The sequence below is a fragment of the Triturus cristatus genome, chromosome 1_1 (genome assembly GCF_964204655.1).
Source record: "Triturus cristatus chromosome 1_1, aTriCri1.1, whole genome shotgun sequence".
Classification (NCBI taxonomy): Eukaryota; Metazoa; Chordata; class Amphibia; order Caudata; family Salamandridae; genus Triturus; species Triturus cristatus.
The window spans coordinates 404848998-404921086 of NC_140579.1; the positions used below are offsets into that span (position 1 = coordinate 404848998).

The following is a 72089-nucleotide window of genomic DNA, read 5'->3' on the forward strand; positions in this document are numbered from 1 at the left end:
TGGTTTATTCAATCCTTAGCTAAACAACCACTTGAGGTTCGCCAACCTAAGCAAAAATGACAAGCCATCTATTCGTCAGAGCTCAAACTTCAATTTGTAGACCAAGTGTAATAATATAACAAAAACTGGTAAATGTAGGTTTCGCCTATGTGATTAATAATATATTTTTTAAGAGGGGAGGGGTAGGTGAGCAGTTGTGCAATATAAGTTTTTTTTTAAAACTCTGTAAAAGTGTTTTTTGTTTTAGAAAGGCAATGTATTGTATCTGGTGGTTATGCAAAGCGGTCCTGTATCAAAATGTTTGGTGAAAAATGGCTCCACCATTGCCCAATTCCATTTAATATATTTTCATTCTTGTTCAGCAGTAAAAGTTGGTGTCACTGTGCACATAATGCTTGGGATTCTTATGTAAGTATTTAATTTTGCCCTGCAATTTGTGTGCTAGCAGTGTGTTGAGCCGATTCTCACCAAAAAGATTGACACTCTATCTTTCACAACATCACCCGAAGGTACAGGACCACTTCATATAACCAACAGATACTGCACAATATATTGCCTTTCCCAAAAAACAAGTCCTAACACTTTTCCGGAGTTTCTTTAACTTATATTGCACAACTGCTCACCAACTTAAAACTTACCAAATAAAAATGTTTTCATTACATACGCCTACTCACCCAATACTTTAGAGCAAAAACAGACTAGAATACAAGTTTTAACTAGAAGAACATATTTTGCAAAACAAAGTGAAAGTGTGAGAATGGGAAAATATATGACCTGAATGAAATTGCAAATTCTATTGTCACTGGCCCAAGACTAAGGGGCACATGCATCAAGGTAGGCAATTGCGATTCCTTAATTGAAATTATTTAGGAATCCCAATTGCCTATGTATGTAGGTTTCGCTAAAATATTAGCTATTCCTACTTATTCCTTAATTGCGAATAACAAATTACGATTCCCAATTAAGGAATGGCTTACCATTCATTCCTAAGGGCCTAGAGGCCCATAGGAATGAATGGGAATTGCATGCGCAATTTGCGTGTACTAAGTAGGTACTCGCAAATTGCACATGCAATTTCAAGGGTACAAGAGGACCAAAAGGCCATCCTAATGCACCCCCAAAAAGGGCATGTGTGCACATGTGTGTGTGCGCCACATGGCACTTTGAAAAATGCACCTTTGTGCATTTTTCAAAGTTTTTGCAAATTACCGCAGTTGATGGTAATTAGCGTTTCCTAAATGCGAAGTCGCATTTAGGAAAGACTAGTTGCATTCCAAATAGGGAATCACAATTTGATTCCCTAAATGCAATCGCAATTTGGGTAATCGCAAATTTAGCGATTACCCATTTTACGAATTTGCATTTGGGTTGATGCATCCCAAATGCCAAAATACCGGTCGCAAAGAGGCCAATTATGCGAATCGGCCCATTTGCAACCGGTATTTTGGTTGATGCATGTGCCCCTAAAAGTACAATTAAATAAATAGATACTGTGTTGTATGGTATACACATTCGTAAACTACGTACACTCCAAAGATTAGATGCCTCATTTCCACCTGAATGAACCAATAGCAACCACCACTGAAAACTACATCAAAGATTCCAATCACCCCTAATCCAAACATTTCTCACCATGTCAAGATGATTGCAGTCAAGAAGAATTCCCAGAATATATATTTCTGCGATCACTGTGAGATCATACAAGTATACAAATAGAAGCAATTCACTATGTAAAAAGTGATCACAAAATAACATAATTCAGTTATGTTGGACTTGGCCCTTTTTCCCTCATTTTTTTCGTTTTTGTAATGTTAAGGTGCAGGTGCTTACTTCGCCCAAGATGGCTGCCACAGACCCCTGCTACTGCAGGGTGGTCGTTTTTCATAGTAGCACCCTAGCTGCCAGGAGCTGGCTGGGACCCACAACAATGTTGCGATACCAGCCCGCCTTTTTGTCCCATAGTTAGAGTGGGGAAGCTCCTGGAAGAAGCTGGAACCTTCTAGAAGGGAGGTGGGGTTTTACTTTTGCCGCCTTGGCTAGAGGTCACCTGACCTAGGGCTACTTAAGAGTGGGAGGGAAGCTTTTGTGGTGAGTTGGCCATTGGGGTGAAGCAGAGCTGGAAGAATCCACCAGGAGTGTAGGCGGTAGGGCCTAGCCAGGGACTTATGCCTCTGAGAGTGACAGGATTTAGGTACTGCCTCTTAAGTGAGTGAGGTGCCCTGTGAATCCCACTGATCTTGCCCAGTAGTAGGAAGACCCAGAGACTCTCTGCCAGCCTGACTAGGAAGGACCTAGTCGCCCTCTCCATCCCTACCCCTGTAACAGAACCCCTTAAGGGCGCCAGATACATCTGCGCCAAAAGACTTCATCTGTCAACTGAGAACTGAAACCTAACTTTAAGAACTGAGACTGCATGACAAGAGCGAGCTGTAAGCCTTGAATGCCAGAGCTGAGACTGCGTGTCCAAGCTACCCTAGTGAACAAAATACTAAGCCGATTGCCAAGTCACCGGGGATCGACCAGGTACTAGCGCTGTGACCCCCGCGCTCCCTGTCCTGGTCTGGGACCCCCGGCAGCGTGCTCCGCTGAGCACCATATCCCCATCCTTAATTTGAGCCCCCCCCTGCGACGACGAAGCCAGCGCGCTCACCGCCGCGGCCTGGAGGCCTGGGAGTGTGCTCTGCTGTGTCGCGAGGCCCAGGCGAAGTCCGGGGCCCCGTCGCTGCCGTCGCAGCCGTGTGAGGAGAAGCGCAAGGTCGGGGCCGAGTTCCCCCAACGTCGTGAGGAGGTAAGCCCGGAGGCCGAGATCCCCCCTGGTGCGCCCCCTGCTGGTCTGGAAACCACACCGCACTTGGCCCGGGTTGTCCCCTCCGTGGGAATCCCCTCCCCTGCCTGCGCGACGGAGAGACCCCGCCGAGGGATCCTGTCCGTGTCCCCCCTCCTGTGTTACTGAGCGCGGTGCTCTGTGAACTGCACCGGAGCATAGGGACTCGCTCCTCAAGTCCAGTAATCTTCCCCGCTGGAAGCCGTTCAAAGTACTGACTGACATTGCTCTCGTGTGGCGCTTCACGCCACCGACTCTGCTTCCTCAGCCGGAGAGACCGGGACGGCGAGTAACCCCATGTGTTATATGCACTGCTCGAAAGTAATTACATGCCAAGGAATGCGAGTAGCGCACTGTGTTACATGTTCTGCTCGAAAGTAATTACATGCCAAGGAATGCGAGTAGCGCACTGTGTTACATGTTCTGCTCGAAAGTAAATTACTTGCCAAGGAATGCGAGTAGCGCACTGTGTTATATGCTCTGCTCGAAAGTAATTACCTGCCAAGGAATGCGAGTAGCGCACTGTGTTATATGCTCTGCTCGAAAGTAATTACATGCCCAGGAATGCGAGTAGCGCACTGTGTTATATGCTCTGCTCGAAAGTAATTACATGCCCAGGAACGCGAGTAGCGCACTGTGTTATATGCTCTGCTCGACCGTAGTTACATGTCTAGGAATGCGAGTAGCGCATTGTGTTATATGCTCTGCTCGAAGGTAATGTTATGCAACTGATTACGAGTAACGCGTTGTGATAACTGTTCTACGCAAACGTTTCCACATGCAACTGATTGCGCGTAGCGCTGTGTTTTATATGCCTTGCTTCACAGTACTAGGGGCCAGTGGTCACGAGGAGCGCTCAGTTCGACAGGCGCCATGTTGATGAACCCAATGTTCCCCCTTACCAGTATTACGCTGTGTTAGACGGCCTGTTCAGGGACAGACTTTACATAAGCGCGCACAGCGCTAGAATCTCCTGCATTTAACCAGCGGGCGTGGGTACATGAACGAGGTTAGGCACTGCATAGATATCACCAAGAGTGTCGCATGTACTGAACGATGGTATTATGATTCATGTATTACCTTGTTATTTCCTGAACTGCAACTGACCAGCTATACTTGGATAAACTTGAAGTATTTGCATAATTTAAACGGTGTGGCGTCCCTTATTGTGTGTGACTCTAGTCCATGAGAAGCGTGTGGTGTATGGTTGCTTAACACATAGCCCTCTGGTTGCCCGACCGGCTCGCGCCACGTTACCGCCCTTAGGGCCTGGTGACCCCCGGGGTTCCTACATTGTTGGCCAGCGGTGGGATCCTTGGGACCTGTGACCATACAGCACCCTTCCGTGAGGCGAAGGGCGCCACAATTAAACGCCTGTTGTGTTCCAAAGCTCTAAAAACATTGATTGCTGCATTGTTAGTTCCACTGTCCAGGTTGAGAGTGCAAGAAGCCTGGTGAGCCGTTAACTGTTGCCTATACCCTAGGAATTTTTCTCCTTAGTGTCTAGGTCCCCACCTGCTAGAATGGAATTCCGGTTAGCTGACCTCGAGGGGTACACTGTGAAGCAACTAAGGGAGTTCGGGCAGGGGATGGGGGTGCCTGGGATGCGGAAGGCCAAAGGACCGGAACTCCGCACCGCCATTAGGGCATGGGTAGAAGCCCACCCAGAAGGGAGAGGGGATGAGGGGCAGGAGGCGCCAGATGCACCTCAAGAGGAGAGCGCCCAGGAGGTAGTTGACCTCTTGAACGTGGATATGTCTGAAAATGTGCCCCCAGGGAGACGTTCTGGGGCCAGTAGTAGGACAGGGTCTAGTAGGAGCGCGTCTCCCAAGGAGTATGAGGACAGGAGGGAGGAGAGGCAGTTAAAATGGGAGCTGGCCAAACTGGAACAGGAAAGAGAGAATAAGAAATGGGCAATGGAGGAGAGGAGGATGGCGCACGAACTTCGGATGAAGGAGTTGGAGCTGCGTGCCCTCCAGATGAGTGTGTCCAGTGAGGACACTGGTGGCAGCATACCGGAAGCTCCACAGGAGCTAGGAGTTTATTTACCCCAGGATGACATCACCAGGGTGTCTGAGGAGGCATTGGGGTGTGAACCTGAAGGGGGTGGTGCAGGGATCTCCCAACCCAGCGAGGTGGGAGGAGTGGCAGATAGCCCAGCTAGGTCCCAGGGAGAGAGGGTTGTAGGGCCTCACGACCTATCTGTAGGAAGGCGTGAGACGGGGAGGTGTCCCGAGGTGCCCCAACCGAAGTCTCAGGGCCTGGAGAGTTCCGCAAGGGAGCCCCAGGTTGGGAGCCTAGGCTGTCCCGATGTGCCATCCAGTGCAGGGGAGCCCCTAGTGGCAGGAGGACCCAGGGCGACTGTAACCAGCGCGCCTGAGGTTCTGGGGTTGGCCCAGTTTCAGGGTTTAGATCCTGGGCTGGGGTGCCAGGCTCAGGGGTTGCCTGACCTGGCGGGTGGGGCCTCTGCTAACAGGGTCCCCCCGAAATTGACTTCCAGGGGTACTTTTCCCGTTAGGAGGGTGCTGAAATCTGGAAGGGGGTGCAGAGGGAGGAAGGTCTCGCCTCGGGCACCGGCTCGGCCTAAGGGTTTAGACCCTAGGTTGAGGAATCAGTTGAAGGGTCAAGGCCCTGTACTGAGGAGACAGTGGTGGTCTGAGGGTGCCCCGCAGGGTAGGGTGAGGAACCCCAGAAGGAGAGTTAGGGGGAGGAGAGCCTCGCCCCTGAAGGCTGGTCAGCCTAAGGGTGTGGACCCCAGGTGGAAGGACCAGAGGCAGTTTAGGACTGCAAGGAGGAGGACCGGAGTGGTCAACAGGCACTACAGGCCTGGGGCTACTGCCCCCCACTCCGCGAGATCACCCGGGCCAGAGACATCTGGACGGCCCAGGGGCCGGTCCTGGCCACAACTAGCTAGGGAGCCCCAGTGGGGTGGTTTCGTTGGTCCAGGGAGGTTTGTTAGGGAACCATTGGGTTCCAGAGCGGCGGAGAACCTGCGGGTGCTCCTGCCGTTGCGGGCCTGCGTCCTCCTTTTCTCGCCCCAAGCAGGGAAGACCATCAAGGCATTGATCGGTCTACCCTGGCTTTCGGCTGGAAGGGGGTTATGTTGGACTTGGCCCTTTTTCCCTCATTTTTTTCGTTTTTGTAATGTTAAGGTGCAGGTGCTTACTTCGCCCAAGATGGCTGCCACAGACCCCTGCTACTGCAGGGTGGTCGTTTTTCATAGTAGCACCCTAGCTGCCAGGAGCTGGCTGGGACCCACAACAATGTTGCGATACCAGCCCGCCTTTTTGTCCCATAGTTAGAGTGGGGAAGCTCCTGGAAGAAGCTGGAACCTTCTAGAAGGGAGGTGGGGTTTTACTTTTGCCGCCTTGGCTAGAGGTCACCTGACCTAGGGCTACTTAAGAGTGGGAGGGAAGCTTTTGTGGTGAGTTGGCCATTGGGGTGAAGCAGAGCTGGAAGAATCCACCAGGAGTGTAGGCGGTAGGGCCTAGCCAGGGACTTATGCCTCTGAGAGTGACAGGATTTAGGTACTGCCTCTTAAGTGAGTGAGGTGCCCTGTGAATCCCACTGATCTTGCCCAGTAGTAGGAGGACCCAGAGACTCTCTGCCAGCCTGACTAGGAAGGACCTAGTCGCCCTCTCCATCCCTACCCCTGTAACAGAACCCCTTAAGGGCGCCAGATACATCTGCGCCAAAAGACTTCATCTGTCAACTGAGAACTGAAACCTAACTTTAAGAACTGAGACTGCATGACAAGAGCGAGCTGTAAGCCTTGAATGCCAGAGCTGAGACTGCGTGTCCAAGCTACCCTAGTGAACAAAATACTAAGCCGATTGCCAAGTCACCGGGGATCGACCAGGTACTAGCGCTGTGACCCCCGCGCTCCCTGTCCTGGTCTGGGACCCCCGGCAGCGTGCTCCGCTGAGCACCATATCCCCATCCTTAATTTGAGCCCCCCCCTGCGACGACGAAGCCAGCGCGCTCACCGCCGCAGCCTGGAGGCCTGGGAGAGTGCTCTGCTGTGTCGCGAGGCCCAGGCGAAGTCCGGGGCCCCGTCGCTGCCGTCGCAGCCGTGTGAGGAGAAGCGCAAGGTCGGGGCCGAGTTCCCCCAACGTCGTGAGGACGGACGCCTGCTGACGCCGAGACGGAGGTAAGCCCGGAGGCCGAGATCCCCCCTGGTGCGCCCCCTGCTGGTCTGGAAACCACACCGCACTTGGCCCGGGTTGTCCCCTCCGTGGGAATCCCCTCCCCTGCCTGCGCGACGGAGAGACCCCGCCGAGGGATCCTGTCCGTGTCCCCCCTCCTGTGTTACTGAGCGCGGTGCTCTGTGAACTGCACCGGAGCATAGGGACTCGCTCCTCAAGTCCAGTAATCTTCCCCGCTGGAAGCCGTTCAAAGTACTGACTGACATTGCTCTCGTGTGGCGCTTCACGCCACCGACTCTGCTTCCTCAGCCGGAGAGACCGGGACGGCGAGTAACCCCATGTGTTATATGCACTGCTCGAAAGTAACTATATGCCAAGGAATGCGAGTAGCGCATTGTGTTATATGCTCTGCTCGAAAGTAATTACATGCCAAGGAATGCGAGTAGCGCACTGTGTTACATGTTCTGCTCGAAAGTAATTACATGCCAAGGAATGCGAGTAGCGCACTGTGTTACATGTTCTGCTCGAAAGTAAATTACTTGCCAAGGAATGCGAGTAGCGCACTGTGTTATATGCTCTGCTCGAAAGTAATTACCTGCCAAGGAATGCGAGTAGCGCACTGTGTTATATGCTCTGCTCGAAAGTAATTACATGCCCAGGAATGCGAGTAGCGCACTGTGTTATATGCTCTGCTCGACCGTAGTTACATGCCTAGGAATGCGAGTAGCGCATTGTGTTATATGCTCTGCTCGAAGGTAATGTTATGCAACTGATTACGAGTAACGCGTTGTGATAACTGTTCTACGCAAACGTTTCCACATGCAACTGATTGCGCGTAGCGCTGTGTTTTATATGCCTTGCTTCACAGTACTAGGGGCCAGTGGTCACGAGGAGCGCTCAGTTCGACAGGCGCCATGTTGATGAACCCAATGTTCCCCCTTACCAGTATTACGCTGTGTTAGACGGCCTGTTCAGGGACAGACTTTACATAAGCGCGCACAGCGCTAGAATCTCCTGCATTTAACCAGCGGGCGTGGGTACATGAACGAGGTTAGGCACTGCATAGATATCACCAAGAGTGTCGCATGTACTGAACGATGGTATTATGATTCATGTATTACCTTGTTATTTCCTGAACTGCAACTGACCAGCTATACTTGGATAAACTTGAAGTATTTGCATAATTTAAACGGTGTGGCGTCCCTTATTGTGTGTGACTCTAGTCCATGAGAAGCGTGTGGTGTATGGTTGCTTAACACATAGCCCTCTGGTTGCCCGACCGGCTCGCGCCACGTTACCGCCCTTAGGGCCTGGTGACCCCCGGGGTTCCTACATTGTTGGCCAGCGGTGGGATCCTTGGGACCTGTGACCATACAGCACCCTTCCGTGAGGCGAAGGGCGCCACAATTAAACGCCTGTTGTGTTCCAAAGCTCTAAAAACATTGATTGCTGCATTGTTAGTTCCACTGTCCAGGTTGAGAGTGCAAGAAGCCTGGTGAGCCGTTAACTGTTGCCTATACCCTAGGAATTTTTCTCCTTAGTGTCTAGGTCCCCACCTGCTAGAATGGAATTCCGGTTAGCTGACCTCGAGGGGTACACTGTGAAGCAACTAAGGGAGTTCGGGCAGGGGATGGGGGTGCCTGGGATGCGGAAGGCCAAAGGACCGGAACTCCGCACCGCCATTAGGGCATGGGTAGAAGCCCACCCAGAAGGGAGAGGGGATGAGGGGCAGGAGGCGCCAGATGCACCTCAAGAGGAGAGCGCCCAGGAGGTAGTTGACCTCTTGAACGTGGATATGTCTGAAAATGTGCCCCCAGGGAGACGTTCTGGGGCCAGTAGTAGGACAGGGTCTAGTAGGAGCGCGTCTCCCAAGGAGTATGAGGACAGGAGGGAGGAGAGGCAGTTAAAATGGGAGCTGGCCAAACTGGAACAGGAAAGAGAGAATAAGAAATGGGCAATGGAGGAGAGGAGGATGGCGCACGAACTTCGGATGAAGGAGTTGGAGCTGCGTGCCCTCCAGATGAGTGTGTCCAGTGAGGACACTGGTGGCAGCATACCGGAAGCTCCACAGGAGCTAGGAGTTTATTTACCCCAGGATGACATCACCAGGGTGTCTGAGGAGGCATTGGGGTGTGAACCTGAAGGGGGTGGTGCAGGGATCTCCCAACCCAGCGAGGTGGGAGGAGTGGCAGATAGCCCAGCTAGGTCCCAGGGAGAGAGGGTTGTAGGGCCTCACGACCTATCTGTAGGAAGGCGTGAGACGGGGAGGTGTCCCGAAGTGCCCCAACCGAAGTCTCAGGGCCTGGAGAGTTCCGCAAGGGAGCCCCAGGTTGGGAGCCTAGGCTGTCCCGATGTGCCATCCAGTGCAGGGGAGCCCCTAGTGGCAGGAGGACCCAGGGCGACTGTAACCAGCGCGCCTGAGGTTCTGGGGTTGGCCCAGTTTCAGGGTTTAGATCCTGGGCTGGGGTGCCAGGCTCAGGGGTTGCCTGACCTGGCGGGTGGGGCCTCTGCTAACAGGGTCCCCCCGAAATTGACTTCCAGGGGTACTTTTCCCGTTAGGAGGGTGCTGAAATCTGGAAGGGGGTGCAGAGGGAGGAAGGTCTCGCCTCGGGCACCGGCTCGGCCTAAGGGTTTAGACCCTAGGTTGAGGAATCAGTTGAAGGGTCAAGGCCCTGTACTGAGGAGACAGTGGTGGTCTGAGGGTGCCCCGCAGGGTAGGGTGAGGAACCCCAGAAGGAGAGTTAGGGGGAGGAGAGCCTCGCCCCTGAAGGCTGGTCAGCCTAAGGGTGTGGACCCCAGGTGGAAGGACCAGAGGCAGTTTAGGACTGCAAGGAGGAGGACCGGAGTGGTCAACAGGCACTACAGGCCTGGGGCTACTGCCCCCCACTCCGCGAGATCACCCGGGCCAGAGACATCTGGACGGCCCAGGGGCCGGTCCTGGCCACAACTAGCTAGGGAGCCCCAGTGGGGTGGTTTCGTTGGTCCAGGGAGGTTTGTTAGGGAACCATTGGGTTCCAGAGCGGCGGAGAACCTGCGGGTGCTCCTGCCGTTGCGGGCCTGCGTCCTCCTTTTCTCGCCCCAAGCAGGGAAGACCATCAAGGCATTGATCGGTCTACCCTGGCTTTCGGCTGGAAGGGGGTTATGTTGGACTTGGCCCTTTTTCCCTCATTTTTTTCGTTTTTGTAATGTTAAGGTGCAGGTGCTTACTTCGCCCAAGATGGCTGCCACAGACCCCTGCTACTGCAGGGTGGTCGTTTTTCATAGTAGCACCCTAGCTGCCAGGAGCTGGCTGGGACCCACAACAATGTTGCGATACCAGCCCGCCTTTTTGTCCCATAGTTAGAGTGGGGAAGCTCCTGGAAGAAGCTGGAACCTTCTAGAAGGGAGGTGGGGTTTTACTTTTGCCGCCTTGGCTAGAGGTCACCTGACCTAGGGCTACTTAAGAGTGGGAGGGAAGCTTTTGTGGTGAGTTGGCCATTGGGGTGAAGCAGAGCTGGAAGAATCCACCAGGAGTGTAGGCGGTAGGGCCTAGCCAGGGACTTATGCCTCTGAGAGTGACAGGATTTAGGTACTGCCTCTTAAGTGAGTGAGGTGCCCTGTGAATCCCACTGATCTTGCCCAGTAGTAGGAGGACCCAGAGACTCTCTGCCAGCCTGACTAGGAAGGACCTAGTCGCCCTCTCCATCCCTACCCCTGTAACAGAACCCCTTAAGGGCGCCAGATACATCTGCGCCAAAAGACTTCATCTGTCAACTGAGAACTGAAACCTAACTTTAAGAACTGAGACTGCATGACAAGAGCGAGCTGTAAGCCTTGAATGCCAGAGCTGAGACTGCGTGTCCAAGCTACCCTAGTGAACAAAATACTAAGCCGATTGCCAAGTCACCGGGGATCGACCAGGTACTAGCGCTGTGACCCCCGCGCTCCCTGTCCTGGTCTGGGACCCCCGGCAGCGTGCTCCGCTGAGCACCATATCCCCATCCTTAATTTGAGCCCCCCCCTGCGACGACGAAGCCAGCGCGCTCACCGCCGCAGCCTGGAGGCCTGGGAGAGTGCTCTGCTGTGTCGCGAGGCCCAGGCGAAGTCCGGGGCCCCGTCGCTGCCGTCGCAGCCGTGTGAGGAGAAGCGCAAGGTCGGGGCCGAGTTCCCCCAACGTCGTGAGGACGGACGCCTGCTGACGCCGAGACGGAGGTAAGCCCGGAGGCCGAGATCCCCCCTGGTGCGCCCCCTGCTGGTCTGGAAACCACACCGCACTTGGCCCGGGTTGTCCCCTCCGTGGGAATCCCCTCCCCTGCCTGCGCGACGGAGAGACCCCGCCGAGGGATCCTGTCCGTGTCCCCCCTCCTGTGTTACTGAGCGCGGTGCTCTGTGAACTGCACCGGAGCATAGGGACTCGCTCCTCAAGTCCAGTAATCTTCCCCGCTGGAAGCCGTTCAAAGTACTGACTGACATTGCTCTCGTGTGGCGCTTCACGCCACCGACTCTGCTTCCTCAGCCGGAGAGACCGGGACGGCGAGTAACCCCATGTGTTATATGCACTGCTCGAAAGTAACTATATGCCAAGGAATGCGAGTAGCGCATTGTGTTATATGCTCTGCTCGAAAGTAATTACATGCCAAGGAATGCGAGTAGCGCACTGTGTTACATGTTCTGCTCGAAAGTAATTACATGCCAAGGAATGCGAGTAGCGCACTGTGTTACATGTTCTGCTCGAAAGTAAATTACTTGCCAAGGAATGCGAGTAGCGCACTGTGTTATATGCTCTGCTCGAAAGTAATTACCTGCCAAGGAATGCGAGTAGCGCACTGTGTTATATGCTCTGCTCGAAAGTAATTACATGCCCAGGAATGCGAGTAGCGCACTGTGTTATATGCTCTGCTCGAAAGTAATTACATGCCCAGGAACGCGAGTAGCGCACTGTGTTATATGCTCTGCTCGACCGTAGTTACATGCCTAGGAATGCGAGTAGCGCATTGTGTTATATGCTCTGCTCGAAGGTAATGTTATGCAACTGATTACGAGTAACGCGTTGTGATAACTGTTCTACGCAAACGTTTCCACATGCAACTGATTGCGCGTAGCGCTGTGTTTTATATGCCTTGCTTCACAGTACTAGGGGCCAGTGGTCACGAGGAGCGCTCAGTTCGACAGGCGCCATGTTGATGAACCCAATGTTCCCCCTTACCAGTATTACGCTGTGTTAGACGGCCTGTTCAGGGACAGACTTTACATAAGCGCGCACAGCGCTAGAATCTCCTGCATTTAACCAGCGGGCGTGGGTACATGAACGAGGTTAGGCACTGCATAGATATCACCAAGAGTGTCGCATGTACTGAACGATGGTATTATGATTCATGTATTACCTTGTTATTTCCTGAACTGCAACTGACCAGCTATACTTGGATAAACTTGAAGTATTTGCATAATTTAAACGGTGTGGCGTCCCTTATTGTGTGTGACTCTAGTCCATGAGAAGCGTGTGGTGTATGGTTGCTTAACACATAGCCCTCTGGTTGCCCGACCGGCTCGCGCCACGTTACCGCCCTTAGGGCCTGGTGACCCCAGGTTCCTACAAGTTAACAGTAGCCTCTGATATTATCAGTGTGTAGAAAAATAGAAGGGTGAGTTTGTTTCAGCATTGGCAAGTAATCCGGGCTGACTGCTGCTCTGTGGGTCGCCTTTGAAATTCCCATTAAGACAGAATGGAGCTTATGTATTCCTCTAGACACTCCAGCCTGAGACAATGCTGCACTACTTTGTCGGGGCCATGAGGTGCTATAAATACTAATTAAATAGTCACCTATACTCATGCTCACAGACAATATGTGGTGGAGACTTATCTACATACTGGTAAGGGCTTCGATTTTTCAGAAAGATGACACATCTCAAAATAATACATCGTTACTTAAAAAATGTTATTGAGAATACAAAACAAGGGCATTCTGCAAAATGTAATTCTAACTACCCGTAGACTGAGACAAGGCACGCTAAATGTATTTCTATGCACAGCGTTTGCCCCGGGATGCATATAAAGCACAGACTGCCGGTGCTTCTATTTTAAGACGTTAGCCATCCTATACCAATACTCCCTATTATTTTTGACCCTGTCATGCCATGGTGAAACCAGAAACAGGGTTTGTGTAACACAGAGACTAAAGGCTTGTTCTTTTTGTGGCAACCATCTTTGTTTTTGTGCAGCGGCTATTACATGGCAAACAGTAATCATACGGCTCTATAATATGAAAATATTGTGTGCCACACAACGCTGCCTTGCTGAAGGTTTTCCATGCAGTGTGGAGATAGAAATCAACCACTGCGCAAGAAGAAACAAATGTATGAAACTAAACGATGAATAGCAATGTGCAAGCAGCAGCAACAAACCCCCCCCACACCTCCCCAAAAAATGGAATTTTAACATTCTTCATTACTCTGATCAGTTTCCAAGGTAATTCACGTAACTGAAAATACTCCACTTAATAGTAATGAATGAGCAGGAGGAGGAGCGGACACAGGGACACGCGAGCTCCGTCCTTACCTCTCTCTCGGCAGCTTCAGCCGGATGCGAAACAAGCGGAGAGGGAGCGAAAACAACGCCTGGGGCAAGATTTTACCGCAACACAGCTGGACAAAACAGGACAATGAAACGGGAACAACCTCTGGATTGGACGTTATCGGTACCTCGGCGGTGACACTACTTTCGGGGAAGTTTGATATTTACGCTCCAGAGGACCGAAGCGAGGCCGAAGCAAGCTGTACAGGAGGCACCGAGTTCTATCCTTCCGCCTTGGCACGCATCACTGCCTGTCCTAGGACCACTGGCACACGTGTCAATTCATCAGAAATGCCTAGCGCTCGTCGATGCCAAGGTGCCCCTTAGTATGTGTGGACATCTACAGCCAGTGCTGCATGTTTATCCTTCAGCATATTGCATTCTGGGGCTTGTAGTTTCACTTTTAACTTTGAACGTATGGTTCAAGATCTTTAGCAAGCAACGTTCTGTTAGCGTTAAAGCCTGGACTGGCAGAAACTGTCACGGATGATAAATAAGTCTGGCTATCCAATCAGCGTAGGAAACACATTTAATAAGCAAGGCCGGTGCTTTTAATAGGCTTGTGCTGTCTGGCACTGAGTACGTGCATGCTTCAGTTTGAAAGGGAAAGTACCTGCTTGATTTCACGGACGGAGGTTGATTTCACGGACGGTCCGTGCAAGTAGCTGACAGGAGGACCCTGTGCCATAGCAGTAGCATCAACCCTACAGTTAGCAGCGCCGGCCAGGGGGCGAATATTCCGTCAGGAGTGCCAACCAAACAAATCTGCTAAAGTGCTTACCTAGAAGAGTCATTGCGTCTGCCAGTCTGTTTGCCGCACGGGAGACTACAGAGACCAGCAGCACCAGCGCCAGTACAGCGCGCCAGGAGGCGCATAAAAGTGCGGCCGGTGCCCTGCAGCACGGGACACGCGCGGGCGAAGGGCGGGCCCGTCCAAGGCCGGAGGAGGCTGGGCTGGGCCGGCTCCCTAATTCCTAATCCTTGGGATCCGTATTTAAGGTACTGTGACCATGTCCTCCAGACTGCCAAAACATTTGAAATTGTCTTTTCTTTTATTGGTACCTAGTTGGCGCAGAATGTATTACATCTGACTCTGGACTGAGAACACTGAAAACGTATGTGTAGACTCCCTTGCTTACCCTGCTGATTTCAGATAGTATCTTCTAGCACTGGTTCATTTACTAAGTATTTGTGTAATCGCGCACATCTATAGAGCATCGTAGTGGTGCTTTTAAGAGGAACCTCTAGCGTCCACCTAAAGTTTAAATCTAATAATTAACGCGAGAGTCTAACCTTAAAAATATTTCAGAATGGGGAGAAGAGTATGCGTTGAGAAGAAACAGGCCCCGGTCTTTCCCAAACCAAACACTAAACCCACCTCTATCGACAGGATGCTAGAAAAGGCTATAGGAGCCGTGGCAACTGAAATAGAGCGGACCGAGAGGCGACTGTCCCTGACCCCAAATTTAGAAATTGCACCAACTGACCAGAGCATTTTACAAATTTCAGGGGTTTCTATAACTGACCTTCTCAGTGACCAAACACCATTAATAGAAGTAGTTATTCCCGAGTCATCCAGGGTTATTACTCCAAAACAACCGTGCAGAAAAGCCAAGCTCAAACCCAAGGCGAAAGCACCTGTAAGAAGGAAGAAGCCCCAGGGTGAGACTTTTGATAATGGGAAATCTGGGATGGGGAACCTAGAAGAGAGCAGGGAAATCACATATGATCAGCCGGTGCGGGTTACAAAGTTGGTGGTGGATCTGCAGATCCAAATGAGGGACATAGTTAAAGACTAACTTAGATCATTACATGAGGGCTGATGGGTCGTCTGTACTTTTTAATGATTGGATAAGTACAAGGGAGGTTACCTATGGTATTGCTGGATCAGAATGCGGGTCTCGAGTGCAGGCCACTATGAGCAATGCATTGGTTAATCCTAGCCTCAAACATAATGAACAACCCCTGCCTTTAAAACCAAATGGGGAGATTCGCACATCGGAGGCCACTAAGCAAGCTAATTGCCCACCCCCATTGAATAAATTTACAGGGCTGCAACATTCAAACAGGCAGGCTGGGGAAGGTGTCTCCACAAACATAGAAGCCTCCAATCACTTTTTACCCACTCGTGTCATAAATTTGCCACCCGCATCAACTCCGTATGCCCTCATCCTTGCAGGTATCCCTGAACTCAGAAGGGATCAATCTGAATCCCACCAAGAATTAAAAAACAAATGTGTTCACTGGCTTGTAAACCACAGACATTTTAATTATGAGGATGTGGAAGAGATTCTAACCACACGTAGGGTGGGATGGATAGGCAGACGATATAAGGATGTACAGGGAGATTGCATAATAATTAATTTTAGAAATCCGTCGATGACCCAAAAAATCTTAGCTAGAGAGGATAGGAGAAAAATGGGTGGTATTCAAGTACTCCCTCTGGGTTACTTCTACCCCCCAACAGGCCCTACTATGGTACCAGGCATATAGAGTGGGGCCGGAGAGATGACCCCAATAACTGCGAGTTGACTCATCAGCACTGGCAAAAGCAACCTATTTTTAATATCCCCACTGTAAATAGATTTAGCTGCTTGGATGGAGTAGATTGACTAATTATTAAGGTACAAATATGTCCACCCCAAACAGAAACCCAGAGCCAGGTTAGTGATATAGGACCATGTATCCCATGCGGGGAGGACCCAACCTGTGGGAGCATGAGCGGCTCCCCTGGTTGTACCCTCGAAGGCGGTGATCCGGTTTGGGGGGGGATAACCCTAAATTTTGTTTACCCACGGGGTCATATTTTAAGGATGCAAGCGGAAAGATAGAGGCTGTATGCCAAGTGCCTGATACACCGAATCCCCCTAATTGTTCGAAATCAAGGGTTCTATCCTGGAACATTACAGGCCTAAATAATAAGTTAGATGATCCTAACTGGGGTTCTTTTATTAGTGAATTTGAGATCTGCATGTTTCAGGAAACATGGGCTAGAGGGGAGGTCCTCAAGTTGGGTTTTGCCACCTTTAGTATCCCGGCAACATATGGGGGTAAAGGGAGACCTTCCGGAGGCCTTAGCACATGGGTGCGAGTTCATTTAGATGGTACGGCCAAGCAAATCGACACAGGATCGAATGACATACTATGTGTTATACTCCAGTTCCCTTTAAAGATTTCTGTTGCATGTATATTCTAGACCGACGGTCCTGGGAAAGGAGTCTGTTACACTGGAGGAACTAACTACGTTCATAGGTACCATTGTTGAAAATCATATGGTGATCTTGGGAGGGGACTTCAATTGTCAGTTCAAGCCACTAGAGGGAATGCTCCTGGATAGCCTATATGACGAGGATAATTTCTGGGCAATCCCGGAGACTAGATGTCTACCAGTTAAAAAATGGTCACCTCTGGTGATTCAGATGAACTGCCTTGTTTTAAATCACTCCCTTAGAGTTTGTAATGGTAGAACCTGGTCTGAAACATCAAGTAGCTATACCTTCCACAGAAATGACTGTGGTTCTCTGCTAGACTACATTTTAATTGACTCCAAATCCTGGGATAGGTTAATTGATTTCAGGGTGGTTCCACGGATAGATAGTGACCATCATGCGCTAGTACTAGAATTAAAGGAGTTTAATCCTGGTAACGCCCCTAGTTCAGATAACTCTATTGATGCCAGATTGACACTTTCCAATTGTAGGCGAAGAGTGCGATGGACCGATTTCAATCAATCGCAAGATAAATTAAGCACTTTATATGAAGCCCTGGTCCCGGTACTCCTGACGGCATCCAACTTAACAATACATAAAGGAGCAGGTATAGATCTTGACCTGGTCACAACAAACCGTGCTAGATTAGGAGAAATCACATTGGACTTCTTCTACCCCCCAAAAAAAGAAAATCAGCCTAGTAGGACCCCCCCCCACCCTTGGTATAATGATCAATGCCGCAAAGCCAAAAGATCGCTGGTAGCGTCCGTCAAGTCTAATGATCGCCTGCAAATTAAATCTGCCAGGACGGCCTTTAAAGCGGCTATTTTTGAAGCTAAAAAAGGGTGGGAAAAGGATAAGTGGGATGCTCTGAGAAGCGCCCTGGGGGCCAGGGACATGAGGACCTTTTAGAAAGTTGTACACTCTGGTAGTACTTGTGCTAAATCACTGGTAGACCCAAATTTGGATGAAGAAGTCTGGCGGGAACATTTTGAATCTCTCTACTCCACGGAAGATACATTGATTGATGAGATACCTGAGGGATGCCCCGTGGGGATTGACCATTCCTCCAAATTGAGGGAAACAAAAGAACCCTATGACGATAGCTCTAGTATGAGTATAAGTCTTAATGAAATCAAGGGAGCTTTAGCTAAAATTGCCCTAGGAAAAGCACCCGACCTAGACAAAATCCCTGGGGATCTTTTTTGTTGTGAACCAACTGTCTGGGCTCCATATCTTTGGGTGCTATTTAACGCCATACTCCAGGGCATGAAGCTTCCCCCCAGTTGGGTTGGAGCGGAAATAATCCCCATCTATAAAAAAGGCTCACCGCTTTTACCAACCAATATAGGCCAATCAGCCTGATAGACATTACGCAAAAAATCTTTGTGCGCGTATTGCTGTTTAGATTACAAACCTGGATGGAAGAACGGGAGATATTATCCCCTTTACAGGCAGGGTTTAGGGAAAAACTGTCCACTTTGGACCAAATACTCAGGCTTCAATTGCTACATTGGAAGACCGTGTGTTTAGAAGGTGGCAGCCTCTATTTAATATTTGTAGACTTGAGGTCAGCCTTTGATTTGGTCCCAAGGGAAAAACTTTGGACAGTCCTCCATGAGATGGGGATTTCAACATATCTTACCCATCTCATTAAGCGACTGCACGAGGATAACTTTGCCAAAATCAGGTTTGGCAAGGATGGAAAGTTAACTGCACCCATCCCGATTAAACGCGGTGTCCGCTAGGGCTGTGTGCTCTCCCCCACTCTCTTCAGTCTTTACATCAATGGCTTGATAGATTTATTAGTCGAGAAAGACCTCGATGCACCCAAGTTAGCCTCCCAGAAAATCCCAGCAATGATGTTTGCCGATGATACTTTGCTAATATCCAAATCACCTATGGGGATCCAGAGGGTACTCAATACATTTGAAGCATTCTGTAGTGAAAGGGGATTAGAAATCAATCTACCGAAAACCAAATTTATGGCGTTTAACAGTCCTAAAAGCACAAGAGCACACCCCTCCTTAAATGGCAAACCCCTTGAAAGAGTTTCCTCTTTTGACTATCTCGGCATTACAATCACAGAAACTATGGACTGGGGGCACTAATCAAAAAATCATCATCAAAATTATCACAATCATCGGGTGGCATTATGAAGGTCTTTTGTAAGTCTAGCCAGAAACCAGTGAGCCCAGCCATTGAAATATATAAGGCCCAGGCCTGGGGAGGGGCGTTATACGGTGCAGAACTCTGGGGTTACATAAGACCAGAGAACTTAATGCAGGTAGAGAACATCTTCCTGAGACAGCTGTTAAAGCTCCCACGGAGCACACCGTTAATTCCGCTCCGATTAGACCTGGGCCTTATGGCAATTGCTGATGTAACCAATCTTAAACCCTTATTGTACTGGCGTCGCCTGTGGGTCACCCCAGAACTCTTATCATATAGGGAGGAAATAAGAGAAGTAATGAACCTAAGGGGGGCTGCCAAACTCCCGTGGCTCGCGTACATAAAGCATATGCTGGTCAGTATGGGGCTGGGGGAACTTTGGGCCGATCCCGAGTCTGCCTGCTCCTCACTCCCCAGGAAATCATTAAAGGCCCATTACGAAGAGTACAAAATGGCACAGCTTCATAGTTGCCCCCGAGTAGGCAAGGTAACCTCAGCCTTTTTAGATATCAAAGATAGGTTTAGCTTTGAGCTGGCCCTAGATGACATCAAGCCGGCAGTTGCTAGAAAGCTTTACCTCCAGTTTAGGCATGGGGTTCTGCCTCTCCGTTGTTTTACATACAACTGGGGGGGTTTGCAAGTTGAGGTGCCCGGCATGCGATTGTCCAGAAGAGTCAGTACTTCACGTGTTTAGCTGTCCTGGCTACTACAAGGCAAGAAAACGCTGGCTGGTCCAAATCTGTAGGAACCTTGGTACTAGACGTTGCTCTGAGGCTTTCAGGATACTGAAAAATGATTGCAGTATCCCGATTGTCTACTCAGTGGCAGGTTTCCTATTTTCCATGTGGTGTACACATAGGATATTCATAAAAACACCCCTAAAATAGAGCCAGGATGTGTTTTTCTCGTCAGTCTTAAAACTAGGCCCTGTTTTTAATAGGATTAGATTATATTGAGCATGTTCATTGACCCATTAATCATGCTATAGGAAAATTGTAATTTATAAATCTACTCCTGCAATTATTATAGAAGAGAAAAAATTATGTGCAGGAGTAGCCAGCATTGTAGGGGGCTCTTAGTGCTAGGACCCATCATCTGTAGTAAAGAATATTGGTCATCTTTTTTAGATTTTTTTTTTTTAAGTAAATTATTTATTTATTTGCATTATGCACTTTCCAAAGGTGAATCCCTGTTCCTTGCCTTGAATAACCCTCTGTGATCCTCGCTCCTTTTTGTCCTCCCTTCGTGAATCTATAAGAATTGGAGGTATTTTTTAACTGAGCATGGAATCCATTCACTTCACATGTGTGCCAATAGTGTTCATAATTTAATTTCTTTTTTCTTTTTTTTTCTTCTTTTAATCATATGTAATTGATTTTTGATGTATCAATGTGTTTTGTATCTGTACTTTTGAGGTCATATTGACCGAAATAGTTTTTTTGAATTGAGTAATGAATATGAAATATGCACATTTTGTAAGGAAGAAAAAATGCTTATAATTGGTTTCATTTATTCACTTCCTTTGGGTCAAATAATCAAAGCAGAGCCTTGCTCAATGCCCATAGTTTCTCCTGCTTGCTGTAACAGGAAGAAATGGTGCCAATATCTAGTCAATTGGGTTAAAGTTTCCCCCTCCCTCCTAACTGAAACTGTCAGATACTGCATGAAGGCACTAGCAGGTATATGCATCAATGTAGGCTTTTGCGATTCTTAATTGCGATTATTAAGGAATCGCAATTAAGGAATTGCAAAAACCTATGCATGTAGGAATCGCTATAAAATTAGCGATTCCCAAACATTCCTTAATTGCGACTCGCAAATTGCGGGTCGCAATTAAGGAATGCCTTCCCATTCAATCCTATGGGCCTACAGGCTCATAAGAATGAATGGGAGATACATGTTTCAAATCAAAAATCTTACGGCTCCTGAATATCTGCAAAATCTGGTAAGTCTTTATTAACCCACTCGTTCATTGCGCTCGTCCACTCAGGAGATTTTTGAGATTCCTAGAATCAGATTGGTAAGAATGGGTGGCCGTCCTTTCTCCTATCTTGGCCCACGTCTGTGGAATTCTCTCCCCCTTTCGATGCGAAAGGCATCTGTGTATTTAAACTTTCGGAAACAACTAAAAACTTGGTTATTTAATCAATAACATTTCTCACTTCGTTATGTTTCTCTTTAGAGTCTCCTTTTAGCCCTGTGCCGGGAAACCCTTTTTGGGTAGCTGTGCGCATTATAAAAATAAATTAACATAACATAACATTGCATGCGCAATTTGCAGGTACCAATAGGTACTCGCAAATTGTGCATGCAATTGCAAGGGTGCAAGGGTATCAAAAGGACACCCTGTTGCACCCCTGAAAGTGATCTGTGCACACATGTTGCGCACACACATGCCCCAAGGGCATGTGTTTCGTGCATTTTTAAAAGTTTTTGCAAATTACCACCAAGTACAAATTGATGGTAATTTGCGCCCCCATCAGAAAAATCACAATGTGCGATTCCATCATGCATTGCATTTAAGGAATCGCAATTTGCAATTCCTTAAATGCAATCGCAATTTGAGGAATCTCAATAATTTAGCGATTTCTTAAATTGCGAGAGGCTGTCAGGTTGATGCATCGCAGGAGCCCCTTTTGTGGGCTCAAACGGCCGATTTGTGCGAATCGCACCGTTTGCACTCGCAAAAATGGTTAATGCATGTACCTGAAAGAAACAGAAAGGGAAACAAGCTGGGATAGCCAATGACTTCGAAGCTTTGTGGAGGGCGGGGCTCAGGGCTGAAAGCGAGGCTTGGAGTGTGATGTGTTCCAAGCCTTGCTTAATATTAAATTAAAGGAAAATAAATAGCTGGCATGCACACTTGAAATGCATGCAGCCAGTGAGAGAATGATTATGTAAACGCGCTGTGGATGGGAGAGAGATTATGTAAACAGGCGCAGCGCAAACGCTGTGCAGGCAAAACATTTCTGTGCAGGCACAACAATAAAAAAAGTGCCCCAGAAGCAGATAGAAACAGTACTTCGGTGATGGGAAACTGATAAGAGACGCACACGAGGAACAAGCATTGGTAAACGCAGCAAACAGTATGTTGCAGCCAATGAATTGGAGGAAAAGTAAGTAACAAGCACAGGAACCAATGAAAAGCATAGAAAGCAACGATGCAGGGGATGTAAGCCCCATTTAAGATTTATATTAAATATAAATTTCACAAGCACAGCACAAGTGCTGTGCAGGCGCAACCTGAAAAGGCTGTTCACTTGATGCACTCAGAGTTTTTCCACAATAAACTTGCAAAAATAAAAATGTAAAATAATTGAGGAACTAACCACTCCACCCTCAGTTACTCTTTTTATACTCAATAATTCTGTAATTCCTTAGAGCACTTCTTTATTGACAAAGTGACTGATTCGCTCCCTTGTTTTAATTAATCATTGTTCCCATACTCCTCACCCAACATTGAATCATTGTCACGGAGCACGTTCTCTTTGTTTTTACCTTTGCTTTGCCTTGCCCTGTTGCCACTACGGGGAGCCTGCACATCAGGGAAGCCCGTGAGCTCGCCCCCTGCAACGAGGAACATTGCCCTGCATCACCCGCGCTGCTGCTGGGAGGTAGGTGACTACACCTCCCAGCTAGCCTTGCGCGAGGGACGTCACGAGGGATGTGCCATAAGGCGCATAAAAGTGTCCAGGGACCCCGCGGCGAGGGACACGCCCAACGGGCCCGTCCTAGCCCGTCAGGGGCCGGCAGAAGCTGGGCTGGGTCACCCCCATAAAGTCCAGTTACCCTACGCAGTGCAACTTGATCTTTTTCCGCAAAAAGGTACTGTGAAGCTTACATTTTACTATTTTTCTGATTGACAGAAGGGATTGACTCAACTAAAATGGAGAAACGCAAGGGGGTAGTAGGAACATTGGATGCATTTTTCGTTAGAGCAGAATCATTATCGACTCACAAAATAGAGCTAACTGAGCGTCGACTTTCCTTGGCTCCAGTGAGCCTACCCAAGCGTTTATCATTGGGTATTCCTTCGATAACATTGGGGGACTCTGCACAGATATCCCTGCCCGTGGATCCCATTAATGGGTCACCAACTCCCTTACTCATATCCACCTCCTCATCCTCGATACAAGATTCAAACTCCCAAGCTCCTGTTCCATCAGATGAGCCCAGCAGATCTACTAGGGCACGAACCTCTAAGAGCTCTGCTACTAAGAAGCCGGTGGTAGAACGTCCGACAAAACGGAAACGGGGGCCTATTGGAAAAAATAATAAAGTTTCAAAGGGAGCTCCGATGACTCACTGTGCTATTAGTGTGAATCGTGGGATGAGTGATACTTTGAGGTGTATTTCTGTTGGCACGCAAACTGAACCGGTATCCTTGAGCCCTGTTCGAAACGATGCAAATATCTCAGATGTTACGTTTGAAACCGATGTAACTGATGCAATTCCTGATGTAATTCACGATGATTTAGCATTAGGAGTGATGATAACCCAGGTTCATGTCCTAGTTGAAAACAATCTTGTAAAAATGTGGGAAAAACTGAATCAGATGGACATAGCCATAAAAAACTTTTGTAGTAATAAGGGAGATAGACAGGTGAACGGTGCAGAAGAAGCAGATTTGAGAATATCTGCAGATAGTAATCCACCTATAACCCTAAACAGAGAAGGTAGAGGCGAAAGCTCTAGTGGTACCACAGCAAACAATAGGAAAAGAGTAATATATGATATATGCAGCAGGGGAAACATCCTAAGCAATGAAATTGGAACAACGACTTACCTTAACAACGATGTCATTGCCACGACAAATCTCGAACAACGAAGTCCTAAACCACGACTTTCAACAACGAAGACCTAAACTACGACTTAAACCACGACGAAGACCGTCACGTCACTCATCGCCGCAGGATATTCAGTACACTCTCCGCAATGTTCACCCATATCCAACACCTCAATCAGGAGCTCTGCTGCCCCTACTGCACCAGGAGCCGAAGAAGTGCATCCTACTTCTGGGCAGTTCCACCCACCATGCTGCCCAGGGCAAGCAGAGCAATGTTCACAATGAAGCTGATTTGTCACATCACTCATCTCTGCAGGATATTGATACCGATTCGTCAGATCACTCATCTCCACCCCCTCATCACTCTGTCATTACTCTATGGCACTGGCACAATGATTGGCACGTCACCTTTTTTCCCAGCACCCACTCCTTCACATTGCTGCAATCAGGATGGTGGGCAACCAGGAATTCTCTCCACCCCTACCCACTCGGATTCGGCAGTGTTGTCTCCTGGCTGGCGGACTCTATGGAATGTGGGCAAGCAGTCTGCTCTCATCATGCTTTCGTTGTGGGAACAGCGTCTTTGGGAATGCTCTGTCTTTGTAAGGTAGGCAGGACTATTTTTGATTCTTTTTAAAAGTGCATTTCTAATTCCATTTTTAGGTCTCGCTGAGCCAAAGGCTCGAAGAGACATTTTATATGTGGGATTTTCAAAGTACTACCCACAGTCTTTTGGCTGGCCTAAACCTTGAGTGCACAATCACATGCACGTGCACAGCTGCTCCTCTGCTCATTGCATTCCCCCCACCCTTCTCACCCAGCCCTTTGATGCTCTGCTCGATTACTTTCACTTTCGCCGCTTTGACCCTTGCATTCCCCCCTCCCTTCTCACCCAGCCCTTTGATGCTCTGCTCGCATCTCCCTCCTCCCTGGGCGTGAAGGGAGACAGAGCCATCCTGCTTGATTAATGGCTTTGCATTCCCATGTGTTCCCGTAGTAAACATGCCCGAGGCGCCAGCCAAGCACCAGGCTCACGGAGACATTCTCTTTACCCTCGTTAGTCCCTGTATCTCTATTTCCTTCAGAAGCTCCTGCTTTTCCTACCTTTCTGCCCAGCGATTTGCTTGTTTAATAACGCAAACCTTGCAAAACGAAAGCGCTCTCTAAGCAGACCGAAAACAATCAGTAAATAATATGCCGGTGTCACCTCCGTGAACTGGTGCTTTTACAAGCACTGATGCACGTGATATGTAACTGAGGTACGCATGCAATGCAGAGTGCCATTTTCAGCCATGCAAGCGTGACATTTGATAATGATAGTTCCATATGTCTGCTACAGCGCGTTCTTTATCTTCCAATGCTCTGCCGAGCGAGCATCCGGTTCTCTGCAGCTCATTTGCCGCCAACACACAGCACAACCCACAAACAGCAGCACGAGATATGAGGTAAGATAGTAACATAGAAACTGAAATGACCTATTTTCCACAAGCCTTCGCACACTCGAGCACGTGCCCCAGCCCACACGAGCGAGCACAAGGGCCACGCAGAGAAAGGACTCTTGGCTCTTCATGTCTGTCGACACGCTGTGTCTTTTTTCCGGACCTTTCCTTCCCCCTGTACTTACCATGCAATACTTTTATGGTTGTGAAGCGTGCAATCCCCGAAATCACAGACTTTGCAACCGGAAGTGTGTGCTTTGAAATCTGCAGGGCTGCTATGCCAGCCGGTAAAGCCAAACTGACTGCCAGAAACTTTGTGAACCCTTTCCGAATCGCAAATAAGAGGGGTCATGAAACGGGCAACCTCCTATTAGTGATTTTGTTTATTTGCATGTTCCATGAGTTTATGATCACTGTCCGAGCTGCAAACCACTGATCAGTTACCAACCCCAAGTCGGATAGTAACTAATTGTCAAAGGGGATTTTTTTTTTTTATTCCAATGAATGCAAACGCAGGGATGGAGGCATGCTGTCCCTCAGAGGCCTCTACACTTGTGTCACCAGGGAGGTTCAGGTATGCCTCCTGCCTAATCAATATTCACTAAGCAGGAGTTTGGTGACCACCTGCAACTCGACATTTTCGGAAGCAAATGATTAGTATATCAGAGGCATCGCAAAAAAAGAAGCCCAGGTCACAAATGAGTACAATTTGCACATGCAGTTTTGAGACAAGGGCTCAGCACGTCAGGCCCTCCCCGTATTTTGTTTTCTATTTAACCCTCCTTGGGAGCCTCGCTACCCGAGATAAAAGGTGCTGCTAAGGGTCTGCTATGAAAAGTTCAGATGTGGACGATGGGAAGCCTCCCAGATGTACCTAAAGTAGAAAAGCTAAGTGAGCGATGCTTCATCAGCGCATTGCACAAGAACGCATGGGAGCTTTCTCAAAAAAAGTTGTAGATTTAGTACTTTTTCAATTTATGCACATGGCCTGTGGTATGCATGGAAAGTTCCGCCATTCAAAGGAATGTTGTGTGAATTTTTTTCACTTTCCTTTTTTTCCATTGCTGATTTGTACACACAGTACAATTCAGCATTGTGGAAAGGCATCCCCGCTGTACAATTCCACATTTTTAGGTCTTGCCTGAGACAGCGCGTGCATGCGCTATCACTTGCAAGAGCTACTGAATACAAGGGGCTTGCAGCCCGCCTTCTGCTTAACATTTGTTGGCTTCATTGTCACTCTTATTTGCTGCCGTCTAATTGGCAATCACTTGCTGGCTTCACTTCCTTTTCTTTTGGCTGGAGCATGGATCACATACTGATTGCTGTAGCCTGATTGCTGTTCCTCCGTTGAGCACAGTGTCTGAGGTATTACTTTTATTTTTTCTTTATCCCCGTTGTCCTTGTTGAACCTCTTGATATTTGTAGCTATGTGTTACTATACCTCAGACACCACAAATAAGCCATTTTCTCTTTTGAAATGGATGTTTATTGTGACAACAGATGTTATCTCCTTTTATTGTGACAACTGCTGTAACCTGCTCCCAAATGTATTTTCACTAAGACATCGGCGCCACTTCTTTCTATATTTGATAGGATTTTTTGCTAAGTGTCACTTTTTTTCTTTTTCACTAATGGGGAGATTAACTGATTTGCTCAGAATCACAGGGGTATTGTGCCAATATTTAAGGAGCATTGGCAAAGCCAATAGGTCTCACCTTTGAGACTCTTGGCTCTGTCATTGCCTTTTGTTCATGCTGTACAACATGGACATAGCCAACTTTGGCAATGATTCGTAGCCATGCTTTATAGAAACATGGCTAAAAATAATAAAAACAGGACTATGATGCAACCATTGCACTTATTTTTTAGGTCTCGCCTAACCTAGCACATGCGCTGGTCTGGTGAGACTTATTTAGAGGGCTCCAAAAAGTGCTACCAGGCCAGCCTAGAGCTACAGTGCAAGTGCGCGGGCGCGCGCACCGCGCTTTACCGCGATTACTTTCACTTTCGCGGCCGCACCGCCGCTTTGCATAGCCAATAGGTGTCGCTTTTGGGACCTTATAAGTATTTAGTTATGCAACTGCTGCATAGCTAAACACTTATAAGGTCCCAAAGGCGAGACCTATTGGCTATGCCAATGCTTGTTAAGTTTGTTATGCCGCCAGGGATCAATGCAGTCAGCTTTCTAAAAATAGATGGACTGTTATTTTTGTGTCTCCTTGCGTAACTAATTGACTTTTTCCTGTTCATCCGTTATTGTAAAGTATGTCTTTATTTTAGAAAGTACGATATTTTAAAGAATCCTCACTTAAAAATAAATATTAAAAAAAAATGTATTACTACATTATTTTAATGAATAAATCGTAAAAAACATGAATATTTAAAAGTACATAGTGGCGTAATTTGGTAAAGAATTTGTGCTTCAGGAAGTCGTTGTTTAAATAGTAGTGGTTTAGCAATGCTCGTTGTTTAGCCTTCATGGTTAAGGCAGTCGTGGTTTAGGCAGTAGTTGTTTAGTCATACAAACATGCAGCAGACCAAAGACAGCAGGTACACAGGTGCGCAAAACTCAAGTTTAGAAGTAGGAACCACATCGAGTACCACACATAAGAACATGAGAGCTGACCTCAGTAATAACGGTTCTAAATTTAATACGGTTGTTCTGAACATGCCCCCTGCCTCATGTCCCTACGTTTTAATTTTGGCTGGCGTCCCCGCCTTTAGGGAGGAGCAAAGAGAGACGTGGAGCGACCTGCGCAATACGACCGTAGACTGGTTGACAAAGTATAAAGGGTTTCATCCTCTATATGCAAAAGAGATTTTAATGGTCCGGAGAGTGGGGTGGTTAGGCCAATCTAGTAAAGATATTGAGGTGATTGTGTAGTAATTAATTTCCGTAGGCCACAGTTGGTTCGTCATATACTGAGCTATTTTGAGCCAAATCAAATATTTAAAACTAGCATCTGTGTACTCCCTTTAGGATATTTTTACAAACCCCAAATCGACCCCTTGGCAAACAGAGTCACTCCGATCTTGATGTCTAATAGGTTCCAGGTGCTATCAGAACTGGATGAGCAGGACTGACAACTATCTGGATTACATCAAGATTTGATGGCTGCTGCGAATCCCAAGCCAATTATTAAAAATCTAAATGCAAATGATATCCCTATGACAAACTAAGTAACTGAGGCTGGTTTTCGAAACAATGTTATTCTTGATGAGGACAAGGGTGTATTGCACGACACTATAAACGCACCAGCTACTTCATTATTCGAGGGAAATAGGGTAATGATGGATGCTCCCCATTCTTTGCAGAATAATGGAAGAGAAATTGGCAATAAATGTACAAATTTAATAATGTAGATATTTATCACGGAGCATCTAACCAGGAAAATGTTTTAGATGGATTTTCCAGTGAACTAAGTATGGAAAAATGCCAAAATGAGCTAAGGCTAAGTTCGTGGAATATTGCAGGTCTGAAAAGAAACCAGGGGGAGGAAGTGTGGCAGGAGTACATTGGTCAAAATGAAATAATTTTACTTCAAGAAACATGGATGTTAGAAACACCCCATAAAGTGGGATACAAAACTTACAGAGCGGCTGCTATCCCCTCGGCTAGAGGGAGGCCCTCAGGGGGCCTTGTTATTTGGGTAAAAGTTACCCTAGGTATAGACATAAAGCAATTGAAATTTTGGTCCCATGATATTCTGGGGATAAAAATTCCAATACCTAAGAAAAAAGATCTATATATAATAAAAATCTATAGTCGACCTGGCATAGCGAGTAAAGAGTCTGAGGTTATGGAACAGCTAGATTAATTTCTAACCACTGTCAATTCTAGGGCTGAGATAATTGTGGGAGGGGATTTTAATCGTAAATTTGAGCCAGTGGCAGGATTTAAAAACATCTTCGAAGACGAAGATACGGTAAATAACATTCCTAAGTTAAATAGTAGTCCAGTAGTGTACAACTGCAGTTGCGCAGTTGACAAAACTAGCCTCGGGACATGGTCTTCGAGCCTGTAATGGCAGGATGCCATCTGATAGCACGAATGCTCCCACATTTAGTAGGGGTAACTCAAAGAGTTACATAGATTTATATACTGGTATCCATTACACTATGGCCTATTCTCTGTGAGTGACCATTACTCATTGTGTCCGACGCTTGCCGCAGATCTTTTCCAGCCAGCTATTCTGGGGGCAGGCAATAACACTGAAGATGGGATAGAACCATTGTTAACAAACAATCGTAGAGCTTTAAAGTCGCCCTCTATAGGGGACAACGAGGCGGCTATGAAACCGATCTACGTTAGTTTTGTAGAAAAAATGTCCCCTTATATAGGATTACCAGCTGCAGAGATTCCAATTATGAATATACACCAAGATTTGGTAGAGTCCCTTGTCCCAATAATGAGTAGGATCCCCAAGAGAAGTAAAAAGGGGGCAATAGGGGGAGTAATTCAGGCAACCCGTGGTATAATAAAGAATGCCGTGACGGAAAAAAAGAACTAATTTTGGCAACTAAGGGTAAAAATGTGGTGGCCCTAAGGGACAAAAGGAATGCATATAAGAGGTTACTAATCGTAGCTAAGAAAAACTGGGATGATAACATTTGGACAGAACTAATTACTGCAGCAAAAACCAAAGACCACCTAAGCTTTTGGCGTTTAATATCTAAAGGCAATAGCAGGGGAAGGTATACTAAAGATCTTTTCTTGGATGCAAACTCATGGGTAAACCATTTTCCCCGTCTTTATTCAATAGCCGACTGCGATACAGAGTTCAGCCCACTAGAATATGTAATCACTCCTACTTCAGCCCCATTACATTTTAGTTTGGAAGAAACTTTGGCAGCAATCGATGAAATTAAACTGGGGAAGGCACCAGGCCCAGACAAGATACCAGGAGACCTGTGGAAACATGACAAAGAGGTTTGGGGCCCCTATATTAACCTTATATGTAACTCAGTGGCTGCAGGTGCAGCTATACCGAAATCATGGAAAGGAGTTGGGATTACAATTATTTTTAAAAAAAGGTAACCGATATGATCCTTCGCATTACCGACCGATAAGTTTAATAGATGTTTTACAGAAAATATATGTGCGGCAAATTTTAACCAAATTGAATGATTGGATTGAGGAGAATAGTATTTTATCAAGGTACCAGGCTGGTTTTAGATCCAAAACGAGCACTATCGACCGGGTTTTTAGATTTCTTTGAATGAATTAGAAATATACAATATTCAAGAAGGGCCATCTGTATATTACCTTTGTAGACTTAAAGGCCGCCTTCGACCTCATCCCCACAAATCTCCTTTGAAAATCCCTAAAAAAACAAGGGGTACCAGGAGAAATACTCGTGCAGATAATAAGGTTGCATGAGGACAATTTTGCAAGGGTTAGATGGGGCCCTGGCAGCGAACTAACTGATCCTATTAAGGTTTGCAGGGGTGTAAGGCAGGGTTGTGTGCTGGCCCCCACTTTGTTCTCACTATATGTTAACGATATACCTGAATATTTGTTGGGCTGTGAACATGACTCTCCCAAATTGGGGTGTGTGCCAGTACCAGCACTTTTATCTGCCGATGATACGATTCTAATTTCCCAAACACCAAAAGGTTTACAAAGATTATTAGATACCTTTGGGGTTTACTGTGAGTCTAAAGGCCTGGAAATAAACTCGAATAAAACGAAATACATAGCAATTAATCCACACAAATCCTTTAAAAAGAATCTAACTGGTAAAAATCAGAGATTAGAATATGTACATAGTTTTAGCTATTTAGGTATTTCCTTGGACACTAAAATGACTTGGAAATCGCAATTGGAGAAGAGCAAGACTATTTTATATCAAAACTCCTTACCTATTGCTAAACAGCACGCGAGTTCTACATCTAAAGCGGTTTCCCCTGCCCTTGAGGTATACAAACACAGGGCACAATCGGCATGCTTATATGGGGCAGAATTATGGGGCCCTTCAAATAACAATACTCTCGTGCTGGAGGAGAATACATTTTTTAGGAAGCTACTGAGCCTTCCGAAGCGCACCCCACTAACTCCCATAGTAATGGACCTTAATATACGCCGTATAGACTATCAGGTGAGTCTACGACCATTACTGTTTTGGGTTCGCTTATGGTCTACAGCAGAACTTGTCCACTATAGAGAAGGACTACAGGAAATTTTAAAGTTAAAAAATAATAAAGGAGTAATATAGCTGAAACATATTCATGACTGGTTCTATAAACTAGGACTTAAAAGTTTTGGGGAATGTCCAGCTGAATTAACTATGGCCTCTAAAAATCTTCTAAAACAAACTTTTTGGGCCCATTTCCAAGACAATTTATCGCATAGCTCAGCATCAGGCACACTGACATTGCGGTTTCTTTTAATGAAACCACCCTGGAGTTTTGAGCTATTCCTAGATGACGTCCAGCCACTGCTGGCAAAATCCCTTTATCTTACATTTCGATACGGTGTACTACAGATAAAAGCCAACACGTCGAAATGGGCCCATAAAAAAGACAATGAAAGCACTGAGTGTTGTGATTTATGATCTTTGGGTGTTAAAGAAAATGAATTACATTTACTATTCTTCTGCCCAGCATACATAAAACATAGAAGGAAATGGATCAAACCCATTTGCCGATTACTGGGTATAAGATCTTGTAGCGAGGCAGAAAGAATATTGATATCAGATACATCACAACCAGTTGTCTTCAGTGTGAGCAGGTATCTATTTGGCGTGAGTTTAGTAAGGAAAAGGAAAGGCATGACATTTTAATTGCAATGTATCAATCTTTTCTCCCTGTTTTGCATCTGCACTTTAGGTTGGTCACACCAAACTTACGACCAACATTGCACTCATTTTGTATCAAATCAAAGGAAAAGTATTAATTGTACAATGCACTCTGTATATATTATTCAGAATGTGATCCAATGGAAACCTTTAATGTTTTATAAAATTGCCTTTATAAATATATTTATTATTTTAAATAATTGTTAAGAAAGGTCTGTATTGGGTACATACTCCCAATAATAATGTTAAGGTCTATCGGTACCTTTGAGATGTTTTTATTGTATGTGCATGTATATCTTTTATGGTTTTTCAAACCGAAATGAAGATTATTCGAATTTCCTTTGAGAATTTTAACAGTTTTGTACTTAATGATTTATACTGCATCATTAAGAAATGCCAGTCTGACTCTCCTAGTGAACCTATGCTGCCTTAAATTATGTATCTTAAAATTCCTGACATTAATAAGGTCGTATTACAAGTTGTCATTATGTCACTGCCCTATGATGTAGTTCCTTCCAAACTAAAACAAGGTGAGGTGAGACCAATTCCTAAAAGATCAACTTAGACCCTGAATTGCCTTATAATTATAGGCCTATTACTGTCCGGCCTATGGTCGGCAAAGTCGTGGTGAGTGTTTTAACAGACAAACTATGCTCTTTTCTAGAGTCCGCCATCCTCCTGAATGATGCACAAGCAGGGGTTTACCCCCATTGGAATACAGAATCAGCTCTTTTTACAGTGCTAGTGTTGCCATTGGAAGCCCAGTCATTTTACAAAGAATCCTAGAAATGTTGAGCCCGGTCACTGTAGTACTAAGGGTCATATTTTTTAAAATTGCCTGCCTCTCAGCAAAAGGTTTGTCCAAGTGGAGAGCGCTTCGTGCGGAAAATACTCAAAATGGCAGCCGTGCTCCTTCGAAAAAACATGGGAGGTGTCAAGAGCGGACAGAACCTGTCTGTGAGGACCCCACTGAATCGCACCACTCTCCAGGATGGGCCAAGAAGAAGCAGTAGTGCTCTCCACTCGTGTGTTCTCCGTCAGGGAAGGTAATTTCCTGAGGGGATTACGGGCCAGGATCAAAATCGAGGACCTGTGGACTGCATGACCATTGACCCCAACAAAGTGTTTTGTCTCAATGAGAGGATTTAAGGAGATGCCTCGATATCGGGAGCTCCATCGAACCGTCTCCTGCATGTGATTCTAAGTTAGAATCCACACAGGAGCACCCACCGGCCCATGCCCCATTGACATTTTAAGCTCAGAAGAGATCAGCCACCAGCTCACCACCTTCCTCAATGCCCTCATCACCACAGCCACCTTTCCCTATGCCTCGAAACACGCAGATGTTAGACCTTTCCTCAAGAAACCCTTGGCAGACCCCAGCAAGCTCCAGAACTCAGTCCCAGCTCACAGCCCCCATTTCCTGCTTAATTCCTGGAGAGAACCATAAACTTCCAATTCACCAAAAACCTGGAAAGAAACAACCTGCTGGACCCCTTTCAACCAGGTTTCAGTCAATTACAGCACCGAGACAGCCCTCATTGCCGCAACAGACGACATCTGTATCCTACTCGACAGAGAAGAATCAGCCACCCTGATCCTGCTCGTCCTCACTGCAGCTTCCGACACAGTCTCCCAGCACACACTCATCGATCAACACTCAGATGGATGGCATCCTTTCTCACAGATCACACCCAGAGAACCCGTCTCCCTTCGCCCCCTCCTGCACCTCACAACCCAAACACACCATCTGCAGCGTCCCTCAAGGCTCATCACTCAGCCCAACCCTATTCAACATCTACATGATACCATTCGTAGACATCGTCAGATCCCACAACATCAACATCTCCTACACCGACGATACCAAACACGTTCTCTTGCTCTCAGTGGAACCCACCTCGACAAAGACCAACTTTCACAACTGTATGAAGAACACCTCAGCCTGGATGAAGGACACCTGCCTGAAGCTCAAAACAGTCAAAAATGAAGTTCTGACCTTCGGCAGACACACCGCACTCTGGAACGACTCCTGGTGGCCATTGCTATTCAGACCCACCCGCTCCGAAAGATCACACCCGCAACCTCTGCATCATCCTGGACAGCAAACTCTCCATGAAACGTCAGGTCAACGTCATCTCCTCGGCCGGTTTCCACATGCTCCGCAAAGCCTTCAAGTGCTTCCCTTCAGCACCAGGAAAATTGTGATGCATGCCCTCATCACCAGCCGGCTGGACGATGGCAACACTCTACGCAGGCACCACCACAAAACTCACAAAACTACTTCAGACTATCCAGAACGCAACAGCCAGACTGATCCTCAACCTACCCAAGAGGACCGCATCACCCAGCACCTGAAGGAGCACCACTGGCTCCCTATCCAGAATAGATGCCAATTCAAGATTCAGACTCGCACCTACAAAGCCCTCCATGACCAAGGACCAGCCTACATGAAACGCCGCCAGAATTTCCATCATTCTACGATAAACCAATGCTCCACTCACCTCACACAGATACCATGGATCCGCCGCTGCCACTCCGGAGGATGCTCCTTCTCCAACTTCGCCACCAAATCCTGGAAAACCCTCCCCCTCTGCACTTCACCATCATTGACCCAATTAAGGAATGGACTCAAGATCTAGCTCTTCAACTAAGGCCCACTGATTAGCATCTGGGTACCCTCTCGGGTGACAAGCATCGCTATATACATACAGCTTGGTTGATTGATTAGTAGAACAAAGAATTGTACTATAGAAGCATTCCATTTGTGGTATGTTTAAAACACTCTGGAGTCAGTTACCGGTGGGCTGGCTAAGGCTGAGGTTGTAATCCAATAAACCTACTGTTTAACACTTTCTTTGGTGTGGTAACACCTTTTGTTAAATGTCACACTGGCGACAATGGATCTGGTTACACCTCAACATGGGGATGGAGAGCTGGAAGTAGTTTGCAGGAATTTTGTTGGAACAAAGGTGAAGACAGGAGACTAACCTTGATGCTGCAGGCGGAGAATTAAAGTGCCATATAGCGGCTTGCAGGCAATCAGCTGAAAGTCAATGCGCTGCATATTTGTGCGGCTGAGGTGGAGACTGCCATATGAGGTCATGTAAGGTAAGCCGTGGTGTAGGCGGTGTTCATAATATCAGGGGATGCCTGTGGAGAGAAACAGTAACGCTCTGCCCGCGTCACTTGGATCATATCTACGCTTCAGCAGGAAGCAACATGACACCTGATAGCACGGTGTAACCGATGTGGGCAACGCGAGGCATGCAAGCATAGTTAAAAAGGGCTACCATCTGTGAAAATTACATTCAGCATAAAGGAGCACTCATTTTGGAGGGATTTGCTGGACATCCAGAGTGTTCTAGTGCTTTGCGTAAAGCGTTCTTGAAGAAACTGACACGGACCCGACCTGCCTGATATTTTCTAATGGAGATATGCACACCAAAAATGTACAATGGTTCTTTGACGTGGCTCTCCAGGCACACCAAAGCCTGTTGTATGTATCACGGTGACAGGCACACCTCAACACCTTAATTGGCAACGCGTTTCAAAAATAAAGGACATTTGGTGCGGTGACTGAGTTCTCTCTACTGCCTAATTTCCAACAGACAATTACAATTTGTCCAGCCTGTTAACAGTGACAGGCACACTTTCTTAATTTTTATTTTGCAGTGTTTTAAATGACTCTTTAGTTTGGGTTTAAGTGGTGGTCTAGTTACAATGTAATCTAAAGTATTCATTACACTTTCATGATCATAAAGTCTTAGTTTCAGGAGTTAAAATTTAAATTGTAACTCCACCACCATTTTTTTAAGTAGCCCAAGAGAGCCACCTATATTATGGAGCAAAGGGAAGAAGATGTTAAACCATTATGTGAGAGTGTGTGGTCCAACATTGAGTGCGGAGAGGAGGCATGCTTTGTTAATGCATTATTTAGGGGGTGAGGGACTGGAGGTCATGAAAAATCTTCCTGAGTTGAGTATTGAAGAACAAAGGAACTTAAAGTAATACGACATCTGTTTATCAACAATGGATAGGCATTTCCTTCCAAGGGTGAGCTCAATAATGGAGAGATATTATTGTGGGAAACAGGAACTAGGAAAAGATGAGACGGTAGAGGAGTACATTACTAGTCTTAGGAAACTGGCTGCCACATGCAGGTTTGGAGCAACGTTAGACAAGTGGATTCACAATCATTTTGTGTAAATATGTGGCAGTGATAAAAATCAAGGAGGCATTATGGTTGAATGATGAGCCCCCTTTGGTGGCTAAGAGCATGGAATGTATGGCGAAGTGTGTCTCGGAATCGAGTTCTACAAAAGTTTTTAAAAATGGGCAGTTTAGGAACGGTTGAAGAAGTGGTGTGTAAAATGTTAAAAAATGTGTGGACAAAGATAGACGTGCACACAAAATTCGCAGGAGAAGGCTGTAGGTGTGCCCGCATTGGTCATAAAACTAATGCCAGTGAGTGTCTAGCATTGGGAGTCTATTGTAATGGCTGAGGGAAAAAAGGATATTTCTATAAATGTTATCGCAACAAAAATAGGAAAAATGTTAATAAGGTTGAAGAAGTTACACAGGAAATTGTCTTCCAAATAAATAGGTTACATGACCATGTAGACCATGCCAGTGAGAATGTGGTGATGGATGGTGTAAAAGTGTTGATGAGGTTTGATTCCTGTTCGCATTTGACGATCATATCAAAGAGCACTTATGAGCGATTCTTTGAAGAAAGGAACACATTGTATGTTATGGATGTGATCCCAGGGGTTTATGGGGGTCAGCCGATTAAAATGTTGGCCTATTTTGAGGGTTGTCTGGAATTAGCAGGAAGACATGTGTTTGGAAAGATTTATGTATCAAATAAAAGTTGGCAAATTACTGGCAGGGCCACACTAAGGACTGTTCAGAGTGGTACTTAATCCTAATGCAAAGCCTCAGGATCAAATACAGGAGGTGGACCCGAAGAGTATAGATTTTGTCTCAAAGTTTCCCGAAGTATTCTCAGAATCTTTAGGGCGTTTAAAGAAGTATAAACGTTGTATTAAATAATTTTAAAAAATGTAATTCCTGTCGCTGCGAAAGTACAGAGAATTCTTTTAGGATTACATGATAAGGTTAACGCTAAGTTGAAGAGGTTGGAGTTCTGCTGGTGTAATAGAAGCAGTGGAGGCCAAAAAGGGGTTGGCCCCCATTGTTGTACCCAAAAAGAGCATTGGAGACATATGGTTATGTGTTGATCTCAGGACGCTTAATTGGGAGGTAATGGTGGACAAACTTCCTCTTCCTAATATAGAGAAGATAATTTGGACATTGGGAGAATCCATTTCTTTTACCACATTGGACTTAGCCACGGCCTATCATCAGGTGGAATTGGATGGTAAGTCACACGACCGAACAGCATTCACTACGCCCATGGGAGTGTTTAAATTCAAAAGAATGCCGTTCAGTCTTGTGTCAGCTGCATCTGTGTTCCCACGGATAATGAGTAAAGTCTTGGAGAACTTGAAAGGGGTAAAGTGCTACCAAGATGTTTTGATATTTGGTAACAGTTTAAGAATACAATGCCTCAGTGTGTAATGTCATATAAATACTAAAGAATGCAGGTTTGACTTTGAAAAAAAACAAATGTCAGCTTGGTGTGTGTGAATCTGCATACTTGGGACACCTAATTTCAGGTGAAGGTGTGAAATCAAAGCAGAAATTAGTGGATACCATTAGAAACTTGAAAGCTCCACAGTCAAAGGATGAGTTAGGTTCCTTTTTAGGGATGGTTGAGTATTACGGAAGATATATAAGAAATGTGGCAAATCTGTAAATTTATTGTTAAAAAAGAGTGAAGAATTTGTGTGGAGTGGTTTATGTGATGCAGAATTTGTGGCTATAAAAGATTAATTGAAGGAGGCATCTTTACAAGCTTTTATTCTGGGCGATCAAACAATAATAACTGATGCCAGTTCCAAAGGCTTGGGAACTGTTTTAACACAAAGAAAAATTGATTGCATGTACCTCAAAATTATTGAATGTCTGAGAAAAATTATTTGGTATAGAGAGAGATACTAGCAATTTTTTGGGCACTTAGAAAATGTAAAAACTGTTTTTGGAGAACAGAATTTATTCTACTTTCCGACCATAAACCTTTAGTTGAAGTGTTCAAGAAGAAAGAGCTTGATATTTCAACGAAGATACGAAGGTGGATAATAGCGCTGCAAGAATTTAAGTTTAGAGTGTAGTATGAGTGGAGTATTTGCCAGGAATTGATGTTAGTGATGATTGTTTTTCTAGATTAATGGATGAAGGGTTGCATGAGGGTAATCAAAATTAGATGAGAGATATGGAAGAAGATGTTTGTAAGGTTACACAGGGTGTGTGGGTGACTACTCTTGGCGTAACAACTGAGGATGAATGGAAAATAGAACTAAACAATGATAAGTTATTGATGGAAGTAATGACTGACTACAATACATCATGGGAAGTTCAATGATTTAGGGAAAGGTGGAAGTAAAATATGATTTGTTGCAAAGAGTAGCCAGGTTGTTTCCACATACGAGTTTAAGAGTCAAATTAACAAAACATGCTCATGTGGGCCATCTGAGGTCCGCAAAAACTAAAGAGAGTTTGAGGGCCAATTTTGAGCAAGCTGTTAGAGATTGTGTGGAATGTTCTTGCAATGCTAAGATCTTGGAGACTCATCATGTTCCCATGGTTTGCAAAAATCGCTTAAGTCACCCTTGGGAAGAGTTTTCTATTGACATTGTAGGTCCATTAAATGGTGAGCATTTGACACTTTATTTAAAAGTGATGATGGCTCTTTCATCAGTCAAAATTATAAAATCTTTTGGAAGTATAACATTTCTAGAAGATGTGTTCAAGAGGGAAAGTTATCTGAAAAGTATTTTGTCTGATCATGTTTCTCAATTTTGTCTTAAGGAGATTGAACATTATTTTGTCTTGTGTGGTATTACTCACAAGAAAAGTACCATTTATCATCGTGGAACAAATGGCGCTATTGAGCAATTCAACAAATATATTAAGGAACGTATTCAATTGGCAAAAGTGAACTGGTTAGAATGGAAGGTGGAGCTACAAAAAAGAATAAATGCATATCGTATTTCTCCACACATGACAACTGGTAAAACTCCTTTTGAACTGCTCAAAGGAAGAGCGCACAACACTCATTTGTGTCCAGGCTGGATTGACTGGGACAAAGACATAAAATGTAATGGAGTTGTAGATTGGAGAAACCGAGAGGAAAAGTTGATTCTTCAAAGGAAAGAAGAGTTTGACATGAGGAAGAACGTTAGGGAAGTGAAAGTCAAAGTAGATGATGTGGTCAAAATTAAAGCACCTGTGGGATGTGTCATGTGGTCCAAATGTACTAAAGCACAAAAAGTAGTTAACGTTTTTCACAATGCAATAAAAACAGCTGCTGGAAGAATTTGGAAGAACAGTATTGAGCCCATACATTTGAAGGAGGGGGAAGAGGTGGTTATAGAGGACACGGTGGGAAGTTCAAGTAGTGTTTAGAGTAGGTATGAGAATGTGGTAAACAAATGTAATGGAAAATGTCAAAGTGATAATAGCAATAAAGAGAATAGAATAAGAGTGAGTTACCGGCAAAGAATGCATCCAAATACCTTAAAGACTTTGTTACAGGATAATAGTATTTTTTAAGATTTTGGTCAAGTACTTCGGTGTGCCTTTGGGTACTGTGACTTCACACCCACGGATCAAGGTTTATCAAGCTTCTGTTTGTGAATTTATATAACTGTAAGTAACGGAGAACTGGGATGTCCTCTGCATGTGATTCGAATCACATGAGGATTAGCGGAACAAACAATTGTATTAAAGAAGAATTCCATTTCTGTTAATTTTAAAACACTCAATTGGTTAGATCAGAAAGTAAACCTGTAACATACAACAGGCACGCAAGATGAGTGGGTGTGGGGTTTCTAACTAAAGCGACATTGGGGAATTTGATTATGCTCAGAGAGATTGGTAACTGTGCAAACCTAGTGCTGATTGGTTGGTTGTATCTTTAAAAGTGTCATAGCCCAACGGTGAGGGCTGTTTGCATTTATCTCGTGGCATTTGAGCTCTACAACACAAAGGAGAAAGGTAAGTGGGGATGGGTGAGGTTGAATCCATGGATTGTGGAAGGGTATAGAAATGTGGGGTGACTTGTTTGTGGAATATCAGGAAGGATATATGATAGGGTGACATTTGAATCCTGTAGCTACAAAAATGTTTGTGGGTTAGGGGTGTTAAAAGACATGCTCATTAAAATGGAACATTATGGTATGTGAGGTGACTTCCTGTCTGTGGAATAATACAAAGGATATATGATAGGGTGGCAACTATTGAATTTGAAATGTGTAACCACAAAGATATTATAGGGTTAGGGGTGTTGTTTGAAGGCAAGTTCATCGAAATGGAACATTAGGGTTTGTTTTTACAGGAATTGAGATAGGGGGACCATTGTAGAATCCTTACATGATACTATTGTATGAGTTAACAAATAAAATCATTTTAGGATAAAGGGGTCCCCGTGTGCTAAAAAACGCTATATTTTTTAATTCTAGATTATTTTAGGGGTACTATACCACCCGGTAGAGAGACGGATTCCATATGAAGAGATTGAACCAGAAACTCCACTTTACGCCATTTAAAAATGTAAGAGTTTTGTAACGCACAAGTGAGTGTCATGTTTGCAAAAAACTTTATGGTCCTGTTGTCTAATTAGGAATTCTAATGGGTAGCTTTAGGTTTAAAAGGAAAATACAAATGAGAGATTGTTTAACAATGATAATATAGGATATAGAATTCCATGTTCTAAAACTAAATATTGTGCATAGAAATAAAAAAATTAAGTGTATGTAATGTTTTTAAAAGTTGTATATAGGCAGGGAAGTTTGTAAAAATGGGGTCATATGTAATATTTTTTTTAATAGTTATGTACATATAGCAATGATGATCAAGTGTAAATATGTACTAGATAGTGGTGGTGTATGTTATATATAGGTAGGGAGTCTAAGGAATCTATTAGGATGGTGGACGGAAAAGCACCCCGACCGCCATGGAAGCGGAAAACAACCGCCCGCCGGCACGGTGGGAAAACCGGCGGCCAAATTAGGATCAACTGCCCAAAAAAAATGACTGCGGCGGAACGAGGCCAAGAAAAACCCCCCGTAGCAGGCGGAGATGGCCAAAATCCGTCTGCAGCGGTCGGATCTGCGGCGGAAAAGCACCAACCCGCCGCAAGTATAGCAGACACCGCACCGGAAATTAGGATATCCCCGACGGTCTCATGGTACGTACCGCTGTCTCCGACCGCCGCGGTCGCACAATGGGATGAATGGGAGAGCCAGTGGAAGAGAAGAAGCACAGCCACAGCGGGGGACGATCCGTAAAAAATATGGCGGACGAAGCAAAAAGCCCACAAGAAAGCCAAAAAGTGCACACAGAAAACTAGCCATTCCCCCCAAATACACAAAGCACACCCCAATGACACAACCACATGGCAAAAAGAAACATACAAATCCCAGGACAACACACCTGACAGCAACACCCCAATTGGCCACACCCACATAGCTGAGTATAACACCAGCCCCTTCCCTGACCACAATCCTTTGCAATACTCCAGGAGAGAAGGGACACGTACCCCAACTTACAGTAGAGGCAAAGGACAACATCACTAGCCACACCACACACAGCACCACCACCACCTCCACACCTGCACAACTAACCCCCCTGCACAACACACACCATACTCCGCACAACCACCACTCACACTCCTGCACCACAACAACTTTGCACATCACACACCATGGCCACACAGAAAATGCCCAAATTCACAGAGTGAGTTGACAGTCATGGTAGATGAGATAGTCAGAGTGGAACCACAGCTTTTTGGTACCCTGGTCCAACAGACACCATTAGCCACAAGGACACAAATGTGGGCAAGGAAAGTCCAAAGGGTCAATGCAGTAGGGACCACCTGAAGATCAAAAAAGGAGATCATGAAGCGTGGCATGATCTGAAGAGGGTGGTCAAGGAGAGGAGGAGCAAGAACCGTGAGCTGGCTCAGAGGACTAGCAGTGGCCCTCCCATTCCACAAAAACCATTCACACAATGGGAGGAGAAGGTGCTTGCCATACTGCATCCAGAGAGTCTCACAGGAGTAGCCGGGGGAGTGGAGGCTGGTAAGTACAAACAAATGATACCGCCACTCTGCTATGTACTGTCTTGCACAACTACAAAGCTACACCACCTAGGATAAATTTCTTCCATCTGCACCATACACTCACAAAAACATGGCTCACAGATCCAACATTCACCCACTCCCATTCACCCCAAACATAGCTACCAACATTACCCTGGGGGCATGTGTACAGACAGCAATACAACTCCCACCAGGCCCCCTGTCCCACAGCATCAGCACAGATGGATCCCTCCCCCACTCCACCCAGAAGCATGTGTCAGCCATTACACAACCCACATCAAACTCACAGGTAGGTAGCCATCTTCCCTGGGAGGGTGTCTGGGGGTGGAGGGCCTGCACCACTACTTCCACCATGCCCCCTGTCCCACACCTGAGCAGGATGGAGCACTCCCCCACCCAGAAGCAGTTGGAAGCCAGCACAGTACACTAAACAAACTTACAGGTAGGTAGCCATCTTCACAGTGAGGGTGTTTGTGGGTGGGAGGCCTGCACTACTACTCCCAACATTCCCTCGGTCACATACCTGAGCAGGATGGAGCACTCCCCCACCCAGAAGCATTTGGAAGCCAGCACAGTACACCAAACAAACTTACAGGTAAGTAGCCAGCACGTGCACCCACCCATTTGTCACAAATTAAATGGCGCCAAATGACAACACCAGCCCTCTCATTGCACAAAGAGGCATACCTACCCCATTGCCAAGCAGTGTGCACACAGGTAAGCTAAGGAAACTGTCACAGCTACCAAAGTGTGACACACCAATGCAAAAGTAGAAGAAAGTCAGGGCACAATCATGCACAGCACCTAGTTACATGTGCATCGCCATGGGGCAAGTGCAACAAGCACCATTCGAAAAATATGAAAGCATGTGTGGTGGTACAAATCAAGATATGCACATGACAGGACAAAGGTATGCAGGAGATGACAATGGCCAGTCCATGGCCAGATGTGACGTCTGCCAGGTCAGACAAATAAACAATGAGTTCTCAATTAAACACATGTTGTGCCAGGCCCTAGATGGCAACAAGTCCCTGTAATCCTTAATTGTGCACGGGTCGCATGGTATGCCTTGACACCTCACACCATGGACAAGTAATGCCTGTACCACTGCATCATGTCAGGAAGCACAGTAGTGCACATAGTAAACAATGTGATGATCTGTCAATTGTGCAGTGTACAAAAAGTGAATGACACACAGCTAACACAAAGCTTGCCGGGTGCACTACAATGACCATTTCTCATCTGACCCACAGGTGACCAAGAACTCACTGCAGAGCCAGTCTCCCCTCCCCCTCCCCTACCCCCCCCCGGTACATGGACTCTCGGATGTTCACTCCCAGGATTCCATGGACGATTAGCTCGAGGCTGGCCCATCTGTTGTGCCAGGGAGCAACAGGTCCAGGACCCCATCGTTCCCCTCACCACATCTGGGCCAACAACAATTTCACAGCAGACCCCTGCTGTCACGGTCTGTGCAGCCACCGCCACCACCAGTGCTGCCTGCAACACCCTCCCTGTCCCAGAGGATGACCAGCACACACCACCAACGGAGGAGGGCAGAGAGAGGATGCAGGTGCCCACAGTGGTGAGGCAACAGGTCCGTGGCAGCAGGGCAGGTGGGAGGGGCAGGGTCACCCACAGACACCAAGAGGCTGGGACCCAATCCCTGGAACACATCACCAGAGTCCTGGGCGCATACGAACAGGCTCAGGGACGAAAGGGCCGGTCGGACAAACTGTTGCACGAGCTCATCCTGCTGATGAGGTCCATCGACACCCGCATGGGACAAATCGTGGACCTCCTGGGCCAGCAAGTGGCGGTACTAAGGGACAGGCATGCACCACAGACAACACCTCCACCTCCCTCTGGTGGGCTGCACAATGACAGTTCAACATCCTCCCCTGCGCCCACAGAGAGGGGTGAGTCCTCAGACCCCACTGGCCCTGCAGCAGGGCCCCCCCTGCCAAATGATGAAGGGGCCGTCCCAAGAAGACCCTGGGAATATCTAGAGGCCAAGCACCTGCCAGACGCCAGTCACGGAGCCAGCCATGACTTTTTGGACTGTCCTTCCTCACACTGCCTTGTGAATGGCATCTGTGAGAAAGTGGCTCTGTATATACTGTTCCCAAATAGGTAAAGCGTGCACAGAGTCCACAATCCCCAGAGGTTTGGCAGAGGCTAAAGTTAGATATAACTTTACTCTCTAAAGTGGTACCTTGGTCGAGCAGTAAGGCAGTATCAGAGGACAGTGTAAAGCAGTTGTTGTACACACTCAGCCAGCAAATGGTCTCACACACTCAAGAACTGAACTCTAGGCCAAAGGTTTGTATAAAAAAAAGATATGGTTGTTTTATTTTAGAACCAATAATAGGTATCAAAATATACTTTCTCAGAATGAGATGCTTTAGTTAAATACTTTGCAATATGCAATTGACTTTTGCAGATAATAGTTACAGTTTGTTGCAATTGGCAACACAATTTCAAACACAATAATACATTGAGCTCAATGGGAATTTTAAGTTATATGCAATTGATTACTTTCAAGATTACTTTTCTAACTCCAGGACTGGATCCTAGATTCAGTCCTGGGACAGTTCTTGGAAACAAGTGAGTAAATTTGTTTTAGTTACTGTTGTGATTTTTAAGCAATATTTTGCTATTCTACAAGTTGACACTTAGAAACTTTTTCTGATTAAATTACCAATGTTATCCTATGGAAGGAAATTCACTTAGCAGGTAAGTGGGGTTATGGTTACTTTTTCTAGCTCAGTGTTAAATCCTAGATCCAGCACTAGTGTACCACCTGTAAGCAGTTGAGAAACTGCATTTAAGTTTGCAAAATCGACACTTAGAAGAAATTTCATAGAAAAACAGTCAATGGTTGCCTACGGAAGAAAATTCAAGTTACAGGTAAAGTATGTTCTCGTTACTTTTGTAATCCAGTGCTGGGCTCCTAGGCTCAGTACTGGAACATCTATCTAAAACAGGTAAGTAATTACGTTTTCACAGTTGGTACGATTTTTAAAGAATATTTGTAGTTTGCAAAAATCGACACTTAGAAGAAATTTCACAGAAAAACAGTCAATGATTTCCTATGGGAGAAAATGGAGTTAGAGGTAAGTACGGTTGTGAGTACTTTTCAGGGTCAGTGCTGGGCACCAGGATCCAGCACTGGTATCTCTCCTAATAGCAGGCGAGTATTTCCGTTTTCGTTACTCGGTTGATTTTAGGTGAATGTTTTAGAGTTTGGAAACTCCACACTTAGAAGAAATTTCAGAGAAAACCAGTCAATGTTACCCTATGGAAGAAAAGTAAGTTATCGGCTTTTGAGTAAGTACTCGACTGGCAGAGTTAAGGTTCTGGGCACAGTCTCCGGGGTCTCCCAGGGTCAGGTAAGTAAGTTGTTACACCCTCAGCGACACAGGGGCAGCCGGGTGCAGAGTGAGATAGGCCCAATGTTATCCTATGGGAGGCAGGGGGGCCTTAGTTGGTGGCTGCTGACTAGCATGCCATGCGGCTGTGGGAGATGGGCTCCTGGTCACTTGCTCAGGGCAAATGGGGAAGTAGGTAGGAGTAGAAGTTACACTGCCAGTGCCACTTGGGCAGCTGGGTGCAGGGTGCTTTTGAGCCTTCGGGCGCTCATTGAATTTCAATGGGAAAGCTCCAGGTTCAACAAAGGCTGCAAGCTCGGGGACGAAGATTCTTCAGGTGCCACCACCACTTCGAGAGGTAAGTTGGGTAGTTGTAGGATAGGTAGGTACCCAGGAGTTGGGCAGAGGGGGCCGCAGGGCGCCGGGTGCAGGGGTGCCTTTTGATGTCGGGAAACCTTACCCTCTCTTGATCGCGGTTGGGGGGGGTACCTGGTTCTGAGGCTGCAGGCGTCGTCAGGAGCGTCGAGGTGAATCCTTGGGTGCTGTATTCAGGGTCACAGTCGCCGGGGGGATGTCCTCGGGGTCTTTGTTCACTCCGGCACAGGCCAGGCTTGGCGGGTGCAGAGTGTGCAGGGTTCGCGGTTCCAGGCTGATGCCAGGGGTTAGAAACTTGCTTTGAGCAGAGCCTCTGCTCATGGGAGTCCCAGTCTTGGTAGAGTCTCAAGGTGGTCAGGTCCTCCGGGGTTTTTGAGGTTGCTGACCACTGAAGGCGCCGGAGTTCCACAGTAGCAGGTTCAAGGATCAACAGGCCGGTAGGGCTGGGGCCAAGTCAGTTGATGTCGTCCTTTTGTTAGCAGCTGCGCGGCGGGTTTTCTGGTTTCTTGATCTTCTTGCTTGTTTTCAAATCGGGATCTGAGGAAGGAAGGTTCAGGGTGCCTCTAAATACTAAATTTAGGGGCGTTACAGGTAGGTAAAGGGCAGGTCCCTGCCCTGGGGTGGGTATACCCCCTATCCTGCCACTCTCCTGTGGGAGGGGGGCAGTGGCCTAGTCCTGATTGGGCAGGGCTCCCCATCTTCAAGATGGCAAGAGCCCGGGGGCATGCTTCACCTCGCCTCCCCCACCTGAGGGGTGGGGGTTGGCAGAGGCTGGCACACCTCCTGTCCTTCCTTGGGGTTTCCGACCACTCTTCCCGCCAGAGAGGGGGTTGAGAACCGGTAGGGGCCAGTTGCTGGGTACAGCAAGTGGCCTGGAGGAGCTCACAAAGGCGGAATGCCTTTGAAGCTTCCCCTGCCCACCCTGGGGGAGGAGACTTCGCACCTCACCCAGGATATGCATTGTTGCAGGCCCAGGAGAGCAGATGGCTCTCTACCCAGGGGTCCAGCAACCTGTATGCTGTGTGGCAGCCTAGGCAGCCCCTCAGACAAGAAGTGGATTGTAGGTTAGGTTCAGGGGGCATCTCTAATATGCCCTCTGTCATGCATCTTACAGTAAATCCCACACTGGCATCAGTGTGGGTTTACTGTGCTGAGAAGTTTGATACCAAACTTCTCAGTCTTCAGTGTAGCCATCATGGTGCTGTGGAGTTAGTGTTGACGACCTCCCAGCACCATATACTCTTAATGGCAGCACTGCACTTACAGTTCCCAGGAATGGACCTGGGTACTGTAGGGGCACAGGGCTCATGCACCTGTGCCCACACCTCAGGCATAGGGCACCCAGCTAGAGGGGTTACTGAGGTATGCAGGGCTGTGTGTTGTGGGCATGGTACACAGGGATGTGTGCCATGTTGATTCTTTGTTTTGTTCTGCAACCAGACAATCAGCCTGCAAAGGCAGTTTGTGTGTGTCAGGGTACAGGGCCCCTAAGGGTGGCACAATAAGTGCTGCTGCCCTTAGGGGCCTTCTCTGGTCACAAGGGCCTGGGCACCTAGGGTACCATTTACCAGGGGCTGACGGGTGACCAGAGATGCCAATTGGGTTTTGGCTGTTAGGCAGTTTTTAGGGAAGGAACACAGGCCCTGGGCACTTGATTGGCAGGAGCCCTGGGCACAACAAGGAAAAGTGTATCAGTTATCAGGCAAAAAAGGGGGGATTACTGCAACAGAAACCCACTTTCTTACAGCATCTGTCTGTTGGACTGGGTCACCACAACTGTCAACTCACTGCTCCACCCCACCCCCCAATGGAAATGTACACCTCCCCCCCTCGCATCTCACCATTGCAAATAAAATATCCTTACACACATGTTGTTGTGTCTGCTCCGTCTTTATTGCAGGATGTACAGTCTTCAACATGATCACAATGTACCAGGAGCATGTGCTGTATGTAGGCTAGGAGAAGTCGAAGGCACCCAGGGAAACACAACAGAACTACTACCATCAGGATAACCCAACATGCACATGTCACAATGGGCAACAAGTGTCAACATACACGTCCTGTAGATGTGCCCAAATGGCCTGTCCCAGAAACATTGCCAACCACCACTGAGTCTACAACTGGCTGCTGCTACAATTCTCACATGCCCCTTCACGACAACAGCAATATCAGCAGACAATGGGTATGTTGCACATTGACACCCACCTTCAAGTGAAGTAGCGGGTGATGAGCTGTTCACGCAGGTCAACACCTTCCTCCTCTCCGCTGTCCTCATCACTGGACATGGCTTTGTTTGCAGGCTGGGGCCGTGGGTCATCACCATCATCCAGGAGCAGGGGAATCTCCTTGCGAATGGCTAGGTTGTAGGCCATGCAGCATACCAAGACAATCTGACACACCTTCCTGGGCGAGTATGCCAGTGTACCTCCGGTCTTGTCCAGGCAGCGGAAACGTGACTTGAGCAGACCAAAAGTACGTTCCACCACACGACATGTCCTCCCATGGGCCTCATTGGAGCGGACTTCAGCTGGGGACATGGGATTCCGCAGTGAGCTCAGCAACCAGGGACGGTTGGGATATGCAGTGTCACCTAGGTATGACAATCACAAATAGACATTGCAATGTCGCAGAGGCTGAGGGCAGCAGGTCACACACCCAGCACGCCACACGACTAGGCATACTCACCCACAATCCATGCATGCTCGGGAAGATTAGCCATCCCAATGCTGTTCCGCAGGATGTAGGAGTCATGGACCGAGCCTGGGAATTTGGCACACACGTGCGAGATGGTCATATATGCCAGGCACACCACCTGCACATTGATGGAGTGGTAATGCTTGTGATTGCGGTAAATGTGCTCACTTGCCTGTGGTGGCACAAGCCTGACATGGGTGCAATCAATGGCCCCAACATTGGGGATGTGTCCAAGGGGATAGAAGTCTCCCTTCACAGCTGGCAATTCAGCACCCCTGGGGAAATGGATGTATCTGTCCTTGTATAGCATTATGGCGGACAGTACATCACGCAGCACCATGCTGACCATCGGTTGTGACATCCCACCAGCGCTGGCTACTGTCTCTTGGAACGATCCAGTGGCAAAAAAATGCAGGGCTGCCATCACCTTATAAATAGGGGTGAAAGCTGTTGGATATGTCCTGCGGGGCTGCAGGTGGTGCTCCAACAGATCACAAAGGGTTTTCAGGGTGGCTGTGTCCAGGCGACATTTCTGTATGATCGCAACATCCTCCATGTCCTCCAGCACCGTCAAGTGACGAATCAAATTTGGCCTCCTCCTATTGGAGATGATAGTGAACACATGTCAGTGCAATACATCATGAGATGTGCACAGCACATCACGTTCTGGATGACACAACAACAACAACGACTGACATCAATCTTGACTAACAAACCAGCTCACATGTAGGGACACCTACATGTACAAAGGCCACACCTGTCAACTTACACAAGACAAGTACTTTAAACACCACCTTGGTCAATGTGAATGCACATAGGGATACGGCCACATTTCAAATGGGCATGCCTGGGAGTATAGAATCCATCAAATGTGTAACTAATCTAACCCACTGTCTCATACCTAGCTGCTGTACCTGTCACAACTCTATGCGTCATTACAACCTGGCACACATCCAGCACACAATGACCACAGTCGGCGCTGGAATGAGGAATGTGTGCATGAGCAGACATGAGAGGCAATGCAACATAGTTCATCATTCATTGAGACGAGCATCACTGTGATTGTCGCTGCACCTCAACACATTGACATGTGTACATATTGTAGAGTCCAGAACAGCACTGTCCTGCCTACACCAACATAAAGTGACATGTGAGTGGGTACAGGCCAATCTACGAAACACACACAAACATGGCATGTGTAGCCATCAGTGGAGTAAATGGAAGATTGACCTCGTGTGCACGGTGATGTTCCATTGACCATCTTGGCACTGTGCCCTGTTGACATTTGACAGATGGGCATTACGATTGTATGGCACCCATATCGCGGTAGCTGCCGCCTGGCCCTGGCAGTGTGTCACCAGCACCCCCATTCACACAAGTGCGGTAGTCATAGGCATGGAGACATGCCCAGATGGCGGTTGCCAGGCTCTGCCACCCATATCGCAGTAGCTACCGCCTGGCCCCGGCGGTGTGTCACCAGCACCCCTGTTCACACAAGTGCGGTACTGATAGGCATGGAGACATGTGGAAATAGCGGTTGGTATGCTCCGCCATCCAAATCGCGGTAGCTACCACCTGGCCCCGGCGGGGTCACCAGTACCCCCATTCACACAAGTGCGGTACTGATAGGCATGGAGACATGTGGACATGACGGTTGGCATGCTCCGCCATCCAAATCGCGGTAGCTACCTCCTGGCCCCGGCGGTGTGTCACCAGCACCCCCATTCATACAAGTGCGGTACTGATTGGAGACATGTGGAAATGGCGGATGGCATGCTCCGCCGCTAAAATCGCAGTAGCGCACACCGGGCACCTGTGGTGTGTCACCACCATGGAGCTTGCCCTAGAGCCAATGCGAAGCTCTATAGCGGTGGCATGAAGCAATTTTGAAGATCGCGGACATTGGCTGCATTTGAAAGATGCACCATCGCGGTAGCGCATCCTGGGCCCCAGCGTTGTGTCACCGCCATGGAGCATACCCTTACAGCCAATGGGAGCCATGATAGTGGTGACATGATGCAATTTTGAAGATCGCGGTAGGCGTGCTCTGCCACTTTGGAGGTGGTCATTGGATGCATTTGAAAGAGGCAGACCTGGACCACCAATTGCTACAGCTTGGCACCTTTGAAACGACCCCAGGGGGCTATATATGTGTGGGAGTGAGCCTCACATTGCCACTGCTCCCAGAGCCTGCTGCCTGAGACCCCTCACCTGCTGCTGCCTCCAGGGACTGCTGCTTAAAACCCCTCACCTGCTGTTGCCTCTAGGGACTGCTGCCTAAGACCCCTCACCTGCTGTTGCCTCTAGGGACTGCTGCCTAAGACCCCTCACCTGCTGCTGCCTCCAGGGACTGCTGCCTGAGTCCCCTCATCTGCTGCTGCCTCCAGGGAATGCTGCCTAAGACCCCTCACCTGCTGCTGCCTCCAGGGACTGCTGCCTGAGACCCCTCACCGGCTGCTGCCTCCAGAGACTGCTGCCTGGGACCCCTCACCTGCTGCTGCCTCCAGGGACTGTTGCCTGAGACCCCTTACCTGCTTCTGCCTCCAGGGACTGCTGCCTGAGACCCCTCACCTGCTGCTGCCTCCAGGGATTGCTGCCTGAGACCCCTCTCCACCCAAATCCGCTGCTGTTGTCTCATGTCCATAGTGATTGCAAGGACAGAGAAGATCCGTGCCAGTCCCTTCACGAGCAAGGAGCTGGAGGTCCTGGTGGACGAGGTGCTCACACAGTACCCAAGGCTATATAGTGACCCAAATGTCGTGGTAAGTCTTCGACAGTGGTGGGGTAGGGCAGGGGGGCCACACATGTAGTTGGACTGATGCAGTATGTGCCTGGGAGTGTGTGGTAGTGTCATGCACTGCCTGACATGCTGTCTCCAGTGGGAGGGTGTGTGTACCCAATGCCACAGCTTTCCCTCCCTGCACATGTATGTTTGTGTGACCTGTGTTGTGTTGTCAGCCATACAGCGACACAGAAGGTTGTTCATGCTGTAGTCAGGACAGTGATTGGATGGCTGTGTGTGCCCCTGTAGTCCATCTCAGTGTGAGCCCAGCTGGCCTGCACAGTCCCCGCCTACAGAGACAAGGACAACTCACTTAACTTACAGAGTATGACATCAGTCTTTTCACATTGCACTCCAGCTATGGTCCATCTCAGCACTGTAGTTTGCACACAACTGCCCTTGTGAATGGCATTTTGTATTTGTGAGGTCATGTCCCTCAATGTGACCACCATGACACATTCATCTATTCACAGGACAGGGACATTGATGGCTGCGCAGTCTTGGACACAGCGAGTCCACCCCCAAACACAGGTTGACATGTGATGTATGTGTTGCTCAAGCCAAGAATGGACTGGAGCTGTGGGCAGGCTACATGGGTGTTTCAGTGCTGGCATCCTGCATGTGTGTGAGACGTGCAGGGACTGTGTTCCCCCTCACACCTGCATGCTTTAACATCAGCTTTTCCCATGCAGGTGTCCATGTGAGCTGTACTATAGTCTCTGATTGACCTATCGTTGGATATGTGATGATTTTGTATCTTGCTGCTATACCGATAGATGTCGGTACATGACACTGTCACTGATCATTTCCCCCTCTTGTCTCCCATGCCTGCAGCTCAAGGTACACCAGCGTAAGGCCTTGTGGAGGGCCATTGCAGCGAAGGTGCGAGCCCTGGGGGTCTCAAACCGACGGTGCACCCACTGCCACAAGAGATGGGACGACATCAGCCGGCTGGTAAAGAGTGTGGTGGAGATGACCTTGGGGCTGCTTCCTCGCACTGGGCGTCTGGCACGGCGCAGCATAACACCACTAATGGGGCGCATCTTCGTGGTGATACAGCCTGGGCTTCATGCACGTTTGAAGGAGCATCAGCAGCAAGCCAGGGGTGAGCATTTGGGGAGTCTGACTTTGGCTGGGAGTGGCTGCATGTGTACAGAGCCTGTGCCAGCGCTGGCCTATGTGATGTTGGTAGTGTGATGCTGTGGCATGTAAGTGGCTGCTGGTCTAGGTGCCGGTGGCATGCATTTGCCCTACCTGTACTTAGAAAGGTGATTTGGATGCTGTGCCTTCACATTACATTCTGCGTTGTGCTCTTCAGGTTTCTTCTGCATTGGGGTAGTCTTGGGAATCCCATGGAAGGGAACGGCAGTGTGCCCGATCTGACTGTGCGTACATCAATGCGTCCATTGCATGCACCCACATTGGGGAGGCCTACACATCTGACAGCAATGTGCACCATTCTATTGTCCCCAAGGTACGACATGGTGGGTGGCATGGGCTAATGTCCATTATGGACTGTCATGTTGTAGTCTGGGTCTGTGTTGTCCCCTCCTGTTCCATCCAGATCTGTCATTGGCAACAAGTACTGTGCCCCCATCATGTCCCTAGGTGTGCTCAGAGCTAGTTGTGTGTCTGTTTGAACAGAGCCACAAGCAGGGTGTTGTGCTGTTTGGTCATCACATGGCTCACTCATGCCTGAGATTCCAGTTTCCACGCACTGCTTGAGTCAATATAGTGAGTTGGCATGATGAGATTGCACAGGGTGGTGTGCAACATGTAGATTTGGTCTTCTGTTGTGATGCATTGCTTGCATATGTTTGTTCTGTTGCTGTCACTGACCTGACCCTACATCTCTCTCTCCCATGTAGCATCACCTGTGGTCACGGAGGGACAGGAGACGGATATCAGTGGGGGTGCCCAGGAGCCCACTGACACAGATATCACCAGCGTCTCAGAGGGGGACAGGAGTCTGCTGGAGTAATCCCAGCCTGAGACGCTAAGCACCACATCATCCGATGCCAGCGGGGATGCATCCATGTTAGAGGGCACAGGGAACGGGGACTCTGCATCGACTTCCACCACACAGCGGCCATTGCCCACCCTCCCAGCCACTTCCTCTGGTGCTGCCTGTGTCCGCCTCAGTAAGAGAGGAAGTGTGTCCTTCACCCCTGGTACCCCTGCTGCCATCAGTGCTGAGTCTGTGGACCTTTTGCGCCAGCTGTGTGTAGGCCAGACAGCTCTCCTCAATGCCTTCATTGACCACGACAAGAAATTGGCCCAGGTGGTTGCTTTCATGGAGGGCATACATTCCGACGTGGGTGGGCTGCACCGGACAGTCCAGGCTTTGTCATCAACAGTGACGTCTGCCCTGCAACAGGCACATACTCACAGTCCAGCTCCGGTCCTTTTGTCCACCCCCCTGGCAGTGGGCACGTCTGACGATAGTGACCACGGTCCACATACCTCAAAGTCACGATACAGCACACGAAGCACACAGCAGCAGCAACACAAGCGGTCCCGGGCGCAGACCCCATCCCCACAAAACACCAAAGGCACCCCAGAGCGCAGGGAGAAAAGCCCGTCAGGCGACACCAGTGAACAAAAAGCACAGCAGTAGACCTCAGGCACACATGCCTCAGTGGCATCCCCATTCAAGGACACTCCTGCCCCTAAAGCATCGCGCAAAGAGAAGCAAACAGTGTCTGTGCCCACCAAGGAGGTGGTGCATGCCAAGGGTACACCTAGGAAGGGCTCCAAGGCAGAATCACCAACCACCTCGACTCCCATTCCAAGCCCAGTGAAGCAGGGGCCGGAGGGCACTGTAGGGGTAACACCTAGTAAACAGGGGAAAGGGGGCAGAGCCGAAGCCAGGCAAAGTGTTCCGCTGGGTCCAGCACATCACCAGAGGGGTTGCCAGCACCTGCACCAGCTGTCGTGGCGAGTGTGCCTGTTGTGCCCACACCACTTCCCATTGATCCACAGTCAGTCAAGCCATTTAGGATCCCCAAGAAGTGGAAGGGCACCCCTCCACAATCTCCCAGCCACACCGTGTCTCCCGTCTGCATGACTCCACCTCCACGTGCCACTACACCACCTGGTCCAAGCAGCCCTCTGGCTTGCCAAGCCACTGATAGCTCTACCTCAGCTGTTCCGCTCTCTCCCCCGTCAAGGGCCCCGACAGTCCCCGAGACAGAGCCAGCTCCCAGTCCGCCTGACAGCCAAGTCTGAGTGGTAGTCACCCTCACACACCTGTCTCTCACACAGGTGGGCCTGTACTGCACATTGTTGCCCCCTGACTGTGTTTTTGACCATGGAAAGGTACAGTCGCACACATTCCCTGTGCAGCTTCTCATGGACATACTGTGCACCCTGAACTGGTCACTGGCCTTGTTGCTCCTTGCTGTGTTGAACTATTCCCTGTGCAGCTTCTCATGGACATACTCTGCACCCTGAACTGACCACTAGCCGTGTTGCTCTTTGCTGTGTTGAACTACTCCCTGTGCAGCTTCTGATGAACATACTCTGCACCCTGAACTGGCCATTGGCCTTGTTGCTCTTTGCTATGTTGAACTATTCCCTGTGCAGCTTCTCATGTACATACTCTGCACCCTGAACTGGCCATTGGCCTTGTTGCTCTTTGCTATGTTGAACTATTCCCTGTGCAGCTTCTCATGGACATACTCTGCATCCTGAACTGGCCACTGGCCTTGTGTTTTGCCCCCTGCCTGTGCGGCTTCTCATGGACTCAGTCTGCACTTTGTCCTGCCCACTGGCCTTGTGTTTTTCCCCCTGCCTATGCAGCTTCTCATGGACTCAGTCTGCACTTTGTCCTGCCCACTGGCCTTGTCGTTCACTGCTGTGTGCCCCCTGCCTGTGCAGCTTCTCATGGACATGCTCTGCATCTTGTGCCTTGCTCTTTTCTTCTCATGGTACCTATCTGTGCAATATGTGAATAACGACAGTTGCTCCTGTTGTCTATTTTGTCAGTGTACTTACTGAATAAAGTTATTTTGCTGGGTGTAAATGGTTTACTGTGCCACATGGTCTGTGTGGCACTTCAACATAGTCAATGTTTGGGCTCACTTACTCTTTTTTTCAGGGGGGACAGGGTTTTCATTTCTTCTTGACCCAGATACTTGTGTGGGCAATGGTGTCAATTTCGAATGTTAGCAGCAGTCATTTACTTAATTAGTTCATGTTGGCTGTATTGTACACATGTCAGGTTGGGGGGCACTGCCAGCACAGAGTGGGTTTCTGCACACAGTATTGCAGGCAGGCTGGCCAGGGTCATCATGTATGTGTGTTCTTCCTTTATGTGTGCCCAGTGGTGTATGTGTGTGGTCATTTTGTGATGGCCAGTCATCCTAGTCCCACGGCTTACTTTCCATTTGTGCTCTTGGATGGTCAGATAGTGTGCAGTGTGAAGGGGGTGAGTATGTGGGGAGTGTGTGTACATGCCTCTGCACTGTCAACTACACACATGTGTCACCCAAGAGTTGTGTGCCTGTTTTGATTGTTCATCCCTGTGGATGTGGTTGTATGCCCATGTGTGAGCTGTATGTTGTGCACTGTGCAGTGTGTTGGTGTGTGTCCTTGCAGTTCTTTCTGACTCCTACTTGTTGTTTTTGTCACTTGTGAGTATGCAGAGGGTGTTACTGGCAAGTCAGTGTTCTATTTTGTTGCACATCCATGTGTCTGGTGGCTGTTTATGGGGACTGTGCAGACCTGCTGCTCCACACTGCCATTGTGGTTGTGTTTTCTCATGCATTGCTGTCACATGGTGCCTTCTTGCTTCCAGTGTGGCATTTTGTGTCTGTTGTCATTCCATCCCCTATCTGTGCTTCAGCTGCCTACCCATTGTGGGTCTGCACTCCCTCTCTTTGTATATGGTACACTCCTACCATGTCCCCTACTGACATGCAGTACACTTCACTTTGGTGTGAGCTGTCCCCTTGGTTTGTATGCGTGTGTGCCTCCCCATGACTTCATTTGTGAGACTCTGCTTTGTGGTGCAGTTCTTTGGCCAGGGTCAATGTGTCACACAGGGCTTTTCCCCAATGGGTCATGTGTGATGTTCTGGTGCTGTTTGTCAGTCATGGTTGCTCCTATGCAGTTCAACTGTGTGTGCTGCACAGTCCTCTGGTCAAGTTGTTTCCACCTTTGTGTCCCAGACTTGTGAATCTATTGGGTGTTGTGTTGGATGTATGTGTGTTTGTGTTTTTGCTTCACTTCCTGGGTGTGCTGTTGTCTTTGTGCTGTGCTGTATGGTGTTGTGTGGGTTGCTGTTATGTCTCTGATGTCTGTGTGTGTCTGGTATGCTTGGTGTGCACACACAGCTTGTTGTGCATGCAGTGCTGTATGTGTATGTTACCTTGTGATTGCCTGGTGTGAATCCCCTGATGTCCTGCTGTGTTTGCTTTGTGATTGTTCTGCCTGTGCATCTGTTTGTTTGCTGTGGCTGTGTTGTTCTGTGATGGTGCACTTCTTGTGTGTGTTGTGGTATGTTGTCTGTGCATTGTTCCTGAGTGATGAGGTTGTGCACTCCTGTTGCGTCTGTGCTCCCTTTGCCTTTCCCCAGTTTAGCTGCACATGGCATGCCTGTTGTTTTGGCTCTGTGTGTGTTTATGTTGGGTTATGTGTTTGTCTGTTGTATTTGTTGTTTCCACATTTGTGGTGGCATCCCTGTGTGTGTGTGTGTGTGATGTTTGTGGCTGACCCCAGGGTGTGTGGTTATGTGTGTGTGTATTGACTGTCAAGTGTTGCCAGCCTTCAGTGTGTTTGGCACTGGTGTTGTGTGCTGCTGGTGTGAGGGGAGTATGTGTGTAGATTCTTACTGATGTTTGTCAGTCCTGAGGTGTGTAGATGGGTCCTGTGTGTAGTGCTGCTGGTGTACTCCTGTGAAGTAGTTGTATGGATGTGTGGCTATTCACAGTTCGACATCAGGGCCTTCCTTTCATCCTTGTGCCTATACGTGGTTTGCCTTGCTGTCTCCCTGTGTTGTTGTACTGAGCTGTCTGTGGTTTGAGTTCACTCACTGTGCCAGCCATGTGTGCTTTGATGGTGTGAGGGTGTTGTGCTCTGTTCCTTGTGTTGATGTGATGTGCACATGCTTGTTGTGTGTCTCCATGGCCTTCCATTTGTGTGCAGCCCACCTTGGCTAACATATTTGTTGTGCTCCCTTGCTGTTGGCATGTGGGGTGTGTATGTGTGTGTGTCAGTCTGTGGTATGTATGTGGACTGTGCAGGCTGTGTGTCCATTTGGATGTTAATTCCTTGTATGTGTTCATTTGTTGCTTAACCTCATTTTTATTTCCCTGAGTGTGGTGTTGTGGTGGTGTGTGTGTTTCCCTGGCCCTGTGCTACTGTGCTGTGTGTAGTGTGTACCTGTGCAGCCACTCCTGCAGTGTGTGTCTCCATGATTGTGTGTTGTGTGGTGCAGGGTGTGTATTGACCTGGCTTGTTGTGCATGGGGTGCACAGGAGGGGCACATGGCATGTGCCTTCATGGGATGTGCTAGTGTGTGGTGGGAGGGGGTGTAGCCCTGTGGTCTTTGTGCCCTGCCCATGCCTGGCACTGCCTTCTGCATTGTGTACATGTATTTGCTTGTTTTCGCCGCTGCGGTGACCGGGACATTGCTGCATGGTGGCGGTAGCTGTGTGTCCAGGATGCAAAGGGGTGACTTTGTAGCAGGTGGGTGATGTGTGGGTGCCCTTGTGGATGTGTCCCTGTCCCCCCTAGGGTGTCTGATGTGGATTTGGACCCTGTGTCAGCCTGTGTGTTGTGTTTGTGTTGTTGCGTACCGGCGGCGGCGTCCGCAGCGGACCATGAGTTCCTGGTGATGTAGCAGGTTCAGCACCGGAAAGACGTGTAGAGCTAGGTCCATGGCGGTCGTGGCTGGGACTTCGCGCTCCGCTGTTGAGCTTCCGCCGTCTCTGGATGGGCGGTGTCTCCGCTGCGGTGCGTCTGCTTGTTTGAGTCATCCTAATTTGTGGAGCAGGTCGGACGTCATTCCGCACGGCGGTGAGTCTCCATTGGCTCCAACCGCTGTGATGGTGGGCGCACTTTGATGGCGGTGTGCGTCGCACCGCGGCGGTCGGGAAATGGCCTATGTTTGGCCATACTAATATGGCGGACGTGAGGGCCGCTGCTCGCTGGCGGAAAATAGCTTTTTTCCGCACCGCCTGACACCCTTAGTGTGCTGAGGTATTGTTTGTGTTTGCTATAAATAACTATGTGCACACGGTAACAATGATAACATGGTGTAGATTTATATCACACATGAGTGATGTATGTTTTTTTTTCTTTACAGCCCTGATGAAGTCCTAAGGGACTAAATGCGTTGGCTGGGCTGGTTGGAAAAAGTTTTTTTGTGATTAACATAAATGAATACACGTTGGATTCTAAACACTTTCGAAAGACTTGTGAAAATGTAATCAGATTATTTATATTGTATTTGTTTTTGGACATTTGAATCTTGGCCAGAAATTGAGTAAAAAAGTATTTGTGACATTATTTAAGCTCCTATTCAATTGTTCTGTTTTTAATACAATAAACCTACCGTTTACCTCTTTGGCGTGATAGCGTCTTTCGTTGAATGTCACAAAACGTTTCATGAAAGGAAAAGTTGTGCTCGTTATCGGACAATCGCATGTCCAATATAATAATTATTACCCAACAGCAAATCTGTTTTACAAAAGAACAAACAAATAAAGGTGAAGGGACCTAGCACAGCTGCTGTGAGCAGCAAGAAAGAGGAGGTGTTATCTAGAGAATGTTTTAATATTACTGATGTTATGATTAGACGGTGTTTGTAGTTTTTTTTTTTTTTACACATGACTGCTGGGAATTGTGGTTTGTTTTTTATAGGCAACTACGAGAAAACCAGGAAAGAAACTTCAGAATAACCCTCACCTCTGTGTTCTTAATAGAATTGAAACCTTCTGTCACGATTGGTAGGAATTGTTTAATTCTTTCTGTACTATTGGTTTCCTCGAAGTCTATTATCCATTTTCAGTCATGCATCACAATGTCTGGTGGCCCTACTGCACTGTTCGTGTCACGCAGTATATAAATTGGAACATGAAGAACGGAAATCAATGAAGCTATCATTCGTATTTAAATTACTCTTCACAGTCAATTATTTATTCAAATATTGTGAAATTGAAATAAAACATTCAAGGCATGTAGCTTCAAACTTGTCCTTAACTCATCAGTGATTGCATCCTGTCATTGTACAATACTGGTGCAAGTGGGTCTCACCACCTTTACCGGTTCTCAGTGAGCCAGAGACTATACCACTTCTCCAGATTGTGAGGCCAGCATGAGAAACATAGGGCTTTTGGTGATTCATGCAGTGCCTGTAAAGCTTTTTCTTGGTTGTACCCTTCAGTAATAAACATCACCAAAACGTCCCAAACAACGGTGCACTTAGGCTGAGGAGGATTCACTAAACGAATACCTCGAACCACCTTGCAAACCAAAGGGTGTTCCCCTACCGGTCTGCCTTCCACATGCGGGTGTCCCGCTGAAATTGCAGATCTAAAGTTATTTACCGTCCGGTATGCCAAGCCGGATTTGGCTAGTTCTGAGAGGAAATTGACAATCAGATGAATGTCGGATCCCACGGGATCACTCTGTCGTGCACCACACCAACTAACCCATCGCTTCCAAGCGGATTCGTATAGTTTATGTGTGGAGGGTGCCCAAGCCTGTGATAAGAAAAAGAGAGTGTCTGGCGAAACTCCCGGCACTTGACAGCGACACCTGAAAGTCTCCAGGCCATGAGAACCAACTAGTCCTGCACCACTAACGGATGCCGAAGGCCCTGCGGATCCGTGAGAATATCCGGGAATGGTCGAAGACGCACCGGAGGCGCACAAGCCAACGTTAAGGCAGTCGGAAACCATGCTTGAGCTTTCCAACATGGAGAAACGAGAACAAGCTCTGCCTTCTGTCTGCGCACCTGTGCCAACACCCTCGGGATCATGGCAAATGGTGGAAAAGCATATAGAATGCCCGTCGTCCATGATTGAAGAAAGGCGTCCGAGCCGACCGCTAGAGGGTCCGGCCGCCAGCTGTAGAACCGAGGAAGCTGACTGTTGAGCCTGGACGCAAACAGGTCCAACACACAAGGTCCCCATTTGTGGTTCAACGCCTTGAAACTGTTGGGTTGCAGCCTCCAGTCGCTGCTGTCCCATAAATGTCGTGAGTTCCAATCCGCAATCACGTTGGATGACCCGGGAATGTACTCCGCCGTCACCACAATACGATGGTCCAGGCAATAATGCCAAAAATCCTTGGCTATTTCCACCAGGAGACGAGATCTGGTCCCTCCGAGCCGATTTATGTATCGCACCGCGGACACATTGTCCATGCGGAGGAGAATGCAACAAGAGACCTTCTGAGGGGCCAGAGTACGAATCGCAAATGCTCCCGCCAGAAGTTCTAAGCAATTTATGTGCATTTTCAGTTCCTCCTGGGACCACCGACCCCCTGTTTCTAGAGTCCCACAACGTGCTCCCCAGCCCCAACGACTGGCATCCGACTCTATCACTACGTCCGGGCTGGTGGAGAAGATGGCCCTGCCATTCCAGGCATCCATATGTTCTAACCACCAATTCATCTTCGTACGAGCCTCTGCAGAAAGTACTATCTGTTGCGCATAAGAGAGACCCTTGCGCAAATGCAAAATTTTCAACCTCTGGAGTGCCCTGTAATGCAGCGGCCCCGGAAATATTGCCTGAATGGACGCTGCCAAAAGACCTACCAGGCGAGCCAACGTCCGCAATGATATTGTCGGAGAGGCAAGCGCTCTCCTCAACTCCTTCCTGATTGCCACTCTCTTCTTTAGAGGAAGAAGTTATTGACTTGTGAGTGAATTGATTTGAAATCCCAAGAAATCCATTGTTTGCGATGGGATCAACACCGATTTCTCTAGATTCAGCAGAAACCCTAAGTCCTGCAGCAGGTGAATCGTCCATGAAAGATGTATGCCCAAGAGCTCTCTCGACTGTGCCATAATCAAAATATCGTCTAGGTAGATTATCAGACGCACTCCCCTTTCTCTTAACCATTGTACTACCGGTCTCATGAGTTTGGTGAAACACCAAGGGGCGGATGAAAGACCAAAGGGCATCGCGGAAAACTCGAACCAATGGTCGCGCCAGCAAAACTGGAGAAATCGTCTGTGTGGTGGAAAAATGGGAACCGCCAGATAGGCGTCCTTCAGGTCCAATCGAACCAGCCAATCGTGTTCTAGAAGGATGTCCCGTAATAAATGAATGCCCTCCATTTTGAAGTGGCGATACACCACCCATGCGTTGAACTCTCTGAGATTCAACACCAAGCAGAACCCTTTGTCCTTCTTTGGGACCAGGAAAATGGTGCTTACAAAACCCCGCGTGTGGGGGGCAGACCTCACAATTGCGCCTTTTTGGAGCAACGCCTCCACCTCCTTGTCTATGAAACTCTGCTCGAGTAGGGAAAAATGTAGGGATCCAGGCACCTGACTCTGTCTTGGTGAGGCATAGAACTCTATTTGAAAACCCTGCACTGTTTGTAGAACCCAGGGGTCGGACGTGAGCTCTTGCCACCTGTGAAGAAATAATGCAATACGACCTCCCACCATGCATCCTGTGGTACTGAAAATCTTTACCTGAATAGGAGCCATCTCCGGCTGAATTTTGCTGCCCTCTGTAGACTCCTCTGTGGCCTCTACCTCGTCCTCCCCGATTGCGGGAGGGGTAAAACTGAGGCTTCTGGCCACCTCTGCCCCTCTGCTCTGCTCCTCGGGAGGTCTGACTATAACCTCGGCCGAACCCTCGACCTCGTGAGCGGCCGGCCCTATCAAAAACACCAGTGTGGAAAACCTTTTTGATGTTTGCCTGTGCCTTATCAAGAGCAGAAAACGTGGCCACGTATTTCCCCATTTCTTTTGCGAATTTTTCCCCGAACAACATGCCGTTGGCAAGGGAACCTGGTTCGGTTGTAGCCATCTCCGCCAACTGGGAGTCAATCCGCATTAAGAATGATCGTCTCCTCTCCGTAGAAAGAGCCACATTGGCATTGCCCAAAAAGCACAAGGCCCGTTGAGCCCACTCCATAACATCCGATGTGTCCAACGGAATATTTTGGTTCTTGGCGTTAACCGCCGCATCCAGAATTTTTGTAAGGGGACCAGAAACATCTAACAGTTTGTCCCCCGCCAGGCTCTATCCAAACCCTTTTTAGGGTCCTTCGCGAACTTTCGTATGAAAGTGGCCATGTTCGGGTCTAATTCTGGCGTATCTGCCACTTTGCCAGTCAACGAGGGTCTCGGGCATTCCGACCGTAAGGTGGCTCATACCTCTTTCTCAAAACCCTGCCGCAGATTGTTAGCCACATAGTGCGCCACCTCTGGGCAAGGCACCCACTCCGTGGACCTAGGGTGTATCAAGCTCTGGGGGTCAAATAAAAGATTCTTCGGCGCCTGGCTGTCATCTGGCTTATAAGCAGTATGTTTGGACTTTTTCGCCTTCTTTTTTGGTATCACCGACTCCACCTCCGAGTCAGAGGTAGCTGATGTGGACGGTAAAGACTCGTCGGAAGTATATGAAGCAATGGAGCCATGATCTTTCATGACATTTCTTGCCATGCGCGCCAAAACCTGGGCCGAAGACTTCGAGCACTCCGCGCCAGAATGACGAGATTTCATCTTCCTCTTACCATAATTATGCAGAGGTTTAGTAAATGGCTTCAGTGCTTTAATTAAAGCTTTATTAACTGAACCCTGGACGTGGGTATCCAGGGCTTCCACTAGGTTCTCCTCCAATTGTTCCTGTTCAGGCTCCTGATACTCTTCATCTTGCTCACAATCTACCCACTGATTATCCTCTTCGGCGTAGTACGCCATTGCTGTTAAGCAGAGAGGTCTGGAGGAGCTTCACAAGGGGGGAGCAGCCCAGGGGTCTCTCAGAACTTAAGACAACTATTGCACAGATAGAAATTACTTTAAAAGTCCTGAAAACTGTTCTCAAGGTGGAAGGAGTAACCCCTTATCAACTCCCCTAGAGACTAGCTCTAATCCGGAAACACGCTCCGGTAAGCGTTAATTTGAGGCCAGAGATTGATGCAGTCTGTCTGAGCGTTATGCGCGAAGGGCCGTTCACTCGTAACATGAGAAAACGGCTCCTCGCGCACACGCACAGTGTCCGGGGCAACGACACGACCGCTCTCTGTGCACGAGAGACTCGCGTCTGCCTCCTCCTGCTCCACCGCCCCCTAGCGACACACGCGTACCGTAAACAACTCCCGAGCGCGCACCGCCACTACACGCATTTCCCTGAGGGACCGAGGCATAGAAACCTAACAGAAAACATCGCAATGTAAGCACATTGAACTATGAGCAAAACAAACACTAGTACAATCGCTATTACAACCTCCCCACAATCTTTACCAAAACTGATAAAAGAGAATGGAAAGGCACTTATCTGCTGCTGCAGCAGCAAAGAAAGAGGAAGTTATGGCTTTGTCGGACACTCTTATTGTTATGGACTGTGTTATGATTGGTGCACACATAGGAAGGGGTGGTCCTTCCGGGTCATGCCAGTTTAAAGTTGTTTTATTGGCTGCTGTGTATGTCAGTAAAGTTAGAGAAGCATAATGAGAAATTTCCTAGTTAGCACAAAGGAAAGTTTCAATTCTAATAAGGAGACGGAGGCGAGGATTATGCACTACTTTCCTCACTTTTAATAACAGCAAGTTAAAAAACACCATATAAAAAACAAAAGACCACAACTCCCATGAAGCTCGGGAGTAACCGTGGCAACCAGTAGTCCAATCATAGCAACGATGCAATCCATAAACAGTAGTAGCCTCCGTAGTCCTTCCTCTTTCTCTGCTGCAGGAAGTTAAGCCCTGTGGGTCCTATTCCGTCTTGGAGTCGGAACCTAGGATGATATGTACAAGATATTGAAGGCTGCTACAAACCATAACATTGCGTAAAGTCAACATGATACGCATGATATCAATACAATTGCAAAATCTTGTCAAAACAATCAGAAATAGATATATTACGAAAAAGCCACAGCATGATATAACATCAAACCTGAAATCATATGCATACAAAGCACTGAACATCAGCAAGAAACATTGACCATAGAAGTCTCAAAAGGTTACTTCCCTGATACGAAACTCTGCAACACTCTGCTCTTAAAATGTAAATTTGATACTTGTATAGCGCACTACTCACCCGCAAGGGTCTCAAGGCGCTTGTACGAATACTGCTGTGGAACCCATCCTGGCTTTCCCTGTGAGGCGTCCACTCCTGGGCACCCCCAAGGTGGAGGCCAGGCATCCTTAGCATTGTGGGGGCCGTTGTGGAAATTAAGCAAGCTATTGCCCAGAGTTGCAGAGTGGGACGCCATGATTGGAATAGGCACCGAGGCGAGAATTATCAGGTCTGTGGAATTTTGAGCCCAAGACCCGCCGAGGCGGGGAATTGAACCCTGGTCCCGGGCTAGACCTCTGCATCAGGGTCTGCCGCTCTAATCATTGAGCCACACTTCTCCACTGCTCTTAGAGCCATTATCAGAAAAATACCATGGGTGGGAAGGCATAAGAGAAAACTTGCTAGGGGGGGGGGATAATCCTTGCCTCCGTCTCCTTATTAGAATTGAAACTTTCCTTCGTGCTAACTAGGAAATTTCTCATTCTACAGCAGGAGCAGAGGCGAGGATTATGCACGTTCAAAGCCCCCTTACCACCAAAGCGGCCGCTTCATGGATTGGTTTAAAGTAGAACTTTTTAAAAGTTGAATCCGAAGACCAATCCGCCGCATTCATAATGTCCTCCAATCTACCCCCTACCTGAATGGCCTTAGAAGCCATAGCTCCCCTGGTAGAGTGTGCGCCAAACTCAGAAGTGTCAATACCAGCCTCAGTCATAATCCACCTGACCCATCTGGCAATGGTCAGGGAAGACACCGCTTTAAACGGTTTCTTAATGGCAATCAGAAGTTGCCGTTCGCCCGGAGGCCGTACCTCCAAGGTCATATCCTCATAGGCCTTGAGGCATCTAACCACACACAATTTCGGGGTATCTGGAAAAGCAGGATAAGTTACTGACCTCGTACTCGTCTTGGTTCTCATCGAGATGGTAAAAGTGACCCCTTCCGGGGTAAAAATGCTGTGAGGTCCAAAGCTCTGACATCTGACGCCCTCTTGCACGAAATAAGGCATAACAACATAGCCAATTTCGCTGAGATCTCCTTTCTAGACAGATACTGATTGTCTTGCCAGGACATCAGTAAACGTAGAACCAGATTGACATCCCAGAGGCCTGCATAACGAGGCTCAGGGGGCCGAGAAATCCTAATGCCCTTCAAGAGTTTACACACCCAGGGATGTTCTCCCACCGGATTCTTATCAATGGGAACATGGCCCGCCGAAATGCCAGATCTAAAAGAGTTAATGGTACAATAAGCGAGCCCTTCCTGAAAAAGCTCCGTTAAGAAGTTGATGACATCCGAAACGCTGGAGCCCACGGGATCCAGGTGTTTCGCCATACACCAACGTACCCATCGCCTCCAAGCTGATCTGTACCGTTTGATGGTTGCTGGTGCCCATGCCTGCTACATGAGGAATTCAGCTTCCCGCGAAAGAGTTCCGTCTGACCAACGTCGCCTGAAATCCTCCACGCCATAAGATGAAGATGGCCCTGAAGAACCAGGGGATGAGGATTGCCCAGGGGGTCCACCAAGACCTCGTCGAAGAGTGGCAGACGTATTGGAAGGTCCCAGCTGAGCTCTAGAAGAGAAGGGAACCACGCTTGAGAGCGCCAAATCGGGGTCACCAGGATCAAGGAGGCTCTCTGTCGCCGAACCTGGACTGCCACTCTCTGAATGAACAAGAACGGCGGAAAGGCATAAGCTGGTATCGATGACCAGTCCTGGAGAAAAGCGTCCACCGCCTCCGCCCCGGGATCCGGTTTCCAGCTGAAGTACCTGGGAAGCTGGGCGTTCCATCTGGAAGCGAAGAGATCCACCTGGCAGGGACCCCAGGAGGCCATCAGTGAGTTGAAGACCCTCGTATCCAGCCTCCAATCGCTGGCGTCCCGGAAGTGCCTGGAGTTCCAGTCCGCCACCGAGTTCTGCGCTCCCGGGAGGTATTCGGCTGTCACCGAAATCTGGCGTTGAAGGCAGTAATGCCAGAAATCTTTGGCTAGGTCCACCAGAACCCTGGACCGCGTGCCGCCCAAGCGGTTGATGTATTGCACTGCCGTCGTGTTGTCCATCCGAAGGAGCACACAACAAGACACCTTGTCCTTCGTGAAGGACCGAATGGCAAAGGACCCCGCCAGGAGTTCCAAACAGTTGATATGCAGGGAAAGCTCCTCCTTTGTCCACCTGCCCCCTACTGAGGTCGAGCCGTAACGGGCTCCGCAACCGAGGCGGCTGGCGTCCGACTCTATCACTAGATCCGGTTGCGACCCAAAGATCGCTCTGCCATTCCACGCCTCCATGTGGTCGATCCACCACTGGAGTTCCGCTCTGGATTCCTGATTCAGATAAATCAACTGGGAGTAGGTAAGGCCCCTCCGTAGATGGGACGCCTTCAGTCTCTGCAGGGCACGGTAGTGCAGGGGCCCCGGGAAGATGGCCTGAATCGATGAAGATAACAGGCCCACAATCCTGGCCAACTGTAGCAAGGAGATCCTGTCCCTCCGCAGGACCTTCCTCAATTCTTTCTTGATTCTCCCAATCTTCTGTTTCGGGAGGTGCAGGGTCGCCGACCTGGAGTCTATCCTGAACCCCAAAAAGGTCATGTCCTGCCGCGGGACTAACTCCGACTTCCCTTGATTGATGGTAAACCCCAAGCTCTGAAGGAGGGAGATTACATTCTGTAAGTGGGAGCATAGATGCGACCTGGACTGATCCATTATCAGGATGTCGTCCAAATAAATGATCAACCGAATGCCCCGAGTCCGGAGATGCTCCATCACCGGCTTGAGGAGCTTCGTAAAGCACCACGGAGCCGAAGACAGGCCGAAGGGAAGAGTCAGAAACTCGAAAACCTGTGTCCTCCACCGAAACTGGAGGAACCTGCGGTGTGGAGGAAAAATGGGGACCGAGAGGTAGGCGTCCTTGAGGTCCAGACGCACCAACCAATCGTCCTGCAACAAAAGATCTCTGAGAAGATGTATCCCCTCCATTTTGAAGTGGCGATAGACTAGCCACTCGTTGAAGTCCCTGAGATTGATAACGGGACGGAAACCCTTGTCCTTTTTCTCTACCAAGAAGATGTTGCTCAAAAACCCCGTGGGATGAAGATCTGAAGGGCCGATCGCCCCTTTGGATAAAAGCTCTTGAACCTCTTGGTCTATGAGAGACTCGTCCTGAGCAGAAAACACCAAGGGTCTGGGTCTGACCCCTTGAACCGGTGTACCGTAGAACTCTATGTGAAATCCTCTGACCGTTTCCAGTACCCAAGGATCGTGAGTAATCTCCGCCCACCGGTGATAGAACAGGGCAATTCTCCCCCCCAATCGAACCGGGGTTAACAAAGGTACGCTTACCGCTGTATCCTCCGGTGTTGTTGTGGGCGCCTCCCCGGCCTCGGCCGTTCTTTCCTCTGCCGCCCCGGGAGGGGTAGAAGGTCCCTTGGCGACCATCCTGCCATCCGTTGTTGCGCTTGGCTTGGGCTCTATTAGGGCCTTGATTCGATTGCTGGCCGGAGGAGCGACCCCTGCCTCTTCCGGCCCCACCGAAAACCTTCCCCGGGAAAATCTTCTTCATCGAAGCCTGCGCCTTGTCTAGGGCCGAAAAAGTAGCCACGAACCTTCCCAACTCCTTGACAAAAGGATCTCCAAACAGGGAACCCTGGGCTATCGGACCTGCCTCCGAGGAAGAGAGCTCACAAAGTTTGGGGTCTATCTTCAGCAACAGGGAACGGCGGCGCTCGGCTTAGAGGGCGCAATTCGCATTGCCTAGCAGGCACATCGCCCGCTGCGCCCAACCCGTGACCTCTTCTGCAGGCAGGGGCTCCCCAGAAATTCGGGACCTCTCCGCTAATTCTATCACCTTAGTCAAAGGGCCCACTACATCTAAGAGCTTGTCCTGGCAAGCCCGCCATGATCTATCTATCCCTTTCTTTGGATCCTTCATATACTTAGAAAAGAAGGTACACAACCTGGGGTCAATCTCGGGGGTCAAAGTGACGCCGTTGGGAAGGGAGGGTCTGGGACATTCGGACCGCAGACGGGCCCTAACCTCTTTATTGAGCGGTCGCCGAATTTTGTCGGCCACATAATCCACTACCTTTTTGTCGGGGACCCATTCCGTGGATCGGGGTCTATACATGCACATGGGGTTAGACATATCACTTGAGGGACCTTCCCCCTCTCCTACTGAAGGGGCAGAAGACTGAGGACGCCAAGACCTGTCGTGCTCCTGGTACCCATCCGAGGAATCCCCATCATCCTCGCATTCCACCTCCCCCAATTCGGGAAACCCCTCTTCAGGGTCGTAATCCATGGCGCCTTCATCGCCGGTTTCTCCGGGCATAACCTCCTCCCGGTAGGGTGCATCACGAAGCATGCGCACACTTTTCTGAAAGGCTTCCGCCAGCCGGCTGAAGCCCTCAAGGTGCCCCGCGTCACGCTTGTGGGCCTTGCGCGGGAGAGCAATAGGCCCACCGCTAGGCCCGGCCTCCCCGTCCCCCAAAATACCCGTGCCCTTAAACACATGGGCGGACAAACGGTCAATGCTTTCCTGCAGAGGGGCAAGCGCCTGGGCGATGGCCGAAGAGAGGAGCCTGTCCGCCTCTGCAGGCCTGCGCACCTGGGACAGCCGGTCCTCTTCAGAGGACAAAGATGGGGTATAATCATGCTCCCTCTGAGCATTCATCATAATAGGAGGTGAGGGCACTGAGTCAAAACACCCCAACTAAGTTAAGGGGGGCTCTCCCCTCGCCGGTGCCCAGGAGCTGACACCCCTCTGGTGACTAACACCACACGCGAAGGAGTCAGCCCAGTAATTCACTCAATAGGCTATGCCCTTCAGTCCTACCGCAAACGCGGTGTCAGGCGAGGGGAGAAATGTCAAAACGAGCGAGCGCTCGAAACACCGAGGCAGAAGCCTCACACACGGCGCTTCACCGGTGCCTAAAACAGAGCGTTGCGTTGGAAGCGCGAAATAGCGCCACCTAGCGGACCCGCTCCGTATCGAGAAGAAACGTGCTCGGGCCGAAGCCTACTGCGCAACGTACATCAAGCGTGTAACCCGCTACGATACACAATCAACAGAATCAAGCCATCAATGAAATAAAAGCTATACAGAGCCCTTCAAGCCAAGACCCAAAACCACAGTAAGGAGAGAAGGGACTTAACTGACGGGCCAGCAGTGAAGAAAGAGGAAGGACTACGGAGGCTACTACTGTTTATGGATTGCATCGTTGCTATGATTGGACTACTGGTTGCCACGGTTACTCCCGAGCTTCATGGGAGTTGTGGTCTTTTGTTTTTTATATGGTGTCTTTTAACTTGCTGTTTATTAAAAGTGAGGAAAGTAGTGCATAATCCTCGCCTCCGCTCCTGCTGTAGAATCGGAGCCTCCGTGGACTGCCATAGAATCAGAGTGTAACTCGGAATACGTCAAAACGGCCCAATATGCATATCTCCTAATAGGTCCCCCCTCCCCGACAGACTCCCGTAGCGTGTGGCCTTACCAGCGTCCGATGAACAGCAAAGATAACCTGCGGTCTGTATTCAAAAGGACGCGCCATATTCGCCCGTCTCAAATACCTAACAGACATGACGTTACACGCCTACGTAATCCGGACAGGTAATACCGATCACGTGATAAGTCAGGCTAGTGAGACTGCCATGTCAGAATGGCAATCGCGCTCCGGATTTCCACCATATATTAAGCCATATTGCAAGATACAGTGTCTGTAACGTATTGTACACATGAAAGTCAGAATTATCAAGCAAAGTGACAATTGTATAACGTTCCATGTTTCAAAGAAGTGTCTAGATATCTTGTTTACGTTATGACCTGTATACCTCATAACGTCCTCCATATAAAAAGCACTGTAGAAAAAGCAACTGCCAGGACTCCCCAACCGCCATATTGGAGTATGTCCACTCATTCTTCCCTAGGTATCCACTCCATGAAAAAGACCATCACTAATAATGGATGTCTCTTATCTACCACTCATTTAGTCACGACAAGACCATTATAAGGGGGGCATCGCCAGTCTAGGTTAAAAAGGTCACCAATTAAGGATCGTTAAACACATAATGAAAAACCGTTATGAAACCCAATAGATATCCACCAAAATGTGACTCATGATTTCCCCGTCAAGCTCAATTCGAAACCAAGGGTGTCACGTTAAAGCCAATGTGGGCCCAATTTTCAAACTAACGACGGTGAGAGACAAGAGTGATCTATAATGAACACAGGAATATACATAGACTCAATAGGGCTGAGATATAGAAATACAGGTAGACTCAATAGGGCGACAATATAGCAAAGTACAACGCATAATCCAACCAATAATAAACTTCAAGCTTGATCTATAGTTCCTCCTTCACATTACCAAAAGTGAAGAGTCAACCATCTCTATGAAAGGAAGGGACTAGCATGGTACATGTGAAATCCTGACACCTGTTTATATAACAAGTAAGTAACGGCAAAGCAAGCAACAATGAGGTGTTTAAGAGAAAAGACTATTCTTCAAGCCTAATTAGAGCCATAGTGGATACAAATATTCTCCATCGTAATCATACAAAGAACATCGGGTCACATAAAAGGAACTCATGCATGTAAAACCTTCAAGCTCAGTCTGACATGGCAGGTACAAAGGGCTAATCAGAACCAAACCCCACAAGGAATATGCCTTGCACTTTTATATATGTGGATATGGCAACCCAAGTAAGGTATAAACAGTAAATATCACTGGTCCAGGTAAATTATTTGAGAACACATATAATATGCAATCATTTAGAACAGAAATAATTATTCAAAAAAATAGTGAAGCTCGTTATCCATAATATGGCCATCAATATTTGTTCTCAAACGGTAGATCCATTTTGTCTCTACCTGTCTTAATGATAATTCCCTGTCTCCGCCTCTTTTTCCAGTAATGATATGATCAATACCATGAAAACAGAATTCCGATTCATCTGGATGTACACTTCTGTAATGTTCAGTCATGGGATATCTAGCATCTCTACTCAGTTTGGCTCAACGTTGTTCCTGTATGCGATATTAGAGACACAGTATAGTACTCCCCACGTAAATCAGGCCGCATTTACAGCCCGATACATATACGCATACGTGGTGTTACAATTAATAAAGTGCCTGATTTTATATTGCCGAGTTATATTGTACATAAATGTTTTGATCTTATTTTTTCCATATGAACAAACATTACACATATTACATGTGGAGAAGCCCTCTGGTTTCGGCTGTATCCATGTTCCTTTCCTTTGGGGAGATACAATATAGCTCGGACAGAGAGTGTTCCTCAAGGATACCCCTCTTCTGTATGTTATTGCTGGAATCCTTAGACCAGGAACATCAGCAAGTAGGTGCCAGTTTTTTCAGAACATTAAAGATCTTATTGCTATTGGTGGTAATTTGGGTCACAAATCTTAGTGTACCTTTTAATGAACATGGTGTTTATTCTTGGAAATTCAAGTTCTTAATATATATTCACGTGAGGTGAAATAGGATGATGTAT

General features: G+C 48.0%; 1 protein-coding gene across 1 annotated transcript; it reads left to right on the forward strand.

Annotated features, from left to right (window-relative positions):
- The first annotated feature begins 22599 nt into the window (after nucleotides 1–22599).
- On the forward strand, nucleotides 22600–53675 carry LOC146870320 (uncharacterized). Its single transcript, XM_085599663.1, has 4 exons — nucleotides 22600–22725; nucleotides 40508–40598; nucleotides 52204–52474; nucleotides 53238–53675. Exons 2-4 carry the CDS (start codon nucleotides 40554–40556, stop codon nucleotides 53348–53350), a joined length of 429 nt encoding a protein of 142 aa, XP_085455789.1. The 5' UTR covers nucleotides 22600–22725; nucleotides 40508–40553; the 3' UTR covers nucleotides 53351–53675.
- The last annotated feature ends 18414 nt before the right edge of the window (nucleotides 53676–72089 follow it).

What these genes read in the sequence shown, in the direction of transcription:
- LOC146870320 (XM_085599663.1), top strand. Translation starts at nt 40,554, where the DNA reads ATGAAGAGATTGAACCAGAAACTCCACTTTACGCCATTTAAAAAT. An exon ending in ACTTTACGCCATTTAAAAAT is followed by an intron (nt 40,599 to 52,203) that starts GTAAGAGTTTTG and finishes CCATGCCTGCAG; the next exon opens with CTCAAGGTACACCAGCGTAA. An exon ending in GCATCAGCAGCAAGCCAGGG is followed by an intron (nt 52,475 to 53,237) that starts GTGAGCATTTGG and finishes TCTCCCATGTAG; the next exon opens with CATCACCTGTGGTCACGGAG.